A 60,948-nucleotide genomic window follows, 5' to 3' on the forward strand; every position below is an offset into this window, starting at 1 on the left:
TGAATGTTTGATTCAATAACAGCTGATTAGTCATACATCTGCATTGTATTTATAACCATTGCATAATACATGAAAAAAGATGTAACCATTGTATTTATACTAATACAATAAGTGTTAAAATAATTTATAAAAAGAATACATTCTTTTTTGCTTAAATAATTTTTAAAATCCATTTGTAATATATTATATGATTTATTTAGTTTCTCGAATTGCCCGTGACTTCTCGTCAGCATAATGTCAGCATAATATAAAATCATCAGAAATTTTATACGAACAAACAGATGCAACGTAATTGTGACATATGACACCAGTTTAAACTGTGATTAGAATATATAAAAGTAAAAAAAAGATTTGTGTGTAATGTGCTGTTACTTTCAAGAGTTAATAAATCATGAACATGGACGAATTTGTTCTTACTGAACACGAATTGCGGGAACAAGCCGTTCGTTTGAATTGTCTGGATGAATACTGCGACGTGACCGTCCGGCTGAGCCGTATTCGGCTTAGAACGGGCGCGCAGATCAGCCCACGACGCGTCCCACGCCGTGATTTTTCCGTGGGTCCCAGGAATTCCCAATTCCCCAGCGGTTTTCCCAAAACCGCGGCCCGAGCTAGCTCTTCGCGCGGAGAGGGGCGAGGTTCTTTCGAGCACAGGGTAAGGAACGTTTTCGGGATTTCGGATTCTTACGGCGAGAACGCCAGCCAAAACACGGTTTTCTTAGGTAATAAAAGATGTATTTGAGCGAGAAACATACAGAGGTTATGCGACTTCTTACACTTGCGGTCCCGCGACACGTGGCCGCGGGCAGTTACCCGTCTCCCGCCACAATGATCGCGTACTAAAAATTTTCGAGCGACGACGAGGCTGAAACGTACGTTCGGCACGCGTAAGTGAACCGCCCGCGTGGGTGCTTTTACACCGAGGTTACACCAGCAAACCGACGATGTACCCGCTCGCGACAACCGTTCGCTATGACGCCGCTAAGCCGCAGACTCGCCGTTTGGCCAAGCCCGCAGGCTTCGAGAAACCCTCACACGAAGGCTTTCTTCCTGTAACACGGCCCACACGACCACCAGGAGTCGGCCCTCTCGAGATTTCGCTTACGAACTGATCCAATCCGAGTCAACCGGGGAGAACAATGGAGGAAGACTTACCACCTGCGACCTGGTCAGCGTCCCGCACAAGAAGAAGGCCGAGATCGCTGCGTGCGGCAGGATCTCGGCACGCGACGCTTCCCCCACTATGTCCCGATTGGCTCGCTCATCTCGCGCGGTCTCGCAACCAATAATTTGTAACGCCGTTCAAAGATTGACGGCTGATTGACAGGTCCTCCCTGAGTCCCCCTGGAACTCGTCTTGCGGCGTGGATCCGAGGCGCAGTCTGAGACGTTGCGCTTCCGGGGTCCGCTAACATCCTCTGCCCGCGAGATGGCTCCCGTGGCTTCGTCCCTGCGCCTCTCCGTCGAGGATCTCTCCCCGGAACACGGGGCGAGGAGGCCAACCTCGCTCCCGTCGGCTGGTCCCCATGCACCGGTGCGTCCTCATACATCCGTGGGGCAGCCCTTCCATCGTGTGTCCTCCCTGAGTGGCACGATGGGTTACGACAGCCTCTCAATCTAGGCGTCGTGTTACTCGCCGGGTGAAGTGACTCTGGAGCGGCGGGTACCCTGGCCGCTCCTCAATTCCGAAGATACGGCGCAAGAGACCGTGTCGGTGGTGTAGTGATGGTCTCACACCTGTCTCCTGCCGATGCTACCATCTAGGCCGCTGAGAGAACTCTGTTAGCTAGGGTGCAAAATAGGTGTTAGAAATGCGTTGGACTCTCAATGGCACGCACTAAAGGCCTCTCTTGCACCGGAAAGGGTTCGGCTTTGTGACTGGCACTTGTGCCACATCACAATACATTGCATGGGAAGAACGTTGCAACGAATATCTTGAGTCATTGGAACAATATTGTCGAGTAAAGAAACGCCCTCGATTATCAACTGGTACTCAACAATCTCTGATTGCTCGAATTGCACATTTTGAAAGTTTTAAACAAGTGACGTGTACTCGTTTCATGCATGAAGGTGCAGGACATTCAAACAATGGTCTCTTGTGGCGGGAATTAGAAACTGCATTCGAAAATCGTGTATTGACGGGTGTTGTGATAAACTCAAATTATATCGATCCACGTAATTTTCTTCATGGTGCGAGAAGTATAGTGCTTTTATGTGTAAGACATGCATTGGTGAAGCATACTGCACTTAAAGCGAATACGATATTTAATGGGAAATTTATAGCAGGTGATAAATGTGAAAGGAAAAGCTTAAATACCGGAAACTGTGAATTATTTTGTGCATCGGATCTTGAAGAGTGGTATGAACGATGTATTGTTGAATGGACAATAACATTATTGGAAGAATTTAAGGAACGTGATAGTGGATGGGCATTGTCGCGAATACTGAATTTAATAATCGATTTAAACAAGTATAATCCGATGCATGTTGGATGTCATTTCAAGCTACCGCGAGAAATACTACTTAAAAAAGCAGTAATTTCTGTAAAATCCTATGACGATGCATGTTTCGCATGGGCTGTGGTAGCCGCTTTGTATCCAGCTAAACAGTATACATCTCGGCAAAGTTCATACGCATATTATAGAACAGTGTTTAATTTTGAAAATATCGAGTTTCCAATATCCATGAATGATATTAAAAAGTTTGAAACGCCGAATAATATCTCTGTGAATGTATTCAGCATCGAAGAAAACATCCAGAAAACAAAGAAGGATCTGAAGCAAATCATCGTTCCATTACGTCTCACTGATCAGAAGAGGGATAGACATGTGCATTTGTTGTACATAGAAAATGATGGCATAGGACACCTTGCATGGATAAAAAATTTGTCTCGACTTGTTGGCACACAATTAAGCAAACATAAAGAAAGGAAGTTCATCTGTGATCGGTATGCATAAAACATGTAAGAACATTCAGATTTTAATTTTATGAAGAATAAAAGGATTATATATGAATACACTTACACTTCTTCAATTCCCGTGAAAGGTTAGATGCTCATCAGAATGATTGCCAGAATATGAATAAATGCACTATTCTGCTACCCAGTGAGGACGATAAATGGCTCAAATTTAACAATTATTGCAGAAAGGATCGGGTTCCGTTTGTGGTTTCTGCAGACCTCGAGTGTGTTTTAGAAAAAATTAAGAATAGTGTTGTTACATCCGGCCTTCACCTGGTCCCCTTTTCCGTTGTCAATAAGCGAGAAATGCTGATGCATTTCACAACATTGTTATGCGAGCGAGTATAACCGACACCGCCGAGCTGATGTAAGAAAATAACACATAAGCGTTTTCCTTTTGAGTATTACGAAGAATGACCCAAAAGGAATATTATAAAGAGCAGGCGAGCCAATCGATCAGCAGTCCTTTAGAGTCGTTAGAGTCCTGTAAAACAGGCTCAGCCACCCCGAGATCAGAGCGAATCTCTGACCATCGCCGCGACGCGAGAATTGTAACATCGTAACAGTGAGGGCGTAACGCGTAGCAACGGTAAATAGCGTAAAGAGTCGAGGGGAATAGTTAAGAATTCCGCGCAGTTCGAATCCGCCATCTCTTGACCGCATAGAGTGACTCAGCGAAGTACAAAGTAGAGAAGTGCGTGAGACGAAGGAACTAGCAACGCGAAGCAACCCCGAGCGACCAGCGACCGGCTACACAGGCGAGGTGGCGTCCGCGACTTTATACTCACAAACCTAAGAAGAAGGGGTTGGTATGTAAACAACGAACCACCAAATACATTTACAATTGTTAAACCCAAACAAGCGATACAGTTCACTTTCCATCCTCCCCTTCCCTTATTTATAAGAGAAAGTTTACTCAAGGTGTGCTTTAGCACTTTAAAAGAGCAAGAACCCCTAAGATTGATCTCTGCCGCTCGAGATGACCGCCGTCTAGTTAGAACGTAACAAATAACTGGTGTCAGAAGTGGGATTCGAATACTCCCGAAGGAAAAACTTTTTGTTTTGTTTTTTTCCTTCCTTTCATTTTAGTGGCTCATAACTTGACCAGACTTTCTCTACCCTACACCCTTTGCTGACAATATGTCGCTTCCACGATCACCACCCGCACTCCACACATCGCGTCCATCAGACCCTCCGCCAGCTCCCCTCTCTCAGCCAATCCATAACACAGTACCATCCCATGAGGTGACTGGTATAGAAATATGGCGTGATGAGGAGCGTGTCTATAGAGCATTAGAAAGCATACCGCGGTTTGATCCGAAATATATTTCGTTGGAAGATTTCGTAGCTGCAGTACGCGGCGCCTCTTACCGTATCCCTCACGGGTATGAAGACCGCTTCAAGGCGGGTCTTTTGCAGAAATTATCAGACACAGCGCGATACTACGTTGAAGAGGGAAACTGTACTACCATCAACGAAATCCTTCAACGTCTTAAAAGGCGATATGCTCCGGGATGTAGTTTTCAAGAATTCCAGCAGGAACTTAGATATGCGACTATGCAACCGCGCGAAACCGTATTGGACTTCGTCGAAAGGATCCATAAGCTCTACATTCAGACTGTAGCTAGTGCTCGTGAAGAATTAGGCGAACATTGTAGGGATACCATTGAAAATATCGGGAGAATAGCACGTCGGTCTTTTATAAGGGGGTTACCAGCTAATATCGCTAGCCACGTTTCAATAGAAGCTCCAAGTACCCTAAGCGAGACGTTCGATGAGGCCCTACAGGCAGAACGGTATGAAAAAATGGCCCCTGTACGGGTTCATCGCGAGACATTCGCGTATCCGTTACCAGCCAGGCCACCTGCACCCTATGACCACGATCGGAAGTGGTTCGAATCGCGTGAACCTCCACGCGAAGAAAGAGAATACAATCGAGACTTCGAATACCCCAGAACGTCGTACAGAACCCTAACACGACCTGCATCGAGGGAATGGCTAGACTATAGGGAAACTAGCGAAGAAAAACCATGTAGCTGTAATTGTGGCCGAAATAGACAAAGAACCCCTCCGAGGCAACGAAATTTTCAACCCCGCGGTAGATTTAAAGGAAAACCACGGTATCGCAAAACTGGAGAACCAGAAGAAAACCCTTCTAATGAACAGATTCCTTTAAACTCCCGGGGCGCCCACTCGCCTCTCCGGAGCGAGTCGAGCGCGCGTACGTCACGAGAAGCAAAACACCGTCCGAGCGATCAGAGTCCTCATTGGAACAGGCACCCTCCCCGCGCATCCGAATCAAGGCAAAGGAACTGGCAAGCGGTGAAGGGGAATTCATCCTAGATTCCGGATCGGTTTTAAATTTACTGGAATGGCAAGATATCCATTTAGATGCACTCGTCGTAAGCGAAGACAAAATTGAAGTCGAAGGAGTACAAGGCAAGGTTGTTACTTTAGGCGCCCCTTGCATGAAAATCAATGGTAGCTGGGCCCTATTTTACGTAGTAGATGGATTAAATTTGCCGAAAGGAGTTTCTGGGCTTATTGGCAGCTCATATCTATTGCAAGAAGAAGCGATATTATCTTACCATTATCGAACTATGGTTACGTCCAGCCGTCCAATTAATCCTGTGCCGTTCTCAAACTCCAAAGAAATGGAAAAGACGCTAGCCTTACAAACCCATGGCCAAAATATGTTGAATTCATATTTAGCGTCCCACCCAGAATTGGAAGAAATGGGTAAGGAAAAGTACGAACCAAGACTACAGGCGAAGGAGCCTTTTGCGCAATACGAAGAAGAGTTCGCCGCATGCGAAGAGAACGACCTAGGGGACTATCAAATTATCAAGCACCCGCCGTCCACGCGTCTAAGTATGATTACGAACGCGTTGAAACTCGATCACTTAGATAAGAACGCACGACGTATGGTCATGAGCATAGTCAGCGAATGGTCTGATATGTTCTTTATCTCTGGCGACCCTTTGAGCGAAACTCCGTCGATGGAACACGTCATCCCAACAACGAATTCAAAGCCCGTATTCACGCGTCAATATCCCTTTCATCCAACCCAGGAAGAGGAGGTGAGGAAACAAATACAGAATCTTCAAAAGTTGGGAATAATAGTACCTTCATGCTCCCCTTACAATTCTCCCCTCTGGATAGTGCCTAAGAAAGCTGACGAAAAGGGAAACAAACGTTGGAGAACAGTAGTAGATTTCCGAAAGTTAAATGAGGTAACGGAGGATGACCGATACCTTCTACCTCGGATTCCGGACATTTTGGACCGATTGGGACGAGCTAAATATTTCTCGGTATTCGATTTAGCAAACGGTTTCCACCAGATCCCCATGAATCCGGAAGATCAAAAGAAGACAGCATTTTCCACACCTGATGGACATTTTGAATATAGAAGCATGCCATTTGGTTTAAAAAACGCACCTGCCACCTTTCAAAGAGGAATGAATAAAATCTTGGAAGGCTTGATTGGAAAAGAACTCTTTGTTTACATTGATGATATAGTAGTTCATTCGGGCACACTGGAGGAACACGAACGCCGACTCAGGAATTTTTTTTGCCGATTACGCGAACATAATTTAACACTGCAGACGGACAAGGCCAAGTTCCTACAAAAAGAGGTCGCTTACCTCGGTCATATTATATCAGCTGACGGAGTGAAACCAAATCCCGAGAAGATCAAGGCCGTCGCAGAGTTCCCCGTCCCCCAGACACGTAAAGCAGCCAAACAATTCTTAGGCCTAGTAAATTATTATCGCCGTTTCATACCAAATATGGCGAAACGTGCCAAACCGCTAACCGAGCTGACTAGTCCTAAAGTCTCTTTTGTCTGGAAGTCAAGTCACCAGAAAGGTTTCGAAGATTTGAGGCAAGCTCTGTGCAGCGAACCCGTTCTGCAATACCCGAATTATGATAAACCTTTTATCATTACCACAGATGCATCTGACATAACCGTAGGTGCAGTATTAAGTCAGGGAAAAATAGGAGAAGATCCGCCGATTGCGTATGCTTCCCAAGCACTTAATTCGAGTCAACAAAATTACTCAACAACGGAAAAGGAATGTTTCGCCATCATATACGCAGTAAAACACTTCAGAACATATATTTATGGAAGAAAATTCTCTCTTGTAACCGACCATCGACCTCTGCAATGGCTCTTTTCAATTAAAGATCCCGTATCTAGATTAGCGCGCTGGCGAATCCTACTTGCCGATCACGACTTTGAAATTATCTGTAAACCTGGTCGAGTCAACGCGAATGCCGACGCACTGTCCCGAAACCCAGTGGTACACGCCTTTCCAGTAACCACAGATGGTCAAGGTAACGAATCCACCTCAGGGATTGGGCAAAGGGTCAGGATGCGCCGAGAAGGGCAATCTAGACCAAACTATGAGGAACTTCCTTCTTTTATTGACGAGATAATCGAAGACGAGGATGTCCCTGAAGATGACGAATTACCCCTTTTGGAAACTACTTTAGAACAGAGGGCTAATTCAACGGTTTTGGATACCGAAGCCCAGGGCATTCCGGAATTCAACATCACCGTGGAGGAAACACCTCGGGAAAGCCAACAATACGATGCACACACACCTACCGCGACCCCTGCCCAAAGTATTCTAGGGAAAAACTCCCAGAACAAATATAGTGGGACCAAAAAGCGAGTATCATGGGCTATACCTTCTGTCGAGGATTTAGACGACGTACCCCAATCGACTAGAATTATCCCCATGACGGAAATAACGGAAGAAAGGGAACAACTGACCGCACCCACCGAACCAATTATTGGAGATACATTTATAAATTCCCGTCAACCATCGCGTATATCACTTGATCCTGTAGGAAAGTTCGGAAAAAACAACTCTTCAAGAAAATTGTGCGAAGTAACTATATCAAAGAGCACACTCACCGCAGTTTCAGGCGACTACGCTCACTTCATTCCTGCAGATCGAGTACTCGTAAGTCCGATTTGTAAAACCTTGAAAGCATTAGGACTATTCGACGAGACAAAATTACCCCCCGCACACTTACGCGAAGGGCAGGTCATCGTCACACACCATGACGAAGGAAAAATCTATTCCATAGTAGGAGCGAAATACTTCTTTCACGAAATAGATAAGAATCAAATAATATCCTTGTTAAATGCACTCAGAAGCAATATTCGAGATACTAAATCTCTCCGGATAGCCATTAATAACGAAAGCTTCCATAATTTTAATATCCATACCTTTGCTGACCTAACAAAAAGAATATTTAGCGATGTACCTATAAAAATCGTAATCTGTACTGGGAAAATTCAGCAACCACCAGAAAACGAGCGGCAGAATATAATACGACACTACCACGAGAACTTAATAGGCGGACATAAGGGCGTAATAAAGACCTATCGCCGTATTCGTAACCTTTTCGATTGGCCCCGAATGCACCGGGATATAGAAGACTTCATCAGAAACTGTCGCAGCTGTCAAGAACAAAAATTAGTTCGCATAAAAACCCGTGAACCCATGTTAATCACGGATACCCCGGCGAAACCCTTTGACAAAATTGCCTTGGATACAGTAGGGCTTCTTCCCGAAACTCCCAGCGGAAACAAGCATATTCTCACCATACAATGCCAATTATCCAAATTTTGTATGGCAGTTCCGTTACCCGATATCAAGGCAATCACAGTAGCCGATGCCTTATCAAGATACTTTATAGCGATTTTCGGAGCCCCGCGAGCAATACTCACAGATCGAGGAAAATCTTTTATAAACAACGTCATACAAGGAATTGCGAGAGTTTTTCGGATAAATCACGTAACTACATCTGGATACCGTCCACAGACACACGGATCACTTGAGAGAAGTCATATCGTATTAACGGAATATTTAAAGCATTACCTGGAAAAATACGGAGACTGGGATATACTATTACCCTTTGCAACGTACTCTTACAATACATCTGCACATGAGGCTACGAAATTTACTCCTTATGAAGTAGTTTTTGGTCAACTAGCTCGGGACCCATTTACACCAATGTCTCGAGACGAACTCCTTACTTACCCCGCCTATGTTCAAGATCTAGTACAAAGATTAGATGAAATCAGATTGTCAACGCAACAAAATTTAGATTCTAGCAAATTGCGTTCAAAATTAAACTACGACAAAACTTGTAATCAAGTGGCCTTCCAACCGAACGATCTCGTCTATGTACTAAAGCAACCTCGAATAGCGAAACTTGATCCGCATTACGAAGGGCCATACACTATCCATAGTATTACAGGCCAGAATAATGCAATATTAGCAAATAAAAGGGGACATAAGTTTGCAAAACATTTGGACAAATTAAAACGTGCGCATATAAAAATCAGGTCGACCGAACGCAATCAAAAGTTGAACGCACCTGAGCATATCGCTGAAACGCGCATTCCCAAGAACTGCTGATATAAAACTCGTGATTCAGCAAACGCTGAAGATAGACACAGTGATTCTCCACATTCTTTCTCCTTTTTTTTTAAAAAAAAAATAACTTTAATTATTACAGGAACCCACACTCAGGGAAACTTTCACAACATATAACTAACAAAATATCCAAACCATGATGGTTCAGCTACGATTCATTTTATTGATAACCTTTTGGACTGCTGTCGTCGGCATGCCCATAGAAGAGGACTACCAAATAACCTCACTGAAAACCAATCCTGGTATATATTTTGAAACTTTACGTCCATTACGTGTCTTTCATACGTCTTGGAAAATTGTAACCGCATTAGACGTGTCCGATATACTAGCCGCACGACCCGACGCAAGCCTCCAACTCGGAAAAGTAAAGGCACAATGTAAAACAAGCAGTTGGGAGCCTTGTCCCGCGGATACTCTTAAAATAGATTTAGAACGTAAATTAGAAGATGCCAAAAAATATGAGGACTTATTGCGAAATCTGTTAACTAATCAACGCAAAAAGCGTAGCGCCCCATTAGGATTTATTGGCACAATCAGTCGAGTTCTTTTTGGCACCTTAAGCGAAGAAGATGCTCAATATTATAATCAGGAGATAGATAAGGTCTATAGAGATCAACAGAAAGTATCAGAACTATTGTCAAACCCATATTGTCCGATCGGAATTTCGAGAAATTCATAACAACCTCAAAACGTTTTCAAATACCGCAAATGCCTTAAGCACAAGAATGAAAGAAATAACCTCGGGATTAGTTCGATTAGACGAACAACAATTCAAATTAGAACTAGAGGTGACAACCACGGCTTGGGCCTACCAGATAGCTAGGCACGTGGACGAATACGTGATGGCACTGATCTTACTCACTGACGCAATAACCTTTGCAAAATTGGGAGCACTACACCCTGCAATATTAACACATAATCAGCTGTTACAATCATGCGAGCGAATTTCGAAAACTACGCCGTATGAATTTCCGCTGACTATAGAGGAGTTGCAATCCGAACAACTACAGGGTGTAGCTAAATTAAACATGGTCTATACGAAAGGTCGTCTCCTTATAGTACTTGACATCCCCTCATTAGACAAAATCCTATTTGATCTCTACCAACTTCATCCGTGCCCTTCGTTCCAAACCATATCACACAATGTAAGCGTTCCTATATACATACAGCCTCAAACTAATTACCTGGCCATAAACCAAGAACACGAAGAATTTTTCCTCCCAAATGAAATATACCTAAACGAGTGCCGGAAGAACAGCAGGATATTCATCTGTGAGACCACACTCCCATTCCGGAACCTGGAAAAATTGCCTAGCTGCGAAACAGAATTGTTAACCCAACCACAAAACATCAAATGGACAAGATGCAACGTCCACGCCTTATCTACCGGCCCAGTCTTCATAAGAAGATTGAAAGCTGAAAACACCTGGATCTTCTCTACGAATGGTTCTAAATCATTGCAGATCAGATGCGACAAGAAGATCTCTGGTTATGAAATAGTGGAAGGAGCCGGCATCCTAAAAATGAGAGGCAACTGCCAAGCAACTATAGAAGGCATAAAACTTATAGCCTCTGGATCTATCACCGAATATCAAAACACTACCTTTAGGCCACCACTGGGAATCAATATTTCGCACTTTATTCCGGATATGACTCATCATCACGTCAAAATTATAGAAGAACATCAAGGAAAACTGTTGCAATTAGATACACACCAAGAGGAAAACTCAATAGCGTTACAAGAAATAGAACGCCAAGCACAAAACTTAGCTACCCATCATCGAACAACGCGAATGATACAGTATGCTACATACGGGTTTCCAGCATTTGGGGGAATAGTCCTTATCATCATCATAGGATTTGTTTTGCGCCGCTGGATCAATCAACGACGACAAAGCAACAACCATGAACCTCCATGCCCGAAATGGAACCCACCTTTTGAGCTCAGACAAACTCCAATTATAACAAAAACAATATCACCGCCCATTCCCTTGACAATAACTCCTTTTCCAAACGACCTACCCGCTATAGAACCATCAGTTGCAAAAGACACATTCAGTGGGTCAGACGGTGTTATCACGCGAAATTCCAGAGATTCCGATTTGGACATTGTAATTTACTAAAAAATTCAGCGTTTCCATACATACATCCGATATGGCTCCCCACTCCGGAATTGTAGGTCAAAATTTAGAATATAAGCAGACCGAGAGCAGCTCAAAGTATCAATTACAATTCAACCAAGTACGCGCATTTATAAGAAATCGATCACATCATGGCACTGCCAGTGTACAACGACAACAGTATCCCGGAGGGAACCTTGGCAGAGAAGATACTGCCAAAACAATTCAAGGCCCCATTTTTCCGGAGACTTTGTCTTCGCACAACCACATCGATCATGCACAACCACATCGATCATGCACAACGAACAAACCAAAAATTCACTGTGCGAGATGTGCTGCACCTTGAAAGCTCTACCACATACGGAAGAAAAGGATCATTGGAGGAGCCAACCGGTACACTACTTGGTAACGGAAACCAAAGCGTTCGGGATGGAGCGATGCAGTAGCTGCGCAAGGAAGCTGTTGTCAAAATCAGAACCTGGGGACTGCACACACTGCATAAAGGCGTTCCTCAGACAGGAAGCAAGGTATCTGCCCGTCTTCCCCATCATCCAGTGCGGGACGCAGCCGAGAAGACTACAAGCACTGCAGTTCGGAAAAGATATATAAATAAAGTCAAAAAAAAAAGGGAATCTCAATTGATTTTGTTGCATACTGTCCTCAACAAAAACCGATTTAACATTATAAATATTTCCCCCTTTTCTTTTTTTTGTTTTTCTTCTGTTCGCTTCCCGTTTAATTAATCCCTGCGTTAGTAAATAAGCTAATAATTAAATTAGTTTGTAATTATTAACAACGAAACAGGGGACCCTGCTCAAAATAGCCTCACGAGACTATTTTGAGTCTTAAGGAGGGGGGTGTTACATCCGGCCTTCACCTGGTCCCCTTTTCCGTTATTAATAAGCGAGAAATGCTGATGCATTTCACAACATTGTTATGCGAGCGAGTATAACCGACACCGCCGAGCTGATGTAAGAAAATAACACATAAGCGTTTTCCTTTTGGGTATTACGAAGAATGTCCCAAAAGGAATATTATAAAGAGCAGGCGAGCCAATCGATCAGCAGTCCTTTAGAGTCGTTAGAGTCCTGTAAAACAGGCTCAGCCACCCCGAGATCAGAGCGAATCTCTGACCATCGCCGCGACGCGAGAATTGTAACATCGTAACAGTGAGGGCGTAACGCGTAGCAACGGTAAATAGCGTAAAGAGTCGAGGGGAATAGTTAAGAATTCCGCGCAGTTCGAATCCGCCATCTCTTGACTGCGTAGAGTGACTCAGCGAAGTACAAAGTAGGGAAGTGCGTGAGACGAAGAAACTAGCAACGCGAAGCAACCCCGAGCGACCAGCGACCGGCTACACAGGCGAGGTGGCGTCCGCGACTTTATACTCACAAACCTAAGAAGAAGGGGTTGGTATGTAAACAACGAACCACCAAATACATTTACAATTGTTAAACCCAAACAAGCGATACAGTTCACTTTCCATCCTCCCCTTCCCTTATTTATAAGAGAAAGTTTACTCAAGGTGTGCTTTAGCACTTTAAAAGAGCAAGAACCCCTAAGGTTGATCTCTGCCGCTCGAGATGACCGCCGTCTAGTTAGGACGTAACAGTGTCGAAGATGAATGTATATCGCATGCATATCAACATCATAGGGTATCCAGTATTGGATATCATGTGCATTGTTCTTATTGTTGGAATCGCTTAAAATAAGAGATCCAACGGGGGTCCGGATAAGGTGAGATGGAGGGAATACAAAAGAAACGAATACACAAGTTTTAATCTTTGTCGGCCCTGAAAAGGGCTTTTAAAAACAACGTTTATTGAGAATTTAAATCCTGTGGGTCGGGGCTATGGACTCCGGTCCTCGACGGCTCAGGTGTTCGGCGGTCGATCGGAGGGCCCTTGCTGGTAGTGGCGACGCCTTTACCCCCTTTAGCGACGTTGGCGTTTGAAAAAGAGAAATAGCCGCGGAATCGCAGCGGTAAGCAAGAGTGTAAGTCCAGCTATACCGAAGATTCCCGACTCCAGGCTGCGCTCGCGAGCCTATGTGGAGGGGATAGCAATACCTTGCCTGTAACGCAAAGGTAATGCAGTGGACTGTATTATCGACATTTCTTCTAGTGCGAAGAAGAAGTCGATGAGCGAGTGGCTTGAGAGGAGGGACCTCTTCTCTTCGCCTTGCACCTTTTGGAAAGGTTCGTTTCGTACGAATCCCAATAACTTAGGGATTCGTGAGCGGAGGGACACGCTATAACCAGCGAATTGCTAGTCCTGGAGGCTGAGGACGGCCAGAGGCTCCGCGACTCCGTTCACCTCACCGTGTGCTTCTATTCGTCACACGAGGGTTGCTTCTAAACGGGGTGGCAGAGCACGAGTAACGCAGAGGTGATAGGCACGTACGTTCTCTCTCTCTGTTGTGACCCGTCTCTCAGGGATCCAACAGGCAGCGGCCTTTGTTGCTCCGAGACGAAAACGAGACTCAGAGAATCAGGGCAGGTCCCGATTCCAAGAGTGCAAATCTCGATCAATTGTCCCCTAAGACAAACCAGGTGCTCTTTCGTACGTAGTATACGTACGAATCGAGCAGAGCAGAATCCTAGTTGGTCGGCGACAGTGGTTCAGCTTTCGAGAGCTAGTGAGATTTCAAGTGTCTGGTAACCAAATTGCTTGAAATCTGAAAACTGGCTAGCTGAGATACGCTTGACGAACGGTCGCACTGACTGTTTCAAGCTTGGTTGTCGTAAGACGACTGAGGCGAAAGCCGCGCGTGTCTCCGCGAAGCGGAAGACGTGCTAAATTTTACCACTACGCGGCGCTCACAAATTATCTTTTATTTCGTGCTAATGTAGTACGATGTACTCTCTCTCTCCTTCAGGCTCCGATGTCCCCACTCGACATCGAGCCTGGAGTTCAAAACCGTTGCTCGATAACGCTTACTTTGTTTGAACTTCAATTTTGACGATAAAAACAAGTCATACGACAGCTGATCGTGTTTTGCTGCTAGGACAACGTATGCTCCAACCGAAGGCAACCTTCGGTCGGTCACGTATACCAACAAATTACGAATCTTGCGGACGAGCCAAATGCCCGTTATATAACCGCTTTTTAAACAATTTGTATAATCACTAAACATATAATATTACTAAATGAATTAGACTAAATATTTTAATAATCCACACAATATTCTACGCCGTAACTTCTGATCTGTGCCCTATGGCTTTCCAATCCACTCTGCCGAATTTTCCTTCATCCCGCACCGTCGACACCACTCATTTCTTTCATGCTCTCTCTCACTCACGACCCAAACCTAAACAATAAATCTAAAGCTATCTCCAAGGGTTTGGGACACGGTTCTGCAGGCCATCGTCACTCGCCTGCAAAACATCAACGTCCCAAATGGCCCAGTCATAAACTATTTAAGTCTAAATGTTTTTAAACATAACATAATCTTATCGAACCTCGCACTCGGCCATCCTGCGAGAATATCTGACCTCAGATATTGTGTTATTCATCACAAGTTTCTTCAGTGTCACTACACAAATCATCACTATTTTCACTCAGCCATGGTTGAATATAGTCTACTGCTGTAGATGTCTGACATGGCCCTGTCTGATGTATCTTCAATTGCAATTGATTCATCGATAGGTTATATTCTTGAAGTTGATATAGAATATTGTTGTTAATAAAATAATGTCCTTTGTTCGTCCATTAACACCAATATATTATTTAAATGAAACAATACAACATTCTTAGTAAATAGAATATACTTATATCTTAATTTGAACATTTATAAACTTTATATAATACATCTCAATAACACAGTCACCCAGAAGCAATGGGCAGTATTCATCTTAGCGTATTACACTAGATGTCGCGTTACCTGCTAAAGGCTAATGCACATGAAAACATACGAGTGATAACAAAACAATTAACACCCTAACAAATATCCACAACATCTGCATGATCATCATGCTGATCTACCGTTTTGTCCAACACATGCCAAACCGCCTGGTAAAAAACAGGATAAGTTATTAGCTACATTATACGATAAGGAGCGTTACGTTATACATTATCGCAACTTACAACAGTGTATACATCGTGGTCTTCACATCACAAAGATACATATAGAACGCGATTATATAGAACTCAATACTCAATTTCGAACACGCGCATCAAATGATTTTGAAAAAAATTTGTATAAATTAATGAACAATACAGTATTTGGTAAAACAATGGAAAATGTTCGAAATCATGTTGATGTAAAACTTCTGACAAAATGGGATGGAAGATTTGGTGCAGAGGCGATGATCTCAAAACCTAACTTTCATAGCAGAAGTATTTTTTCAGAAAATTTAATCGCAATTGAGTTGCGTAAACTTATGGTTAAATTCAACAAACCAATTTACGTTGCTATGGCCATTCTAGACATATCAAAAACATGTTTGTACAAATTCCACTACGATTATATGTATCCATTACACCAACGAAATTGTAAAATTATGTATACCGACACAGACAGTTTAATTTATTATATTCAATGTGAAGATGTTTATGAGATGATGAAACGCGATATCCATAGATTCGACACCAGCGATTATCCAATAGACAATGTATATGGTATGCCGCTTGTCAATAAGAAAGTGCCTGGTTTGATGAAAGATGAAAACAGTGGTTCAATAATAACTGAATTCATCGGACTTAGAGCAAAGATGTATGCTTTGAAAGTGTTTGGTAAAAAAGATGTGAAAAAGTTGAAAGGTGTTAAAAACAATGTTGTAGCCAAAATGATAAATTTCGATGACTACAAGCATTGTTTACGTGATGCATTTGAAATAACTCGTCGTCAGTCATTCATAAGGTATATACTATAACAGAATTGAAAATTGCTCTCAATCCAGATGATCATAAGCGATATCTTATAGCTGATTCAAATGATACACTACCTTGGGGGCATTATACAATAACATTGTAAAGGATAGAAGTTGTACAATAATAGATTGAAATTATTTTATGAAAATCGATTTATTTGCATTTTTTTATATTAATATTGTAGTAAAAACATCTTATTATGTTTACAATACATTATTTTTATGTATCCATGAGTTGTGTGAATTATCAAATCCTAACCATTTAACATATACTTTATCATCCTTCCTACGCAATACTTTTTCCACTAAATACACATCGGGGTTGATAACGCGCTGTAATTCATGTTCATAAAATCCTCCTGCAATAGGTTTTCCGCATGAATCTTGTAGCAGATAAGTCACAGAATTAGTTATCTGTACTTTGATTATCTTGAACACTTCAGCTGTCCAATTTGGCGTATATCCTTTGTCGAAAGCGGGTTTGTATTTGCTGATGCGTACAGAGTCACCAACCTTGAATCTCGATGGAGCAGCAATCTTTATATTGCTATATACTGTATTCAAAAGCTTGTCTGCAATTGTAGGGGTAACATCACATGGTCGCATTCCAATAGTTCTATGTTTTCACATGTTGTATTCAGCCACAAGACTTGGTAATGCATCGATCCATCTATATGTTCCATTAAGTGTAAACAGTTTCCACATATGATGTTTTAAAGTACGATTAAAACGTTCCACGATGGATGCCTTCATCACTAAATATGTTGAATAGTGATTAATATTATGTTTTTTTAAGAATCTCTGCACATCAGCATTGTAAAATTCTTTTCCTTGATCGGTTTGTAAATTTTTTGGACATCGATCTCGAATTATTTTTGCGAATGCTTTGGCTACTTCGAAACCATTTTTTGTTTTGAGTGGTACAACCCATGCATATTTGCTTAATGCATCTATAACTGTGAGTATGTAATGATAACCTTCATTGAATCGTGAGTATGGACGCATCTCAACCATATCAGCTTGCCACAGATCATCATATCCATGTACGATAACACGTCTGCGGGGGAAATTTCTTCGAGCTGACGCATGCAACTCCTTTACAAGCTGTTGCTTTTCAAGGCTATGCTTTTCCTTAGATTTCATTGATTTGTAATTGTTGTTACTGCTGTGGTTTGTTATATAATCTTCCTCTTGAGAAAGAGGGTTTAATACTTGCAATACTTGTCGAACATCATTTTGCAGTATTATTAAATTGCTCTGAAATGTAGCCAATCTTTGTTCAAATTCCTCCTGTATCTGTTGAACATTATTCTGTATTGTTACCACATTGTTTTGAAATGTGCTCAACTTTTTCTCAAATTCCTGCTGTTGAACCTTTAAGATTGATATGCATTGTTCCAAGTACTGTTTATTGACTGCATCTGTGTTGACCTCTGGCTGTGCAACATTTCGAATTTTGCAGTATTTTGCATCAAAGTTGGATCCAATCATGCAGAGCGCGTTATCGTGCATATAATTTCGAAACATGCCACTCCATTTATAGTACTCTACTGGTGAGGTCTCATACTTTCTAAGTGATACCCCAAACTTATTGATTGACATTTCGTTGTGAATAAATCAATTATCAGCTTGCAGTTTAATTTATAATGAGACCTGCTTCGCGAAGTTCTTCGAGATAGAAACTCGTTGTCATGTGAATTGTTACCCGCTTGACGCGATGCTTCTAACAAACGCAGGCGATCTACTAATTCATTTGGATCATCCCAATGTATATAATCGATTTGGTTATTGTTTACTGTCATAGCATTTGGTATCTGCGTGTGAACTGTTATGACATTTGGTGTAGTAAGTTCAAATCCTCGACCTGTTCGGCTCTTAATTGTACGCGCAAGTAAGGGAGCAATTATATGTTTATATTTGTAACCTTTGCTTCCCATTATGGGGCTTTGACAGTTATGATCACGCTTGTGTACATTGGTTGCCATCAATATGCTCTTGTATTTTTGCTTATCAGTATCAGTGAACACTGCATCGTCAGGAATTCTCATAAAAATTAATTCATATAAACCTGGTGTTCCAATGTATTTTACACCATCTATAAATATATTGTCATCCTTGTTTATATTGAATTGTTTGTCACCAAGCATTGCATCATTATCATGGAAATATACACCATATACATAATCTATGGCCGTATTTTTATCACTAAAAGTGCACCCATGTATTTGATACCTAATGGGCCAAAATAGCTATGAAGTGCTTCTTGACCTTCGGATGTCTGTAGCTGCTGTCTAGCTGATGTTAGAATCGATTCATTAGTAGTTTCAAAAACATCATCATCATCGATAGTCAGTGATTGTACCACCGGATCCACTGATACAGAAGAAATCGATGATTTGGTTTGTATAACATTTTTTCGTTTCGATTGAATTGGCGTAGAGGTCATGAATGATTTATCCGATGAATGTTTCCGTTTTATATTATTCACTTTTAATTGTACAGGTGTTATTGTATCATTCAATTTAGTATTTGAACTCGATAACAATGATTCATCAGCGTCTATTGCAGAGACATTTTTCACAATCTCTTCATCAGCTTCCATTGTAGAAGTATTTTCCACAATCTGCTTCAAGGGATCGACAAGTGGTTTAAAATATCTGTTCAATGCAGCATCTTCATCCATCTTGCCTGTTTTCAAAGCTCGATATTTTTTGCGAATAGATTCAGCTGTGTTAACTATTTCCTTTGCAATTCTCTCACGGTCCTTAATATCTTGACTATCAATCATTGTTTGAACAGAAACGTTGTTCTCACACGGCGTGACAATTAACAATTGATTGTATTATGGTATTGCAAATTCATTAAATCCTCTCCTGTAACGTCCATTAGACATCGAGCTATCCTTATCGATCACAACAAAGCCATACTTGCGCTGCCATCAACTACGACACAATGCTTTAAAACAGGCTTCGGAATTAACTGCTCTTTTCGGCCGATTTTCAAAGGCGACGCCTCCTTTCTCCCTCGCACGTCACTTCTCTCCGCGGCGGCCCTAGTGCTCGGAAAGCCTCAGGCGCGTGCCACAAGAATCGCGCGTCAGGGGATACCACTGACAAAACAAAAACGCATCAACAATAGTACCTCATGGGTGATGTGGAAATCTATTGATATAAGTGTCGTCGCCCAAATGCGCCACGCACGATTTTTGTGACACGCGCTTGAGCCCTTTCGAGCATTAGGGCCGCCGCGGAGAGAAGTGACGTGCGAGGGAGAAAGGAGGCGTCGCCTTCGAAAATCGGCCGAAAAGAGCAGTTAATTCCGAAGCCTGCTTTAAAATCATCAAAAGACATGTCCGTATTTACATGATCATTATATACATGTTTTAAGTTAGCACCATCCTGTTTAAACAAAATCAATAGATTCGCATTATCGCGTATAAGATATTTGGGAATTTTTGCATACGTTTAACAGAGATAAAAACAGTCTACCTTTGAATGTCTTCCCATTGCAAAAGACTCTCTTATCGTATCTTGTTTGTCACATGCTACGTCATCAAAAATGAAAATTGATTTTGGGAGCGATTCCTCTGGTAAAATAACATCGCAATTGTTTGAAAATTTAAAATAACCAATTTCATCTATCGATGCCAATAAATTCTCCAAATCACTGATATTTCGGCTGCTGCAGGGACTTTGAATACACATAGACATTCTCAAATCGTACACCATAAGGGCTTTCTAATAAACTTATTAACACGTTGGTCTTCCCATAATTGGATGGACCACAAATAATTCCACGTATAGTGTTTGGTAACATATTGCCATGTCTGCATTCCATGTTCTTACCAATTGAATTGGTAAGAATTCTTGAATTCTATTCTATTGTCGAAATTTTTTACACGTATAATCATAGGTTGTCTTACGAACCGTATGTTTTCAAGATTCTGATACATATGCATCCATATCGCACTTATATATGCATGCGCCAAATTAAAATTTGTTCAGTAGTCGAAATGTTTCTCATCATATCAGATGACATCAACATTCATGATTTAACCTCTGAACAGTTGAAATATATACCAAAGAGTATTTTATTGCGCGAGTTTGGTACATATATTGACAAATTGTGGGACAAGCTTCCGGAATATATAAAAGCTGACAAGGAGGTTCAACAATATCGTCGGTATTTGGAACACTACAATCGTCCTTGGCAGCAAACACATATTGAGGGTCCAGCACCACTCATTAAAAACTGTAGTGAATGTCTTCGGCAAAAGTAAAAGCTGGTAGTGGGTTTTTGAATCGGGCAATAAACGCTCTTCCCATTGAATTGCATATTCCTGGATATCAATTTTGTGGTCCAGGAACTCATCTTTCGAAACGATTATCAAGAGGTGATTCAGGCATCAATCCCTTGGATGCTGCATGTCGTGAGCACGATATTGCATATTCACATCGTAACAATATAGGTGAGAGACATACAGCTGACGACATACTCGCTGACAAAGCGCAAAAAGGTATCACTGCAAAAGATTCGACTCTGAGTGAAAAAGCTGCAGCTGCAGCAGTTTGGGCTGCTATGAAAACCAAGACGAAACTTGGAATGGGAATGAAAACAAAAAATAAATGCAAAAATAAGACCGGAACAAAAAGAAAACAGATACTTCCAATTGCAAAACGTGGTGGTATTTTACCTATTTTACCATTGTTAGGTGTTCTGGGCTCATTAGTTGGCGGGGCAGCGGGAGTAGCTAAGGCGATAAACGATAAAAAGGCTACGCAACGTCAGCTGGAAGAAATGCAACGCCACAATCGAGCTATGGAAAGGCAGGGAGTTTATCTCGCTCCATATAAGCGTGGACGAGGCATGCTGAATAAGAGAAAAAAAACGTCAAAAAGGCGTTAAGTATGCCCATAGGAGTAGCAACTGATACACAATTAAGGGAACTCGCCAAATGTATGCATGTTAGGACCATGGAATCTCCAACCGAAGGCGACCTTTGGTCGGTCACGTATACCAACAGACCACGAATCTTGCGGACGAGCCAAATACCCGTTATATAACCGCTTTTTAAACAATTCATATTCCAGTCTTTAGAGGTGTTCATTTGCGCAATGCTTTACCATCAAATGGCGTACATCGAAATGAGAGTGGTATCGTAAACTTGGACAATGTTGAAGCACCTGGCACACATTGAGTAGCGTACGAAAAGAGAGCACATCGAGCTATATATTTTGATAGTTTTGCCAATCTTCGACCACCTAAAGAATTAATGGACTATCTTCAGAAAGATGTCATGAAAATCGAATACAATTACACACTTTATCAACACTACAATCAGCAAAATTGTGGAAAATTGTGTCTACAATTTCTACAAACGGTTGATAGTAAATTTAAAAACGTTGAATCTTTGCAATCATAATTCAGTATGAATTGGGCTGTTTCTTGAAACATGTTGATAACATTTACATTAAGTGGTAAGAGTAGCATTTTGGCGGTAAGCTATTTTCTGCCTATAGATTTGAGTGATGATACGTATGAGCTTGGTCTAACAGTTTTTAAAACATATAATACGGTACCAAATGTGAATTCTTTGAACAACACATTTTACTTTGATGAGGATGACAAAGCAATAGTGATTCCCGATGGATCATATGAGTTTTATGCAATAAGAAAGTATCTAAATCGCGCAATTATGCAGACTACTCCTCGTTCTAATAATTATGTAAAAACAGATGTATCTAAAATGAATATCAACTTTGACATTAATGATGATGATAACAATGTCTATGATAATTTATTAATTCGGGCTAATAATAATACCATGAAGAGTGAAATAAAGTGTGCTTATTGAATAAACTTTACCAAACCTAACAACATTGGTTCATTGTTAGGATTCTCATCCACTCGCGTTTTGAAACCACATCAGTGGCATGAATCGGATAGCTCAATTGATATCATGGATGTAAACATTATTCGAGTAGAATGCAATATAACTGCTGGCGCATACAACAATGATAAGTCTGCACATACGATACATGAATTTCCCCCAAACGTACCACCAGGATATAAAATATCAGAAACGCCTGCTCAAGTCATTTACCTTCCAGTCATTGCACGGAACATTACGGACCTACCAATACACATCATAGATCAGACTGGATGATTAATTGATTTTCGTGGAGAAGACATTACTGTAAGGTCACACGTACGGCGACGTCGATAATACATGTATTACATGTAAATGAGATGCTTGTATTCAACGAAACACAGCATCAAAAAACGTTTTCCCTTACAAATAAAACTGCATGCAACATTAAGGCTTCCCCTAAATACATTAAGAAGAAAAAAAGAGAGAAGTTAAGTGCAGTGAATATCGCATTTTTAAAATCATTGGGATTGATTGTGCATAATTATTAAAAATAATGGATATTTTAAATATTGTAGAACAACCCATGTTCGACGATCGTATCGTCAAGCATGAAGCTCATACATACAATCCGTATGCTAACTCGACGTTTGGATATAACGATGAGATAAGAATACCTATACAACAACAAGATCTATACACGTTACCATGTGAGAGTTTTCTATACGTGGAAGGTAAAGTGGTTATAAGAAAACCAAATGATGCATCAATTATAAAGTTGGGAAATAATTGCATAGCATTCATGTTTGAAGAAATTCAATACGAACTGAATGGTGCGGAAATTGATTGCAATAGAAACGTTGGAATAACTAGCACACTTAAGAACTACATATCATTTACATGCGATGAAGATAAAATTATGAAGAATGCTGGATGGAACATTAGATGGAACGATGAGAAGAATGTAAATTACCATTTCAATTTTTGCGTACTACTAAAAATTTTATTGGGATTTTGTGAAAATTATAAACACATAGTAATTAACGCTCGTCACGAGCTAATCTTAATACGATCACGCAATGATAACAATTGTCTTGTAGGATCTTCAATGCTAGAACCTGAAATCGAATTATTTAAAGTACAATGGCGCATACCACATGTGATATTGAATGATATTACTAAACTATCATTAGTACGTGTTTTAGAAAGTGGGCGAAATTTGAGCATGTATTTTGGTTCGTGGGATCTGTATGAGTATCCTATGTTACAAAACACGACTAAGCATTCTTGGTCTGTTAAAACGGCTACACAATTGGAAAAGCCGCGACATGTAATTTTTGCTTTGCAAACTGGTAAAAAAAATATAATGAGTGAAAATGCTACAGAGTTTGATAACTGTAAGCTATCCAACGTGAAAATTTATCTCAATTCAGAATTTTATCCATATGACGATCTAAACACTGATTTCAACAGAAATAAATATGCCCTTTTGTATAACATGTATATACATTTTTCTAAGGCATATTACACATATAGCAATAGACAAGCGTCACATCAAAATGATTCAATCAACAACAGTACTGTGGATGTGCGAATAGAATTTGATTGTGGTGAAAATATTCCCGCAAATACTACCATTATGGTTCGATATGGAATGATCATGGTTCAATGTGGTTCAATTGCGGTTCGTTACGCTTCAATCATAGGTCGATATAGATTGATTATTGTTCAACATGATTCGACTGATGATTGATTTGTAGACCAATAATGATGCAATTACTTAATATAGTATTAATAAGAAGCAGTTATGATTAGGAACTTGATCCTCGCTCCTGAATATACATATACCATATAACACATATGTTAGAATCGCTTAAAGAAAGTGATCTAACTGGGGTCCGGACAAGGTGAGAATGAGGGTATAGAAAAAGAAACAAGTACACTCGATTAAATTTGAGTCGGTCCTTACAAGGTCTTATTTACGACGTTTATTTTAATCTTTTTCGGGCGTGGCGGGGGGTCCTCTCTTTTCCTGGACGGTGGGCTCCTCGTCCGTGGCAGACTGCGACGGGGCTGTCGATGGAGGCGGCCCTGGTCCTGGCGACGCCGGTCAGCGACGCTGGCGTCTGGAAAAGAAAATAGCGGCGGAACCGCGACGGTAAGCGAGAGTGTAAGTCAAGCTATACCGAATATTCCCGACTCCTGGCTGTGACAACAAGCCTGTATGGAGGGGATAGCAATATCTTGCCTGTAACGCGAAGGTAATGCAGTGGACTGTATGATCGACTTTCCTTTACAATTAAAAGGATCATCGACCGGCGAATGCGCAGAGAAGAGGAACCTCTTCTCTACATCTTATGCACCTTATAAAAAGGTTAGCGTTGGGTGAATCCCTACGAGAGCAGAGATCCGCGAGCTATGAGATGCACTATGCCTAGCTGGTGCTAGGCTCAGAGGCTGGTGACGGCCAGAGGCTCTACGATGCCGTTCACTGCACCGTGTGCATCTATTCGTCACACGGGGGTTGCTTCTAAACGGGTAGTAAAGCGCGAGTAACGCAGAGGTGATAAGCACTTACGTTTACTCTATCTGGATTTACCCGTCAAACAATGCTCCTGAGCAGTGAGCTCGATGCTCTTCCGCCGATAAGCAAACTCAGAGAATCGTGAAAATCACCGATTCCACGAGTGCATTCAATCGCTACAGCAATCTCTTTTTTGCAGGCTGATTCATCTGTCGCACGTATAATACGTGTTAACCGAACAGACGAATAGATTAAGCCGCAAGAGAAAATCGTTCGATCAGTGAGGATTATGCTCTTCGAGTACTTCGAGCTTGTTGGAGAAACCAAGAAGCTCTATTCAAAGTAATCTCGAAATGGCTACACTTCTGCTAATCGAACTGTTATCTGTCAAAGACTGGAACAAGACTGACTGCGAGACTCGCACGTGTCTCCGCGAATGCGCGGAATACGGTAATTAGTCGCGGCGACCTTCGGTTGGTCACGTAGATCAACATACAACCATGTTTGCGAACGAGATAGAGTTCTCATTATGTTAACGCTTTTTTAAACACATCACTACATTGTCTCTGTAGCTAACGCTGTGAGACTGTAGAATCTTGCCATGTAGGTGAATGATAAGAATGATGATCTAGTGGCGACAAAACTAGTGGGGATAGCTACATATAACGTGTGATCTGCTGGAACATTGTCGCAGTTCAGAATAAAAAATCTATAAAATCGAAATTATATTTTGTGTGTAATGGAAAATGTACCACAAAAATTGGAATCGGCAGCGCTGAATATCGTAAGTACTATTTTCACTTTAATTATACTTTAATTAAGCTGTAACGAGCTACTCTCGGGAGTACTTTCAGATAGTGACATTGTATTAAGAGTAACTGAAAAGATATTGTTTGAGAGTACTCCCAAGAGTAGCTCGCGCTCGCTTTTACTTTCTCAAGTGTCCACGTACCCTAAATTTATACAATTAATTTTTTCTGTATGTTTCAGCTTATAAACCATTGGTTTATAAGGTTTCATGCAATGCAACGTCGGCGGCGACAACAAAACATCTATGAAGAGCACCAGGCGTATCACGCCGTAAGTATCATTTTGAATAATACATTTTAATAAAATACTTATTCTAAAATACTTATTATAATAAAATATTATAATACGATTTTCTAATAATTAAATATGTTAATAAATTAAAAACTTATATAATATTTTTTATATGTTTCAGGTAATTAACTACTCCAGAAGAATAGACTAAAGAATTCTTTATTTTTTAATCTTTTATTTTTTATTTTTTTATTTCTTTATTTTTTATTTTATATCTATATTGTAAATAAAATATTATTTTTTACTTTCTAATTAATAAAATATAATTACCTACAGTATGTCCCACGAAATCCTGGACAGTCGATTATTTGCTAACCTATTAAAGATACGAAAAAAGTTTTTATATGAAATTGAATGGTAAGAGGGGCCTGATTTATTGGCCGTAACAATTTCTTTTTATCATTATTGTTTACACAGATATGAAAGTTAAGTTTGGTTTTTTAAATGGGATTATATATATTTTTTTTTATCAATAGATAGTACGTTTCAAGACGAATTCAGCAAACATTAGTGTATACACCTTTTTTCAAATAATTTTTAAAATATTACGCGTAAAAGTTTACTGATTTTCGGTGGAAGATTTAGGCCTGCCGTTCCTACCACAGTCTCTTCGTATCAGTTTCAAGAGGCACGGTTTAACACGTTGCGTGCGGGGGTAAAAAAATGGTCGAAAAAGTTTTGTCCGATTGTATACTAGCGCGCGGCAGTGTCACGTAAAACACGATGCGGAAAGTTTTAATGGAAAAGTCTTTTTGAAGAGAGTGATTTGAGGCCGTAATAATCGTAACACCGGAATATGAATAACTTTGATTTATTAACAAGAGCTTATGTTCTCAATATATTGAGAGTTAAACAATAACTAACTCAGGAGTGCGACTCCGAGAGATATTTATACTAAGGGGATTGTGTTTTCAGTAAGACCGTGTGCAAAGGTGTCTATGTAGGAATGTGTGCAAAGGCATCCTATTGTTCAGGTGAGATGTCATCCGATGCACGCTTCATGTGGGAAAGTGTCCAGTAGTTCGGTGGGAAGATGTCATTCGAAGCACAAGGTATTCGATCAATAATGTGCTATCCGAGAGCGAAGAGGCACGTTACAGCAGCACCGTCGGGTCAATACTTCTCCGGGGAAACGGGCTCAACTCGATAGATCTACCCTGTCGCGCGTCGAACGTGTTAACCAGTAGCATCTTAAGTGTGGTCGAGAGTCGAGACTCCCTACTGTGCTTCCTGGTCTCGCAAATTTTCTTCCACCGAAAATCAGTAAACTTTTACGCGTAATATCTTAAAAACTATTTGAAAAAAGGTGTATACATTAATGTTTGCTGAATTCGTCTTGAAACGTACTTTCTATTGATCAAAAAATATATATATATAATCCCATTTAAAAAACTAAACTTAACTTTCATATCTCTGTAAACAATAATGATAAAAAAAAATTGTTACGGCCAATAAATCAGCCCCCTCTTGCCATTCAATTTCATATAAAAACTTTTTTCGTATCTTGAATAGGTTAACAAATAATCGACTGTCCAGGATTTCGTGGGACATACTGTATAACGTTTCCCCTTCCCAATAAATAATAGGTGATTAAAAATTAAAATTTCATATTCTTAATCGCATATTACTCTATTACTCTACTTACTTACTGCATATATGTGCTTCAATTATGAAGCACAACCCCGACTTAACCCAGACCTAGACCAGATCTTAGAGTAATAGGGATAGACCTCTGGTCTGAGTTAGGTCTTAAAACCATTCTTCTTCTCCCCAAAACTTATGTAATACTGATTGATAAAAATGCAAAATGATGGCAATATTCTTACCCAGTAACCATTTGCATTTTTATCGATCAATTCTTTTCGTTGGTAAAACAGTACCTTTCCCGCTCCCATATTTACATTTTTATGGATCAATTTTCCGTCAGTAAAACAGATTTGCACTTTTATCAACCAATGTTCAGTCGGTAAAACAGAGTTTCACTGTTATCGATCAATCGTCCGTCGGTAAAACAGATTGGCATTTTTACCGATCAATTCTTCCGTCGGTAAAACAGTGTTGCATTGATTTTAACCTATTGCAGTCGTGACGTCAGCAGGTGTGACGTCACCAGCCCCCCCCCCCCCCCCCCCCCGGTGACGTCAGCCCCCTAGTCAGTAGCAGGAGTATACACCCTAGGGGTCGCCGACACCGATGTCTTTCGTGCGACTGTCTCGGTGGGTCGCATGCGTCCCCCATCGACTGAAACCAGAGCCCTAGCCCTAGCCGCTTTCTTTCTCCTTCTCCTCCACTGCGTTGGGGTTTCTCCCGACGCACTGTGAGGCGGTGGTATCGTCGCCGTGGCCGCGGGTGACTTCTGCAACCGTGTTGGCTCCTCCCACTTTTCATTTGGGGGGGTATTCCTGCGGGCAAAGAGCACAATTTCGGCCCTTAGCCCCCGAAACTTCTTCTCCACCGCATCTCCGACTCCAGCCGAGCGTTCTGCTGTTCGAGCGTCTTCTGGCTGGCGGTGGTTACAGTCCGCTGCTGTATCTCTACAGCAGCAACACTTATTATGCTTGCTGTCATCTTCAACTTACGGACAAATATCCCCTTCAAGTTGCCAGAATCCGAGACAACCCTTTCCACCCCCGACAGATGTTAGCTGATCAGCCCGTCCAAAGAGCCCGTATCCTGATTCATCATTTCCGCTTTGAGGAAATCGTCGAACAGCAGCGCATTCTGCTTTTTCTTCTTCCTCTTATCTTCACGTCCCCCACCCTCGACAGCCGTTGAGGGCAATTGCCTTTTCCGACTGCTGATCGATGTTCCAGGTCTCAGGTACATTGCAGATTGGTGGGCGGTCACACTACCTTCGTCGCCGGAGGACAGGCACATCCCCTCCTTGCCCACACTCCCCGTTTCCTACTCCCCACTCCCGCCTGCGCCAGGTTTGCTCCAGTTCGGACCTAAGTACTGCCTCAGGGTCCAACTGACAGGGACCGCTCCGCGCGGGCTCGTCTTTGGAGGCACTATCTTCTGCATTAGCCAGTTGTTCGGCCGCTGCAGTTCTCTCAACTCCGGCTTCAGATATGGACCTAGAGGAACGAACCCGTTCGACCCACTCTTGTAGACCCCCACCCGAGGATGAGCTGCTACACTTGGTCTTTTGTCGCGCTGTCCCCCGTCACAGGGATATTTCCCAGCGCCGAGCTGCGAGATCTATTCAAGTCGCCTTGCGACTCCCCCTCCTTCCTGAATGTTTTTGTTTGTTTCGACATTGTGGGAGATATTAAATTCCTCCTGTTCGCCCATCATGGGATCTCCACCGCAGTTGGGAGTAGTTCCCCGGGTAAGAAAAGCCCTAGTTGTAGTTGGTGCCAAAATCGAGAAGCGGCTTATCGGGTGGTCAGCCGTATTGGCACCTGTTGACTCTACAAAAAATGTCACGGGATAGGCCCGCGCACTACATGATGCTAAATGTTTAACGTCACCCCTATCGAGAGGGCGGGTATCCATCCGGTTTACGTTCCGTCTCGCGGGGTATGAGGGAATACTGACCAGGTAATCCCCCACACCTGCGCACAGTTGAGCTCGCTTCAACCCCGACATAGGCTCCAGTCAGTACCTGGGGAGTGGGTTTCCCACGTTTCGCATGCCGCTTCAGGCGACCTGTGCCATAATTTCAGGACTTACAGTTACGCATCTTCCACCGCAGAGGCTAGCTACAGACTTCACCCAGGTACCCCGGTCGGGGTGCTCCTACTCCACCCCTTGGTAAGTCTGCCGGGAATATCGACGAGCCACCGGCCCCAGCCCATTCACACACATCCACCCACACACTAACACACTCACATACATACGCACACGCACACGATCTCAGTACCGGGACGCAGGAGACACGACCTCTCGGTCACGCTCACCGGCCCGGGCCCGAGGCTTCCCCTATCCACCATCTGGGGATGCGCCACGTAGGGTTCACCTCTCCTCCCATCTGGACAACCAGACAGGTCCGTGGACCGATCTCAGACCTAACTCAGACCTTTTTCTTCTGTTTTAGAATGATTTTAAAATACCCTATGATTTTAAAATACTTTTAAAATACCCTATTGTAACGTTTATACCCAGCACGCACTGTAAAAGCGAGTTTTGAGACCTAGGTCTCCGAAATTGGGTCGAATTCAGAAACCGACTTCGGATCCGCGATCCTGATAAAAAATCACGCCGAAATGATGCCCCATATGTGGGGGTCGCGTGGTCCCCCCAGGTCCGATATCTGGACGGTGAGCTTGACTCCTCCATAAGTGCGCACGGGACCCTCCGCTCCCACCATATAAACCGTACGCTTGTGTACACGAAAAAGTGTATATTTTCCTAACTTAAGTCTAATCGAGTCTCTCACTCATTTCGCTCCTCGTCGTCGCTCTGTGACGATGCTGGAATGGAGCTATCGGTGTCCTTTTCCCTCTACTGCTTGGCTTGTCGAACTGTGCTTCTCTCACACACTAGTCTTATGTACTATACAGCGTCCTTTGCGCACTTATTACTACTCGCGTTTAGCGTCTTTGTCCTACACACTATGAAATTAATATGGCACTTGCGAGCTACTGGGATGTCCTTGTCTCACGTACTGTTAGGCCTATGCCTTGTATTAAACTGTCCTTTACTAACACTCGTTCGAAGTCTATTTTCTCAGAGTTTTTGAGAGGTTTTCACTCGCGCGGATGCCCCGCTGTTTCTTTCGCACTCGTGAGCCCTTCCCACTCCAAAAAATTCCAAGATAGAATTTTTTCTTTTCTAATCTTCAAACTTCGCACGGTAGCTTCGAAACACGATTTCAACTCGCCAAGACAATTCAAACCATCCTCAGACCTAACATTTTTTTTTTTTTTTTAACTTGGAGAAATGCCTAACGCACACAACGTGGAGGGGGGAGGGGGCGAGTAGTGTGGGACTTCCACCTACTAGAACTCCACGGTGGCCATAGTCGGCGCATGAGGGGAACTCCGGGAACTCTTGCGAATACTTCCGGAGTCGCACGGAGCTGAGCTCCCCACCTGGTCGCGGACGCCTCGCGCTACGCGTCCAGCACCCGCGACCCCTTTTCTTCCCTGAACAGGATTGGCTCCGCCGAGGAGGCCGCAACCCCGACGACACCCCTTCTGGGCCTTATTGAATGGATGCCACCGAGTCCCCAACCCGATGACCTCAGGCCCTGGCGGTCCCGCGCACGGCTGGCGGGCTCAATGGCCGCGCCCGCTGCCCGAATAAGCGTGGGAGCCGCCTGTTTTTGCTGGGCGGATTACGGTTCCGCTCGGACCGAGGGACGAGCGAACAGTTCAGGGTGGACCAGCCCCGCCGATGGCTGGGGCGGCTCGAATACGCTGCCCCCCAGTTTGCCGCGCCCCTCTTCTTTCGGCGCGGGCGGGGCATGACTTCCTCACAGAAGGAGGCGATCGCCAGCAATCGCGGCCACACGACTGGGAGGAAGAGGTCGCTGCCTATCTCCCTCATCTTGCCACTGAGCCGCAAAGGCGGCGCACTTCTCCAGTGCGTGTTGCGCGGAGTCCAGCTCCGCGCCTCACTGGTAGCACTTGGTCGTCGCCTCGGCGCAAACCTTCTCCAGGTACCCTCCGAAACAGCCATATCCAGAGAGTACCTGGGTCATTCGATAGGTGAGCCGCCATGCTCGCGGACCAACCAGCTATCGAAGCTGGGCAGGACCGCCCCTGCCGCCCGCTAAAGGTCGGCGCCGCTCCGCAGGAACTGACGCCGCCATATTTCGCAGGCGGACCTTCGGGACTGGCGCCTCATTTCTGCCTTGACTGCCATGTCCGGCAGAGCGTCCCCAGCCAGACGGAGGGCTTGCAGACGCCGATATACATCGGCGCTTGCCTCCGCCTGAATGTCGTCGAAGAACCCAGACCTAACCCAGAACTTTCTTTTTAACGAGTATTTCCCACTGTTTATTTTAAATTTCTTCTTTTTTCTTCTTCCCTTTCTTTATTTTAATATAAGTTTTTACTATTTTTAAAAGACTCCTCATAGAGACTCTTTTTCCCATCATTCTGTTGGTTCATAATATCTCCTATTCTCGTTTTCTCTCTTCTATTTCCTATATAATCTACTATTTTCTATATCTCTTTCTCAAATTTTATTTTAGTAGTTTAATTATTAATTTTTATTTCCTACAGGTTCTATTATTCTCTAACTTCTATTTCTTTCCAGGTCTAATTTTATTTTATTTTCAGGTTGACTCATCTGGTATTAATATTTTTCTCTTTTCAGGTTTAATATTTTTTCAGGTATAACTGTTCAAAATATTTCTTCCCTACTAATTCTATTTTATTTTCTGTTTCACGTTTCGGCTTTCGGTCGCTGTAGGATCGTATTATCCCATCCTGGCTTTCATCGGTTAATGGATTCTAAGGTAAGTTTGTTGTATTCTATCCTCCACTAACTCCCTTAAGAATATCTTCTGTCCTTTTCTATCTTGTTTCAGGTCGCGCATTGCGCAGTAGCGGTTCTCCTGCTCTCTAGGCTATTCTACTCCTATTCTAAGTAAGTTTTTTGGACTTTTATTAACTATTTCTCTTAATCTAGATGTATTCTACCTATTTCGTGCAATAAAATATTTTGTGTATTATTGACCCTTTTAATCCCTTATTTTGGTCTAAATTTCCCCGACTTTTTGGTTTCCTCTCCACAGTTCCCTAGCATCTTCGCATTAAAACATCGCGTTCATAAAAACGTACGGAATTTGTATCTCGCTTTCTTGTAACATTCGTTTCCGTTTCATTTTCGCTCTCGCCACGTGCTCGAGCGGCCGGCGGCCGTCTTGTCGCAAAGCTATACGCCGCTGGGCATCTGCGCCTGGCGCACTGCATTCCTCTATACGTTCCTGTATCTTCTTTCCACTATCTTTTAGGCGCTTTTTATTTCCTTTTATTTCTATTATTTTTAAATATTTTATACTTTCCCTAAACCTTCAATCTTTAATATTAAATTTAATCTGTTAGTTGATTACCAGACTTTCATTCTGTTTAAAAAGCGGTTATGTAACGGGCATTTGCCTCGTGCGCGAGATTCTTGGTCTGTTGACATACATGACCGAACGAAGGTCGCCTTCGGTTGGAGATTCAGTTGTCCTAATAACAAAACACGGTAAATTGTCGTATGCCTCGTTTTAATCGTTACAATTGAAGTTCAAACAAGGTGAGCATTGTCGAGCAACGGTTTTGAACTCCAGGCCCGATGTCGAGTGGGGACATCGGAGCCTGAAGGAGAGAGAGAGAGTGAATCGTATCACATTAGAAAGGTACAAAAGATAATTGGCGAGCGCTGCATAGCGCCAAAATTAGCGTGTTTCGCATTTAACGGAGACACACGCAATTCTCGCAGCAGTCGTCTTTCGGCAGTAGTCTTGCGGCAGTCCTTTCGACAGGTCATCAAGCATAGTCAGCATAATCAGTTTCACAATCTCAAGTAGCTTGGTCGCCAAATGCTTGAAATCCTACACTTGCATTACACTGGTGACTAGTGAATTGCTTTGCTCGATTTAATACGTATTATACGTACGACAGAGCACCTAGTAAGTCAAAAGGTGACAATTCAGCGAGATTTGCCCTCTTGGAATCGAGGGCTGACCTGAATCTCTGAGTTTCATCTCCGTCAAGGAGCAATAATGCTGCTTCCTGGTTGTTCCCTGAGCGACGGAATACAACAGAGAGTGTTAACGTACGTGCCTATCATCTCTGCGTTACTCACGCTCTGCCACTCCATTTGATAGCAATCCCCGTGTGACGAATAGATGCACACAGTTACGTGAACGGCGTCGTGGAGCCTCTGGTCGTCATCAGCCACCAGGACTAGCAACCTCTAGCTATAGCGTATCCCCTCGCTCATGAATCCCCGCTTTCATCGGGATTCGTACGAAGCGAGCCTTTCTATAAGGTGCAAAAGCGAAGAGAAGAAGCCCCACTCCTCTGTATCCACTCGCGTATCGACAATTTCTTTCTAGCGAAGAAACGTCGATAACACAGTCCACTGCATTGCTTTGTGTTACGACAAGGCATTGCTCCCACCTGCAGATAGGTTCGTTGTCGAAGGCTGGAGTCGGGAAGGCTAGGTACAGTGTGATAGCCATCCTCTCGCTTACCGGTGCGGTTCCACCACTATTGTCTTTTTCCAGACCCCAGCGTCGTTGACTGGCGTCATCAGGACCAGAGAGCCCCCACTCCATCGGCTGTCGCAGGAGCCTGCCACAGACGAGAATCATCCAGCCCAAATTTCTACAACAAATAAATGTCGTAAATAAGCCCTTGTCAGGGCCGACTTAGATTTGATTAAGTGTACTCGTTTTCTTGAAAAACCCTAATTCTCACCTTTTCCGGAACCTGGTTAGATCCCTTATTCTAAGCGATTCCAACACAGTCTAAGATCTCGTCCTATGATTCAGTTTAGTTTCCTTATTAAACTTATTATAACTCTCATTTCCTACAGTGCATTTTGTTCCATTTCTAATCTATATTAGTTTAGTTTTTTCCTTTCATTTATCGCTAGATTACCTATTTTTATTTCTATGCTCTATTCTCTTCTATTTATACTTATGGTAGGATCAATTTGCTTTTAACTTTATAAGTTTAGAGTCGCGTCCAGTCAACTCCTTTCTTAATAGTTTTAATTTTCACTGCTATTATATAATCTTCTATTTCCTTTCTATTGTATGATCCTCTACTTTAAATTCTATCTATCTAATTTTAATTCTAACTTTGAATTAGCTTAATTCTATTCCATTTCTATATTATAAATCTCGATTTTTATTCTATAATTGCTTTTACGTGCATGCTGGAGGTCGCTCTTTATCCTTAATCTTTCTATACATATAATACATTCCCTTTTAATTTTATTACAATTGTTTTGCTTATTTTGTGCTTTATATTTCTTTCAGGAGTTCCACGGGCGGGTTCGAGACTTCTGCTGTGATTTTGGGGGTCTCCGGTGTGTCCTTTGATCGTGGCGCCGATTTCTCCTCAGCCTGGTCCTGTTTCCTTGCTTTCCTCAGGTCAGATACGTCCTCGCCACCCTCTCCGAAGATCCTTTCAGTTTCTCCCTCTTCCGCAGCTCTTCCTCTCGTTCCCTTCCATGGCTCTACTGAAAAAATATTCGCTTTGTATTTTCTTATATTATTACCCTACTGTTTACATTTGTTTTACTATTTTTAGGTTTAACTTAATTTTAATTTATGTTCCTTGTTATAGGCCCATCATTCCCCAAGTTTCCCCGGATTCCAGGTCCTCCACTGCATCCGTGTCGAGGTAAGTATCCAGTCCTTCTTCTTCTCTTTTTCTCTCTTCCTTTCCTTTATTTTTCAGGATCGCACTGCAGAACTTCGAGAAGGCGTCCCAAGCTGTCTGATTCCCCAGGATTTTCTCCATTATAATCTTCATGGTTAGTCTTTTTTCTCCTGCTTTTAGTTGTTAGAATCGCTTAGAATAAAGGACTTAACCAGGTTCCAGAAAAGGTGAGAATTAGGGTTTTGAAAGAAAACTGGTACACTTGATCAAATTTAAGTCGGCCCTTAAAAGTGCTTAATATTACGACGTTTATTCGTCAAAATTTAATAGCTTCTGGGGCAGGGGCCTCCTGGTTGTTCCAGGTGTTGTCGTGCCGGGGGAGTGGTGCGCTCTGGTCGGCGACGCCTGTCAACGACGCTGACGTCAGAAGATAGCGCCGGAACCGCACCGGTAAGCGAGAGTGTAAACCAAGCTGTATTGAAGACTCCCGACTCCAAGCTTTGACAACAAGCCTATGTAGAAGGGATAGCAATACCTTGCCTGTAACGCGAAGGTAGTGTAGTGGACTGTATAATCGACTTTCCTTTACAATTAAAGGAATCGTCTACAGGCGAATGCACAGAGAGGAGGAAACCTCTACTCTACGTCTTATGCACCTTATAGAAAGGCTTGCTTCGTACGAATCACTGCGTAAGCAGGGATTTGCGAGGTGGAAGATGCACTGTCCCAAGCTGGTGCTAAACTCGGAGGCTGGTGACGGCCAGAGGGTCCACGATGCCGTTCACCTCACCGTGTACATCTATTCATCACACAGGGGTTGCTACTAAACGGGTGGTAGAGCACGAGTAACGTAAAAGTGATAAGCACTTACAGTGATCTCGATGCGCTTCTGACGATTTGCAAACTTAGAGAATCGGGACAAACACCGATTCCAAGAGTGCATTAATTCGCGAAAAAATCCCTTTTCTGCGAACTGATCCGTCTGTCGCACATATAATACGTGATAGCCGAACAGACTAATATATCAGGCAGCAAGAGAAATTGATCAGACAGCTAGAATTCTAGCGCTTCGAAGACTTCGAGCGTTTTGGAGAAACCAAGTTGCTCTTATCGAAGTAGTCTCGAAATGGCTATAATGCCGCTGATTCACTGCTATCTGTCGAAGGACTGGCGCAAGACTGATGAAAGACAACTGCTGCGAGAGCCGCGTGTGTTTCCGCGAAACGCGAAACACGCTAATTTTGCCGTTACGCGGCGCTCGCTAATTATCTTTTGCACTTTTCTAATGTGATACGATTCACTACGAATCTCGCAGACGAGCCAAATGCCCGTTACATAACCGCTTTTTAAACCCCAGTTTTCTTCTTAATTCCTCCCTTTATTCCTACCATCTATCACACTCCATTAGTGTGTGTTCCGGGGTATCCCTTATCCCTTGATGATACCAGCATTCATCACTTCTACCCTTCCCTATCCTTTTCCTAAGTGTATTAAAGAGTCCGAGCCCCGTCAGTGCTTGAGTCTGGTAGAAGTCCAGTTGTCCATGCTTCCTTTTAACCCCTGGTTCAATGACCGAAATCAGTTCAAAAGTCCATCTTCCTATTCTTCTCATTGCCTTTGCCATTTTTCCCTGGATATCTTCTCCGCCTCCTTCTTTAACCATCTGCTTATAAGCTTTCTCTCCTCTTCCTCTCCTTCTCTCATTTCCCTTCTGATGTCCTCGTTTATTTCTGGGGGTCTCCGTGGTGCTGATTCCTCCGCCATTTGTTCCCCCTCCACTGTGTATCGCTCTTCGTCGTATATTCCCTTCGCGCACCTCGCCCTTGTTCTTCTCCTAGACCCTCTCCTTTCCTCCACATCCTCGATGTTGTATTTCTCCCATGAGAAGAGATCCCTCCTTTCCTAGATCTTGATTGTCCATCGTACACAGCGTCTCCACCGGGACCGTCTTAAAGACCGCCGCAAACCTCGCCAGTCCTATCCTTTGAGTCCTGCGAATTAATGACCTATTAGTCATTATAAATTGCGTCTGCCCAGATAGGTACCCCGTATAACAAAATCGCCTCCGTCGTGTTATATAGTAGGTTCCTTGTTTTTTGTTTCATCCCCATCGTATTTCCTATTAGCCTGCTCAGTGCCGCCATCGTCGTGATTGTCTTGTTCGTCGTTTTAATAATGTGGCTCCTATACAGTTTCCTTTGATCGAAAATGACGCTGAAATGTCGCTGAATTTCGGCGACTTTACGCTCCTTCTCGTCGCTCCGCGACGGGGGAAGGGATTGTGGGCTGGCTGGTCGACGCGCCTGCACGCTGGCTAGGCCGACTCGTCGGCTGTTATCAGCCCACTCCGCTGTGGCGATGCTGGTTTGCTTGAGCTCGGATGTCCTTGTCTCTCCTGTGGTCGACTCGTTGGACTGTCCTTTTCTTACTCACTATTCTTATACACTATATTAGCGTCCACTTCGCACTTATAACTATTCGCATTAAGCATTTTTGTCTTACTCACTACGCGGTTTAGTACGGCACCTGATCACGGTAACGGGCTGTCCTTGTCTTACACGTTATCAGGCCTATGCCTGGTATTAAACCGTCCTTCTCAACGCACACTGAGTCTATGTTCTCACGGTTTTTGAGGAACTTTTCACTCACGCGGATGCACTGGCATCTCGTTTGCACTCGTGTCGGCCTCCCTACTCCAAAATTTCGGACTTAGTCTAATATTTCTCTAAGTTCCTCTTATACCTAGGACCGCTTACTATAGCGGTGTCTCACTCGCACTCACTTAGTACTCCTATGGATTGTATTGAGCTGTCTTTGTCTATTGACAGAATCCCGCACGCCACACGATTTCTTTGCGGTATTTCGCGCTTTTTCGCGTTTTGCGAGACGCAGCTCTCTCCTTCAGTCACATGGGGTTACCCCCTCTTCGAAAAATTTGAAGATAGAATTTCTCCAAAATTTTTCACTTCACTCCGAGATTTTTCAGTACAGCGAGTTGCGACCATTCGATCCGTTCTGATTTAATCTTTTTTGAATCCGGGGAACCGTTCCTCCGTGGCTTCCCCTTTTCTAATCCGTCTCGAATTTGACTCGTTCTCCCGACTTGCACCTGAGGGGTGGAGAGTCACGTGATCCATCGCAGTTTGGCCTTGCGGCCGGTCGTTTGCCTCCTCCGTACGTTACCCACGGGTCTGTATGCCAGGACGTTCGTACATTGCCCCCTTTTTTGTCTTTCCGAATACCCTTCGATCTTTAAATTTAGCTCGCTGTACTGTTCTCGAAATTTCTCTGTTCGTTTTGGAGATTCATGCCTTATACCGTTACCTCTTATGAATAATTCTTACATCTAATACACATTATTTTAATCCCTACTTTAATTTTTTAATCCATCTATCACTAATTTAATTTATCTTACTCCACGCGCCCGTTTTGTTGCAGAGACTCTCCTAGTACATTTTCAGGGTCATTTCCTCCATTTTCTATGTTTTTATTTATTACTCATTTCTATAATATAATAAAAAATTTTTTATTATATATATATATATATATATAAACCAATCAGAGAGCGCGAATAGCGAGCGCTCGGCCGACCAGCGATAGGGCACAAGCTACGCGGAGCGTCTGCTATTCACCGTGCTCGAGGCTTGTACAAGAAACTCAAAATGTATACGTCAATGCTCAATTTCTCCTAAACTAGTAGATGAAAAATTATGAAAAAAATTAAGACCACGTTAACTGTTGAGACATATATTACAAAATTTTTTCAGATTTTTAAATTAATTATCCAAGTTATAAAAAATAAAAAACAAGAAGAAAGAATTTAAAAATGCCGATTTAGTAAAGTAATGCCATAGTAAAAAAAAATAAAAAGCAATGTATTCGTAGTTTCTATGAATTATACGTTATTTTACTGTGTATTAAAACATTGAAAAGTGTACAATAATACTTATTTCATAATGAATGAACGAAAATTGGACGTATTAGTTGCTGTAATCGGTAAAAAGTACGGAAAAAGTAAAACATGTTTAAATAAATTGAGACTAATAATAATATGTCTCTAGTAATACGAGTAATTACTATCGGTAAAACTCACTCATTTGGAGAGGAATTCACCTGCTGCTTGAACACTTGCTCCATTAGGTCGTTATGCCGATCCCGATCATTGGGGGATGATGCCCAGGTAGCGCTGATCGCAGGTATCCAAGACCACAAGAAGACACTTTGCATTCACAACACTTCGTGGTCCCTAACACTGATCACTTCACTAAACGAGCACTTGACCTTTTAATGACCGACAACCGATTACTTTGAAACGTTCTGCGGCATTTCGTAAATAAAAACAAGATGTTACACACTTCGGCGGCGAAATTACGATCGATACTGACAATTTTTTCCGAAGTCTTTTTCCTCGTGCCCTCGCATCCCTCCAGCACGACTTCTCGGGGTGTAGCTTCGTCAAAATACTCGAATTTGATTTGCTAGCTGACACCAATAAGGTTGGATCTTCCTCGGTTACTTTTTTTAGTGGAGGTGGTAGTCTCTCCTTCGAGTCGAAAAAGTCACAAGCAAATTCATGGAGAAAATATAATATATAATATATACATAGGTTTTAGATTCTACTTATTCCTGACCCCTATATTATTTTATAATACTACATTCTAGTTTTATCATTTTCTATCGCATTTTTATAATTTTATATCTATTCTAGTGGTGTGTGCTGGTATTTATCTTTATCCCTATCCTCTAATACGCTTATACATATTTTTCGCTTACAGTCTTTTTGCTTTTACATACATTTGTTAGTAATTGTATATATTCTCGCTTACTTTTACAGGTTTTTTCCACAGGTGAGTCCAATAGTGTCGTTTCAGCCTTCGAGATTTCAGTGAAGGTGGCTCCGGTTCGGTGACGATTTACTCTTTCAAACCTGCTTCCTTGCTTCTCTCAGGATCCTTACATTGCTTCTCATACTTCACCACAGCTCATCTCCGCCTCCCATCGTGCTTCACTCCATCATCTGGCTCATCCATGGGTCCCCTGCAAAAGTTTTCAAGGCTAAGTATTCTTATACATAATAATTTTTCTAATTCCTCTTATATAAGTCTAACATGACCTAACTTCTCTTTTTTCTTTTTATAGGTCTACCATCCTCCAAACGTCTCCGGATTCCAGGTCCTCCTCCACGTCTCTGGTGAGTATGATACTATCTTCTCCGTTGCCTCTCTCCCGTCTGTTCGTCAGAGCACGCGTGTTCTATCTCCGATCGCCGTTAGGTGAGAAGGAGATAGGATGCTTTGGGTCCTTGGCCAGGTTAAAGAGTTGGAACTCACCGTGAACTTGACTACTATTTATTTAAACACTGATTAGTTCTGGTACTGTCGCGATATGGTTCGCTAGATAGGCTATGCCAAAGTGCACCGCGCTCTTCGATCGTATCGACGATCCGCGTTCTTTTTGAGACAAAACGGGGGTGGCCGAAGCCGTCACGTTTTACCGATCCTTTGTGAATTCGTTTACCTCGGCGCGGAGGTATTGAAAGTCTGCGGTTTCTACTGCTAAGCGCACGTGTACTCACACGAGCTACAACATCTCCCCCTCTCTCTCTTCTTCTTCTTTCTTTTTCAGAGTTTCCCTACAGAATACCGAGAAGGCGTTCCAAGCTCTTCCTTCTTCAATTATCTTAGTCACAATTGTCTCCATTTTCAGCTGTTCTTCTGTGACCTCCAGTGCTTCCCTCATGGTGTCGCTTTTAGCTTGCCATTTGTCAGAGTACACTAAGGTATGTTCTGGAGTATCTCTCGTCCCCTGATGGTACCAGTAGTCGTCACTGTCGGTTTTACCAATCCTTTTCCTGAAAGTGTTGAATACTCTATGTCCTGTCAGTGCCTGCGTCATATAGAAATTTAATTCTCCATGTTCTCTGTTTAACCAGGGTTCAATGGTGGGGATTAATCTGTAAGACTATCTCCCGACAATTTCCCCCTTCCATTGCCTCTGCCATTTTTCTAACGATTCCTTTCGGGCTCCTTTCCTGAGCCACCGTTTCAGTTTTTTCTTCTCCTCTTGCTCGTCTCCGTCGGGGATGCCCAGGTCTGCCCCGCTGATGTTCGTTGGTCTTGCTGTCATGAAGTCCTCCACCATTCGGACCCCATCCACCATCAGCCAGTCGTCGTCGTACACCCCTTCGGCATACCCCGTCCCCGTTACTCTCTTCGGCCTTCTTCTTTCTTCCACATCTTCCAGAAAGTATTTCTCCCATGCATATAAATTTTTTCTTTCCTCCACCTTAATCGTCCACGGAACCACCCCCGTAAGCACGCAGAGGGTCTCCATCGGGACTTTCCTATATGCAGCTACTACCCTTGTCAGGCCTATTTTCAACAGAAATCTATTAGTTTGATTATAAATCGCACTTGCCCAAATTGGAGCCCCATACAACACTATGGATTCCTTCGTGTTGTATAGAAGTCTCCTGGATTTCTGACTCGTTCCCGTAGTGTTTCCCATAAGGGGGCTCCGCGCGGCCAAGGTACTAACCGCTTTATTCGTAACCCTGGTGATGTGGCTCCGAAAAGTCCTGGCTCGGTCGAAAGTAACCCCTAAATATTTAATTTCTGGACTGGGCGGGACCCAACTCCTTCCACACTGCAAAAGAAATCATCCCATACTCTTTTGTTATTCAGTAGCACTATTTCTGTTTTTTACCTTTGCTAGTTCTAGGCTCGTCGAGTTCAACCATCTCTGTACTATATTAATTACTAATTCTATCTTGTGTTTCAGGTCCCTTGCCGTCCTGCTCTCTACGCTGATACCCACATCGTACACAAATGCAATAATCTGCGCATTTCCACGTAAGTACGCATTTCTCAGCCTGATGTCCCTCCCCAATGTTTTATACGTTATGTATCTCTCGCTGAAATAGTCCCTTATCATGCGAGCGAGGTAATGGGATACTCACCTTCTCTCGATCTCCTCTAGGATTTTCTTCCATTTCAGGATATTGAAGGCATTTATGACGTCCAGAGTCACCAGTTCTGCGTACTTTTGCTGCTCCGTCGCCCTTTTCGCGATTCTTCGTACCCTTTCCTTCGCATCCATGGTCGCTCTACCCCGAACAAAACCCATATTGTTTTCTGCGAATGGCTTTTCTCCCTGTTCTTTCATTAACCTCGCCCGCAGAACGTACTCCCTGAGTTTGGCCATGGATCCTATAATACAAATAGGCCTGTAAGCACATGGATACGCAGGGTCCTTACCTTCCTTGAGAATAAGAATGGTTTTCGCCGTCTCTCATTCACTCGGTCATTTTCCTCGGTGGATTATAACGTTTAAGAGGGCCACGAAGCTCTCTGGTTTATTATTTGCTAATCCTTTCGTTGCAATTATAGGTATCCCGTCAGTCCAGGCGATTTCTTGGGATGAAGTCCTGTTGCTGCTTCTATAGTGTCCTCCCTAGTGATTTGAGGGAATGTGTGGTCAATTCGTCAGTCTCCAATGACCCTTTCTTCTCTCTCTCCCTCTCGAGGTACGTCTTCTTCTCCTTCCAGGCGCGGGAAGAGGGTTTCATCGAGGACCAGACCTTTTTTTTTTTTTTTTTTTTTTTTTAATACAAACCCTCCTCCGCCCTCCGCTTCATTCCACCCAGCGGAACGGTGGTTTGCCTTTAAACATCGCTGAATGGAAGGCGGACATCGCACCGCTACCGGGTCCTCCATTGATCAAACGGGCTGAGCCAGATCCGGGTTAGGCGCAGGCTAGATGTTCTCCCTGTTCTATCCTCCTAACGCGCCTTCCCCCAACCCCCTAACCCTCTTTTAACCGCGACCCGAATCACACCACCACGACCAAGACTCGCCCTCCCAGAAACCAAACGCCCCACCCCCACGCCCCAAGACCCACCCCCTAAAACAAAACGCCCCACCCTCGCGCACCACACTGGACCGTTACACTGGGGACTCCCCGCCACAAGCAGCAGGGAGCCATCCAAGCCCTGCCCACTGTCCTTCCCGAGAAAACCCCACACCCCGCCCCGCCCCGCCCCGCGCTCCGCAAGACCCGCCTTTAAGAACCCCACTGCCCACCTCCGCGCCCCGCGAGGAGGCCGCGACCCGGATCCAGGGAGGAAACTCAATCTCTGGAAAGGCGACGCCCCTCGCACTAACCACTCTCAGCGACCCGCTTTCGCGCACCTGGACCTGCCCCTAGGTACCCCTGCGCCCCTCTACCGCGCCCCACCCCTGCGCCCCTCTCCCGCGCTCCACCCCTGCGCCCCTCTTCCGCTCCCCACCCCCGCACCCTGCGAAAAGATCCCCCCCGGGTCGAGGGAGGAAACTCCCTCCACGGAAATGCGACGCCCCTCGCCCCACCCACTCCCCACGTCCCACCGCCGCACCCCAAGGGCCACCTCTAAGTACCCCATGTCCCCACTCTCGCGCACCGCGGTGGACCGTTATGCTGAGGTCTCCCCGCCACTGGCGGCAGGGAGCCACCTAGGCACGGGCCACCGCCCCGAGAAACTCAATGGCCCCGCCCCCACGACCCGCTAGACCCGTCTTCAAAAGCAGCATGCCACGTCCCCGCGAACAATATCCACCCCAAACACCCCCAAAAACCCCATACCCCCGCACCCTGCGTGTAAAGTAGGAGTGTAAAAGCTCCACCAATAAAATAAAATGAATTCCTTATTTCTTACAGCTTTAGGGTTCAAAAAAAAATGTTTGCATATATTTTGGAGTGATAGTGCCATACACACACCCATGCTCATACAGACAATATTACCGGTTAAATACGAGATAGATTCATTCCTTCTTTCGTTCACACGTCACCGGCGTACGATCACTCTCTCCTCGTGATTAACTTCAAAAGCATACACTGATAAAAAGTAAAAATAAAGCACGGGGTAACTGCTGCTGTCCATCGCGGTCGTGCGTTTTAGGTCTTCGTCCTTCTTTCTTTTTCTCTCTTCTTCTTCCTTCTGTCGCATGACCTCCTGACAGAATCTTCTAAATGCAGCCCAGGAGCGCCTGTCTTCGGCGATTTTGTCGTCAATGCCCTCCGGGGTGATTTCGCCTTTCCCGACGTCCATGGCTAGCATCATTTGTGTCTTTTCTGCGCTCCACTGGGGTTACTTACATAAGGTATGCTCCGCATCGTCTGAGACCGAGCTCCCGTACCAACAAACATCCGTTTCCGATTTACCAATTCTCTTTGGGAATATGGCGAAGCATCCATGTCCCGTGAGGATCTGCGTGACATGGAAGTCCTAGGTGCCAATACGTATGCTCCGATCCCTCCACTTGGCAATTTCAGGCATTATGCGGTGTGTCCACCTACCAGTTGTAGCGGAGTCCCACCTTTCTTGCCAGATTTCATCCATTTCGTGGGATAACAACCTAGCCGCCGCCTTGATCTTGTCCTTCATGGAGGCTTCCTCCCGCCCGTATCTCGTGCTTGCATTCCTTTTACCCGCCTTTAAATCAGACGCGATGTCATACAGCCTTTTTCTCTGCGCGCATTTTGGGACGAGGGGTGGTATCCCTGCTAGGACGCATAAAGCGTTTAACGATACTGTCCGATAGGAAGAGACCACTCTGCCTAGACCCGTTCGTTGGATCCTATTTATTAATTTAGAGTTAGCGTATTCCTTGGCAGCATCCACCCACACAGGCACCCCATACAGGACCACTGATTCCAGTATGCGGTAGTAAAGCCGCCTCGTCGTCTCTTTTGGGCCACCGGCATTTATCATAATTCTACTTAGTGGTGTAGCCACCTTGATGGCCTTCCCGGTTACATGCGAAATGTGTCCTCTATAATTTCCTCTACGGTCGAAACGTACGCCCAAGTACTTTATAACACTACGTGGGTCCAGTGTGGCGCCATCTAGCTCGAATCTGAAGCCTCTCGGTATTCTTTTATCATTCAGGAACATAATCTCGGTCTTTTTCTTAGCTAATAGGAGTCCTCTGCTGCTTAGCCAGGTTTCTGGCTGTCTCATAATTTCTGTCGTTTTAGCCGACATCTCAGTCAAAGAGCCCCCAAAGACCATATATGCTACGGCGTCAGCGTAGCCGATAACCTCACAGCCCGGCGGGAGAGGGAACGGGAGAAGATCATCATATACAGTAATCCACAGCTCCGGTCCAATTATTGAGCCCTCTGGTACTCCGCGTTCGACGTTTTTCTCAAATCATCTGCCCTCTGTGTGGTATTTAATCTTCCTGCGTGGATATCTCGCCATCTGATTCTATTGAATGCATTTTTGACGTCAAGCGTGAGAAGCGCAGCGAACCTTTGCTTAAGTATCGCCGTCTCAGCAAAACGTTTCACCAACACAGGGGCATCTGTGGGGATCTACCCGGTCTGAAACCACATTACCTTTCGGAGATGCCTTGTGGACCAAGCGCATCTCCGATTCTCCTCTTCAATATATGCTCGAGAAGCTTCGGGCATGCATCTATTACGCATAAAGGCCTATATGCGTCCGGCCTGGACGGGTCCTTATCGGGTTTCCTGATAAGGGTTACCCGGAATGTTTTCCACTGACGCGGCAAGTCCCCCACTTCTATGCATCCGTTAAAAAGGTCACAGAACTTCTTTGGTGCATAATGTGTCAGACCTTTAATGACCTTAGGCGGAATGCCGTCCTGGCCGGGGGTCTTTCTGGGCGTGAGATTTCTTGCTGCCAGTATCACCTCCTCTTGTGTGACAAATCTGGTGAAAGATTCAGTCCAGAGGCGGGTCGCAGGAGTGGTGCTCTCCTCTTCTGTCTCGCCGGTATTGGCTGATAAGAGTGCATAAAGGACCTTATCCATAGTATCCTTAGAGAGGGCTGGAGGAGGCGCATCTCTGTTATTTATGGTCCTCATGATTCCCTTATATGGCATACCCCATGGGTCCTCATCTATACTCGCACATAGATTCTTCCAGGCTTTCATCTTTTTCTTGAAGATCTCCTGCTTAACGGCTTTTTGTGCCGCTCTATGTTCCTGGATACAAGTCGGTAGATTTGCACGAGACTTTTTCCTAGCTCTCTGTAGCCTTCTTCTGGCTTTATTTACAACCTTACGGAGAGTATCGATCGATGGTGTCCACCATCGAAGCCTGTAGCTGGCACGAATCCATTTTGGGGAGCGTTTCATACATCCGTCGCAGACCATCTCCAAGACCCTGCGGAATTCCGCCATCTCTGTCACGGACCACGGAACACTGTCCGGGAGGAAACCTACATAAGCATCGAAGGCGTTCTTCATCTTATCGGCCTCTAGCGTGTTTAACCTCCATTTACTCATCCGGCGGATAAGGGGTAATGATGCCCTACTGCCAAAACTATGTAAAATATATTTATGGTCCGATCCGGAGTACAAATTTAGTAACCGACTGGTTTTGACCAGCCTTAATGCGGAGGTGTCGCAAGCCGCGATATCTATTTTCGATATTTTACTAGGTCCATACTATCCAGAGCTTCCGTCAGGCGTATGCCCCTTTCATCATTTATCGCCGGGTCCCATGCGCGTGATTTGGCGTTAAAGTCACCAGCGATCACGAGACTGTCTGCAATGGTGGTCCTCAATACGCGAATCTCCTAAAGGCAGCGGTCATATTCTTCTAGCGAGATATTTGGTGATATGTAGCAGGCTAATATCGTAACACCACCCATTTGCACCCCAACAAATCCATGGCCGATAATGGTACTGTCCTCCATGATAGGTATACAGTTGAATCCGGTAATCCATAGTGCAACCGATCCAAGTTTGCATCACAGATCCAATTACCCGGATGAAAAAGGGGCTCCGCTATTACCACAACATCTATCGTCAGGTCACTTGCCATTTTAACTAATGAGTCTTGCGCTAAACGGTAGTGATTTAAATTTATTTGGAGTATCCTAATCACCTTGAAGGCGTCATCACACTCTTGAAGTACTCCTTATATCTTGCGCATCCCAGCGATCCGGCCACATGGGACAGGCGATTTTCAGACAGACCCATCTTCTCACACAAGAAACATCTCGGCGTCGACTCACATTCTACGATATTGTCTTCCAAGTTTCCACATTTACAACATTTTTGGTGTTCATTTATTTTATCTTTGCATGTTGCCGCAAGGTGCCCGAGATCATGGAATCTAAAACAGCAGCGAACTTGTGGGATCTCCTTAATTCTAGTTATGACATATCCTATCCTAATGCGATCGCCGTCCTTCATGCCTAGTGCTCTCTTTGCCGTTATCTCGACTATTGCAGATCTGGTGCCCATATTTGTGGTTCAGACGGCATTGACGTTTATATGGCTCTCTTCCTCCATTTTATAATGTATCCTCAGGTCTTTCTTGATTTGCTCTTCGTCGACAATCGGGTCGAGGTCACGCAGGGCGAAGGATACCTTGGGCCGAAGGATCTTAACCCCTTCCCCGGACCCGGTGGTTGCAACTATACCTCACCTAATTCGTCGGCATCTGCTTCCTTATTCAGTTCGATAATAAGGTCGCCGTTTCGCGATTTCCGGACAACTCTATCATTCGTCAGCTTTTGTAGGGTAGCGATAGTAATCTCTTTAAACAGGTCGGCATAAGTCTTGCCTTCCCATTTTTTAACAAGTACCGCTTCCGTCCTCGGTGCCCTCATACAGGGTGTTTCTAAATTCGTGGGAAAACTCGGAGGTGTAGGTAGAAGACAAGAAAATAAATCGAAAACTTCCTATGCAATATTCTCGGAAACGCTTAGTTTGTTAGGTATACGCGATTTTATATTTCGTAAAATACCGATGTAACAGTGACCCATCCCCTTTAAGGTTAGTGTCCGGGCTTCGACGAGGCCTCGAGCTTTTAAAGATCTAGACATTTCTGGGCCTAAGTGAGCCTCTGGCGACTCGCAACGTGTGTGGAGAGATACTTTATCGAATGGAAAAGCATACTTTCTAACTGAAAATACTATTGATATTTATCTACGATTAAGGGGTTGCTTTGGCATTTTTAGAAAATCAAAAATTTTGCTCTTTCACAAGGGGATAACTTGAACCTTTTTAAATAACGTGGAAAAGATTTCATACTAAAATATTAAAAATAAAATTCGGTTTGAATGCACTGTCATTTCTCAAAATGTTTCAAAATGTATTTTTACATGTAAACTTTTAACGTCACTCCAACTAAAGTATTCGAGAAAAATGCTATGTGTGAATAATAAGGACTTACCATAGGTTTATAATTGATGTTCGAAATAGCCTCCACCCTCACGCAAACATATCTCTAGACTTTTCCGAAAAGATTGCTGAATTTTTAGAAACATTTTGAGAAATGACAGTGCATTCAAACCGAATTCCACTTTTAATATTTTAGTATGAAATCTTTTCCACGTTATTTAAAAAGGTTCAAGCTATCCCTTTATGAGAGAGCAAAATTTTCGACTTTCTAAAAATGCCAAAGCAACCGCTTAATCGTAGATAAATATCAATAGTATTTTGAATTAGAAAGTATGCTTTCCCATTCGATGAAGTATCTCTCTACACGCGTTGCGAGTCGCCAGAGGCTCACTTAGGCCCAGAAATGCCCAGATCTTTAAAAGCTCGAGGCCTCGTCGAAGCCCGGACACTAACCTTAAAGGGGATGGGTCACTGTTACATCGGTATTTTACGAAATATAAAATCGCGTATAACTAACAAACTAAGCGTTTCCGAGAATATTGCATATGAAGTTTTCGGTTTATTTTCTTGTCTTCTACCTACATCTCCGAGTTTTCCCACGAATTTAGAAACACCCTGTATATCGATTTATCTTTCTAGGCTTGGTAGGGATTTTCTCCTTATTCTGAGTTGGAGCTGTGGTAAGCTTGGCTCCTTCAGTACCCCACGTGGTCTGTTTGGGATACCTTCTTTCAACGCGAGTCTATCGCTCTTTCTCCGAGGGTACAGTATCAGCATTCTCCGTGTCGACGTCCGTCTCACAGGCCTCCTCAGGTACGGCAGGCTCCTCTTCGTTGTACTGATGTAGGTTTTTAAGCTTTTTTTGTGGCTTCTCTATAGGGGGAGTCCTATCCTTGCGCTTCTTTAGCACCCATTTTGGGGAGTGAGTTCTCTTTTTCTCAGCGGTTTATCCGCTGTCTCCAGTGGTCGGTCGGCAGAACCTGCGTCGGACGTAATGTCAACGAAGGGAATATTTCCCTTTCTCGGCGTCATTTGCGTCTCCACGTTTCTCGTCTCTCTAGTCGCTGCGGCATGCCTGGTTTTACGGCTCTCCGCGCGAATTTCATATTTTTTATAACGCGTTCCAATTCGGCGATATTTTTCGCTTGTTCGGCGGCTACATCCTTTAATTGAACTCTGACATTATAGTTCTTATCTAATTCGATGTCGAGGTAATTTGCCTTTGCCGCGATTTTCTCCATATAGGTCGTAGCGACCTCTAAGCCCTCGATAATCATTTCGCTTTCGGACTCTCCTGGTATTGGGAGGGGCATCAACTTCTTACTCCTCCATTGGTGTCGCTTAGCCTTCAGCTTCTCATGTAATAAAATCAGCGAGCGGACGAGCTCACTGATCCTTCGGACTTTTCATTAGAACTCTCCGGACAACTTATGTATACTACATCTGGCGTTTGGGCTTTATCAGGTCTGTGTCTTTCCACGTTCATATCTTTGTCCTTTTCCCTTTCCGTTTCGTCTCCCTTGACCTTATCCTTATCCTTTTCCTTATCATCATCCTTAAACTTATCCTTTGTCATTCGCCTAGTCGTCACCGAGTTTCCAATCTGTTGGGGTTTTTTAATGTTCGTACTCATACTGGCTGCCAGGGCCTTGCTGTTTGAAGGGAAGAGAAGGTCAACCCAGGCACAGCCCTATTACCCGGACAAGGCAAAAATACTGCAGGGTGTCGCCTGGTGCAGGGATCGTTTGCGACCGACTTATTATTGGACGCTGTAGCACGATCATTCGCCCCTCGACACGGTGCCTTCTGTCTTGAGTTTCCACCGCGTCCAAGTGTGCATGTGTGTGCGTGCGTGCGTGCGTGCGTGCGTGCGTGCGTGCGTGCGTGCGTGCGTGCGTGCGTGCGTGCGTGCGTGCGTGCGTGCGTGCGTGCGTGCGTGCGTGCGTGCGTGCGTGCGTGCGTGCGTGCGTGCGTGCGTGCGTGCGTGCGTGCGTGCGTGCGTGCGTGCGTGCGTGCGTGCGTGCGTGCGTGCGTGCGTGCGTGCGTGCGTGCGTGCGTGCGTGCGTGCGTGCGTGCGTGCGTGCGTGCGTGCGTGCGTGCGTGCGTGCGTGCGTGCGTGCGTGCGTGCGTGCGTGCGTGCGTGCGTGCGTGCGTGCGTGCGTGCGTGCGTGCGTGCGTGCGTGCGTGCGTGCGTGCGTGCGTGCGTGCGTGCGTGCGTGCGTGCGTGCGTGCGTGCGTGCGTGCGTGCGTGCGTGCGTGCGTGCGTGCGTGCGTGCGTGCGTGCGTGCGTGCGTGCGTGCGTGCGTGCGTGCGTGCGTGCGTGCGTGCGTGCGTGCGTGCGTGCGTGCGTGCGTGCGTGCGTGCGTGCGTGCGTGTGTGTGTGTGTGTGTGTGTGTGTGTGTACGCGTGTATGCAAAACGCTTGGAACCGGGCTCTTTTTCGCCACCCCGCCCGTGCAGCCTTCGGCATGTTTTGACGACCTTGGCTTTCGGCGTTTACCCTTCACTCCGTTCGCTTTCCATTGCAGGTACTACCACCAGAGGACCAGGATGAGGACCCAAAGGACCCAGGACCAGGACCCGAAGAACCCAGCCCAGGACCAGGACACAAAGGACCCAATACCAGGACCACCAGCCGGATGACCTACAACTGAATCGCAGAGGCACCACGAGGAGGTGGAGCGAGAGGATTTGGATCAGTTGGGTCCGCAACTTCACCGAAGTTCTCCACACCAGGTACATATCACAGAAACACACCATCTGAGCGCCACCAACCAACAAAGACTAGACAGATACCCGTCGTGGGCGGGTCACCCCTGTGCTCACCAGGCGGAGTGGGCTCTTACGAGTCCAGTCCACCCAGTGGGCCCCCGGTTGAATGCCCATGACCAGCATCCATCCACCTAAGCCAGAAGGTGGAGTCCTCAGGTGAGTATCCCATAGGGAACCTGATAACCACCCGGATGTAGGAGAACATTAGTTCCACCGAGATTTTCGGTCCGGTACCCAGTTCGTCGAAGCACCATCACAAGTACAACGAGCAAGCAGCACCAGGAAGACCCTTCCGGTCCATATACGCATCGAGGGCCAGACTTAACCCAGACCTATCGAGTTATGCGAGTTTATAACGGAAGGAGTAACCACCGGTGTGACTCTCAGGCCACTATCAGACGTAACCGTCCGACTTCATGCCGACACATGGAGGCAATAACCCGTTCCTACCCTCTCCCCCATCTCCAGATCACCCCTGCTTTACTTGCCCGGGCCTATGCAGGATGTGCCTTTGGCCGGGGGTACGTCCTCGTCAGAGCCGTGCGATGGTTCCTCCCTAATTAAAGCTACGTGGTATGTTCGTTAGACGAAACGGCTCCTCAGGCGCAACCGACCCCTGCAAAGGGATCGACACTCGACTTTCGTTGATTCGTTACGCTTCTATCCTCGATTGGAAGTCTTCCTAAGCTATGGTAGAATTAATTTCAACAGGCGGCTCAGGGACACTCAGCCCCTCACGCGCCTTTCTGGTGGGTACCCCACCGCGGCAGTTCCCCGTGCGGGCGGGTGCACTCGCCACGCCTGTGGAATATTCATAAGCTCACCCCTCTGTCCCACCAGAAAGGCGCGTGAGGGCCTGAGTGACACGGAGCCGCTTTTTGAAATTAATTCTACCATAGTCCAAAATTAATCCCATCGCGACCTAGGACTAGCTATCCTGGTACCTTCCGCCCCTAACTAATCTTACCCCCACCCTCACTGTTGTTAAGCCAACTGAATTTCAGCGAAATTGTCTCATCGACCAGATGACCAATGTTTTTCGATCGAACTATTGACAATATCAGTTCAGTCAGTGTTTTTGACGCGTCTCTTTTTCCCAAAATTTACCCCTCTCCCACCCCTTATGCCCAGAGCCGTTGAAAGCCCCCCCCCCCCTCCCCCCCTCGGCGGGTAAGCAAATCTAGTCCCCCTCCACCCCACGGTATGGGTAACCCCTTCCCTTCCCCCTCTACCTCCTTTGCCCTCGCGTGACTTTACTCTGTGTCCTCTAACCCCCCTCCTTCTTCTACCTGCCCGTGAAGACTTCCAATCTCCAGAATTCGCAGCTCAGATTTTTAACCATTACAGTGCCGAAAGGGGGTGTAAACATTCCCTCTCTCCAGCCCCTGTACTTCTCCCGTTTTTCAGGGAGGCCATTCCTTAGAAGCCCCATATCCTTTCGGATAGGTAAGTTGGATTGGGCTCATCATCATCCAGCTATCCGTCTTCACTTCTCATAACCAAGGTGTATAACATGTGGTAAGTAAAAGAGGGATTTTTTTGGAAACAGCACGCCCCTATGTTCTACGTTTCCGTGGAACTATGGAACAAGTGGCGTTGGATATTTTAAACCGAAAGATTTTGAGGACTTGAGAATCATCTACTCCTATGCCCTGCCATACAAGGTTCGCTATGGAATAGACTATACCGAGGATCGGATACACAGATTACGTCCTGCTTATTCTTCGACACTTCTATCCAGATATGGCCCAGTTTCAACCGGGATGTGTGAATTCGAAAGTGGTAGTTCCCTCTTTACTTCCTGCTATACACCTTCTCTCCTCATTCACTTCTTTCCTCTTTCTCTTCTTTCCTTTTTTTCACTTTTTTCTCTTTTTCCATTAAAGAAATTTTTTTTCACTTCTTGTTATAGGGTTTAATAATTAAATAGTGTATAACACAGATTCTGATATTATTCCTTTTATCTAGAGACGCGGTAGCGTGTCGACGCCAAGTACATGAAAAAGAACATATACAAGGTGTCCCGGAATAAGTGTAAGTCCCGAGAAGGGGTAATTCTTGGGGTAATTCTAAGCAACTTTTTCCTTAGCGAAAATTTTCTCCGAGCCTTGGTTAACGAGTTATTAATGAAAAACATCGACCAATCAGAGAGCGCCAATAGCGGATGGACGGCTGTCCGGCAACAGTGCACACGCTACGCGTAGCGTTCACTACTTGCTGTGCTCGAGTCTTGTGCAGAAACTCAAGATCTCTATGTTATTGCTCAATTTATCTTAAACTAATAGATCGAAAATTATGAAAAAAATCAGTAATACGTTATCTATCGCGACACATATTATAGAATTTTTTCAGATTGTTAAATTAATTGTCTAAGTTGTGAAAAATAAAAAACTAGGAAAAAGAACTTAAAAATGCCGATTTAGTAAAGTAATGCCACAGTAAAAAAAATAAAAAGCAATGTTTTCGTAGTTTCTATGGATAGTACGTTATTTTACTGTGCATCAAAACATTGAAAACTGTAAAATAATACTTATTTCATAATGAATGAAGAAAAATTGGACGTATTAGTTGCTGTAATCGGTAAAAAGTACGGAAACATTGATTCTTATTTTTTTAATTATGACGGACTAAGGCAAAACATGTTTAAATAAATTGAGATTAATTATATGACTAGTAATACGAGTAACTACTATCGGTAAAACTCACCCATTCGGAGAGGAATTCACCTGCTGCTTGAACACTTGCTCCATTAGGTCGTTGTGCCGATCCCGATCATTGGGGGATGATGCCCAGGTAGCGCTGATCACAGGTATACAAGACCACAAGAAGACACCTCGCATTTACAACACTTCGCGGTCACTAACACTGACCACTTCACTAAATGGGCACTTGACCTTTTAATAACCGACAACCGACTATTTTGAAACGTACTGCGGCATTCCGTAAATAAAAACAAGATGCTGCACAGTTCGGCGGCGAAGTTACGATCGATACTGGCGAGTTTTTCCGAAGTCTCTTTCCTCGTGGCCTCGCATCCCTCCAGCGCGACTTCTCGGGGTCTAGTTTCATGGAGGTACTCGAATTTGATTTGCTGTTGACACCAACGAGGTTGGATCTTCCTCGGTTACTTTTTTTAGTGGAGGTGGTAGTCTCTTCTTCGGATCGAAAAAGTCGCAAGCAAATTCATAGGGAAAAGCAGAGACATATCGAATTAGTGTAGGAGACCTTAACGAGTGTCTCGCATGATGTGGCCGTTTATGATCACAGGTATTGCCCTGCAAGTTCGAAGGAGCCATTGGCACCTGAGACTGAAAGCCGCAAGGGTTGCGTCGCGTTTACCATGGAAGTCCTTTCGATGTATTTGGACGGATGAAATATGGATCTCGAGAATCTCGACGAAGCTACACCCCGAAAAGTCGCGCTGGAGGGATGCGAGAGCACGAGGAAAGAGACTTCGGAAAAAATCGCCAGTATCGATCGTAATTTCGCTGCCGAACTGTGCAACATCTTGTTTTTATTTACGGAATGCAGCAATACGTTTCAAAGTAGTCGGTTGTCGGTCATTAAAAGGTCAAATGCTCATTTAGTGGAGTGATCAGTGTTAGGGACCACGAAGTGTTGTCAATGCAAAGTGTCTTCTTGTGGTCTTGTATACCTGTGATCAGCGCTACCTGGGCATCATCCCCCAATAATCGTGATCGTCACAGTGACCCAATGGAGCAAGTGTTCAAGCAGCAGGTGAATTCCTCTCCGAATGGGTGAGTTTTCCCGATAGTAATTACTCGTATTACTAAAGTCATAATATTAATCTCAATTTATTTAAACATTTTTTGCCTTGGTGCGTCATAATTAAAACAATAAAAATCAATGTTTCCGTACTTTTCACCGATTACGGCAACTAATACGTCCAATTTTCGTTCATTCATTATGAAATAAGTATTCTTGTACAGTTTTCAATGTTTTGATACACAGTAAAATAACGTACAATCCATAGGAACTACGAAAACATTGCTTTTTATTTTTTTTATTATGGCATTACTTTACTAAATCGACATTTTTAAATTGTTTTTCCTAGTTTTTTATTTTTCACAACTTAGACAATTAATTTAAAAATCTGAAAAAATTCTATAATATGTGTCGCGATAAATAACGTATTACTGATCTTTTTCATAATTTTCCATCTATTAGTTTAAGATAAATTGAGCAATAACATAGAGATCTTGAGTTTCTGCACAAGACTCGAGCACAGCAAGTAGTGAACGCTACGCGTAGCGTGTGCCCTGTCATCGGACAGCCGTCCATCCGCTATAGGCGCTCTCTGATTGGTAGATGTTTTTCATTAATAACTCGTTAACGAAGGCTCGGAGAAAATTTTCGCTAAGGAAAAAGTTGCTTAGAATTGCCTCAAGAATCACCCCTTCTCGGGAATTACACTTATTCTGGGACACCTTGTATATATGTCGACTAACGCTGCCGTGTATCTTTACAGGAGAATTGGCAATTCCAACCTTACCTGAAACATATTTCATTAATGTCTCATCACACGCGCAATATTTTCTGAATTTAAAAGCATTTTTCTTATGTAAACCGTATCTGAGCCTCCTAATAAGACCAAATTCAATAAAATCGGTCAACCTATGACAGAGATATCGTAATATCATATCATGGATCAGTCCAAAATTGTATGCTTTTCTTCTGATTCTCCTTATGATTCTTATTCCTCAGGCAAATTTTCGTCAACATAATACGTATACACGTTACACGCATACATTCAGCTAAAAGAATCTAACACATGTTACGTTCGTCGACTCTCGGAATCATTCGGCATACGCGTTACGCACACACATTCAGCCAAAGGAATTAACACATGTTTCGTTCCTCGACTATTGGGGTCATTTGGCAGGACCCGGCGGCCATCATTGGTTAGAGAACCGATCGAGTGACATTTTAGACGCAACCGGCATAGAGGTTATACGTAGTAGGTTATAGAACGGAGAATTTAATTTCAGTTTATAAATTTATTCTTCTGTGGTTCTTCATTATGTTTGTTGTTAAATTTGTTCTTCTGCGATTCTTCATTACGTTTGGTGTGGTATATTATACGATACGAAGGCTTTTCACACGTTTAAATTTTACGGTACGTAAATTTAAAGTAACGTTCGTTTGTACTGTTATTATTTATTAGAGTTTATTACAAATTTCTCGTTTCTTGTTTCAGCTTTCAAATAAAGTATATCAGGTTATCGGTAGGATGTTTTCCGAGAGATTCTCCTGCGTCGAGCTGCCGTGAGCTCTAGGCAGGACGGCCTGATAACTTCGCCGTATCCGCCCTGCAAGTCGCTCTATAAATGGACAAATTGTCCGGATGGGCGCCAGGCACTTTCTTGCCAATTACAACGAAAACGAACGACAATATGCGACACTTGCAGTGCCGGTACGGCGGCAGTCCTCGGCTAGCTCGGCGAAAGAGGAAGGGTCATGGTCTGGACACGCAGAGGAATCGAGCCTTCACGGCAAGGCAGAGACGAAACGCTTATTATCTTCCACAGATGTTTATTAGATTATCGGCACCGTGCAGACGGCACGGTTACGGAAGACTACAGGTTGTCGGTACGGAACACTTCGGCACACGCGGACTCGCCCGTTACAAAGTTGTGTCGATCGTAATGACACCGGAATAGCGATACAATTCGATAAGTTACGCAATACCGCGATATCAAAGACGCCCTGGAGGAAACTCGAATCGCGCCTAGCACTAACGACACTCCGTGCCCGATAATTAGAGACCAAGGTAATTCAAGCGGCTTACCCTAATTCTTCGCACTCCTGAAGGTTGGTCGTTTCGGCAACGAGTGAGGACACTCGGCACGCGCGCATCAACCCCCCGATTCGCGGCACGTCGCTCCCTCGCGCAAGCGCTACAGCCCCTCCACGTACTCCCTCTAGCTCAGGCGCGTATGCGAGGAGCGAGGCCCTGCTCCTCTCCGGCGACGATCCGCATTTCCTCATCATCGTGGAGACTTCCCCAGGACTTCCCATGGCTCCTGCCACCTGGACAACGATCTCCGGGCTCGCCTCCATCCTCGCCTTCCGCTTGAGCCTTTGTAGAAGAGCAGCACCGCGGGACCATCATTCGGCTGGTGGGTAGATTTTCCTCGAGCTCTCTGGTCCACCGCGGAGGCCGCAAGTCCCTCAACTCCGAGGGCGGAAGGCCCTTGTACCATCCGGTACAGATACGGCGCCTGAATCCGGAAACTGCACGGCCAGGGGACGGGGACAGCCTCAGGGTTCCTCAGGTCTCTTCTACAGCCCTGAAACGTCGTGCGCTCTCGGCACGGAAGCACTCGAAATTAGCAACGATTCTCAATACACGATATTTTCCCCCATGAGACGTCTTTCGGCACGTATTCCGCAAGGGGGCCGTACGGTCCTTCCGTTCACTACTTTTCACTGACTTTAGTAAAACGGGGACAGCGCTATGCGCAACGTCACAAGTAAAGTAAATAATAGTTTCCTCACAGAAGTTTGCAGTTTTCCTGATTGGTCCTGCGTGTTTTTTTCAGATCTACAATTGCATGAATTATTATTAGTAATTTACTAGTTGGATCGCGCCTTATCATATAACATCACTGGATTGGCATGGAGGTTATCTGCAGTATAAGGTTGTAGAACGGAGAAGCATCTTCATTAGCACGTGGTGACATGCGTTTTATTTTTCGATACTGTTACGATAACATTCGTAAGGATTTCATACCACCAAGATGTATTTTAAATAACCTTGATACATGTTCAGTTCCAGAAATAGCAGTGTTGAATGAGTTCGAACGAATTCTCATTCAAAGAGTTGAACCGTTTCAAACGATTCTAAGAATGGGTACAGTAATACATAAAAATATGCCATATAAACATATGTTTCCAAAAGTAAAGGGGAGAACATTCCAACTTCCTTTGCCTTTAGAAGAAGCTTTAAGAAAAATCTGTTCTCCGACTGAACCGTTACATTTAAATCATGAATTATATATATGGTGCGTGGCGTTCCAACAAAGTCTAAAATAGTTTGGGAAAAGTTAGTTGACTTGAAGAAAGTATGGAATGCCTTAGTATGGTTGAAAGCCAGTAATTCTTTATATTCAAAAATTGTTTTACCAATATCTCACGATTTATTGCTTTCTGCCAAATTACCAGATTCAGAATTTCAAGAAATCCTTGACAATGATAATAACGAATCTGTCGAGGACGTTGAAGGTGGAACACCTAATATTGACAAAGGCAACAAACGTGCATTATTGACGCAAATGTCACAATCTGATTCGTATTATGATCAGTTTATGATTTGTCCAATGTATAACAAAAGGGTTAATGAATCTGCTACTGCGCTCTATCAAATGCTTAAAGTTCATGACATTCCGCTAGGCTATCGTGCTGAATACATAGATGTGAAGTGTTTCCCAAAAAGAAATTGGTTCGTTTGACCGATCATGAATTCATTAAATCAATGCTGATATCCAAGCGTTCTCAACTTCGATTGAACATGCAATATACTTTTCATTTATTACATGATACCAATATGCGGCAATTAAACGCTAGAATTTATCACAAAATAAACATCACAAATCCACGTGAAAAATACACAGCTGCTGGTTTTTTAAAACAGGTCTCTAAAGATCAGCTGCAAACGAACTTGAACACTATATTTTCCAGATTACGCGATACAGCACAATATTGGCAAAAATCGAGAAATGACTTGAATTGTATGATACACCATTATGGACCAGCTACATGGTTTCTCACGTTCAGTCCAAGTGAGTGGCTTTGGACAGATTTAATAGAATATCTTCGTGAAGTAAACGGCCCATCGATGACTAAACCTCTGATCCCATTGCAACTGCTAGATTTGTAAATAATAAATTCCACGCTATGCTGGATTTCATTCGTTCGCCCAACAATCCGATTGGGAAGGTGACTCATTACTTTTGGCGTAGAGAATATCAAAGCAGGGGATTACAACATTTTCATCTCTTAATTTGGATCGAGGATGCCCCTATAATCGATAAATCTTCGAAAGAAGAGGTAGGAGCATTCATTATGAAATACATCACTTGCAGATTGCCATCACCGCATGTGTCGCCAGAATGATATAGACGTGTAATTGCACATCAAATGCATAAATGCAATAGTTATTGTTTACGCAACAAAAAAAACTAAAAATTCCTTCTGTAAAGTATGTAGATTTTCGTTTCCGCGTCCAGTTACAGATAGTTTGATAATAAGAGATGTGGCTGTTTCTATGGGTGCCAGAAAACAGTTGCAAGCAAAGGGTAGACTCTATGATCTTCCACGTTCAATAAAGGAAGTCCGTATCAATGACTTTAATCATCCCGTTCTCGTGACTTGGGTAGGTAATATGGATATACAATATATTGGGGAAAAGTCAGGGTTGGTAACATATTACTGTACTAAGTACGTGTCAAAGCCTGAACAAAGTTACGCTACGGACACTATGGGCGCAATCAATTCTACTAAGTCATTGGCTAGCCTTCTGGGTAGCTTTGGAATGCGCATGCTAAATCATAGAGAATGTAGAGCGCCTGAATGCCCTAATACTCTTTGAAGATTATCATTGCTCGGCACTGACTCCAATACTACTATTAGATGGTTAGATGTAAATGTAATTAGAAGTAGGAAATTGAAAACTCGCAAAGAAATTGAGGATTTGGAAGGTGAATCCACAAACATATTTTTTCCATCCCTCATAGATTATTACTATCCTAACAGACATAAGGAATTAGAATCTATGCATCTGTATGATTTTGCTATGTGGTATGACATTACTAAAAATAGACCGTCTGAAAGAACTGAATATTATGAAATCCGTGCATATTTGTTTTTGAAAAAAAGGAAAATAGGGTATCTTATGAATCATTATAAGTACAATGTTCAAACCGAACTTGAGAATTATTATTTCTCATTGTTATTATTATTCGAACCTTGGAGAAACACCGATCAATTAAAAAATGGATTTAACACATATGCGGAAGCTTTTTCGTTGTTACAATCACAATTGATAGAAGTAGTTCAATATTACAAACGAATAACGGATATTTAATAAGCGCGTGATCGTGTAAAGGAAGCAATTGAAAAAAACGTGTTGAATACTGTAAAACAGGAAGAAAATGATCAAGACAATCACCCACTAGAGTGTGTTCTCGTTGAAACAGTTGACGCCATGAAAGATTTTAAAGACGCAGAAAACAAATTTGATTGTGGTGATCTTGCACAAATGATTTCGGAATTGAATACTGATCACAAAAAGATATTTGATAAAGTTACGAAGTCCTTGACGTCTAACGACAACATTCTCAGACTTTATGTGAGTGGAGAAGGTGGCACAGTGCAAAATAATACAGTAAGTATTATTTTTATATCATATTTTTAGTTATTACTCAAACAAAACGCTCTTAATTGTATCCCAAAGACACTACTTGTCGCGCCACTCTCATGGTCCGTTGCTTCTGGTGCTCAAGACCCAAAAAGTTGCCACTCCGCTTCCGCAGGTACTTTTATCACTACCTCGCCCCTCTACTCCTCTCCTTCCGTCGATGCGTTAGGCTCTTGGGGTGCGGCACTGTTCATATCGGAGGTGTTCTCGGTTCTCCTCTCTCTTTTCTTTTCTTTTGCTAACAATATATTATGAGTTCCAATTATATTTTAACATAAACACAATGTATATCGTATGTTTCCATTTACGATTAGAATAAGACCGCCATTAGAAAATAAGACATTACACACGCGCGAACTCCGACTAGCAGGTATATAAGGAGCTGCAAAAGCAGCAAGAGACATACTTTATCCTGGCATCAGGTTCC

General features: G+C 43.7%; 5 protein-coding genes, 2 long non-coding RNA genes and 1 pseudogene across 7 annotated transcripts; 2 read left to right on the top strand and 6 right to left on the bottom strand.

The window, feature by feature from the left end:
• Positions 1 to 1,135: 1,135 nt before the first annotated feature.
• Positions 1,136 to 3,308, bottom strand: LOC143186421 (uncharacterized). Its single transcript, XR_013003047.1, has 2 exons — positions 3,023 to 3,308; positions 1,136 to 1,785 (listed from the first exon to the last, which is right to left on the bottom strand). It is a non-coding gene; the product is annotated as an uncharacterized LOC143186421 (long non-coding RNA).
• A 12,042-nt stretch (positions 3,309 to 15,350) lies between these two features.
• LOC143186510 (uncharacterized) lies at positions 15,351 to 16,507 on the top strand (annotated as a pseudogene).
• Positions 16,508 to 16,607: 100 nt separating this feature from the next.
• Positions 16,608 to 17,009, bottom strand: LOC143186452 (uncharacterized). Its single transcript, XM_076390127.1, has one exon. It carries the CDS (start codon positions 17,007 to 17,009, stop codon positions 16,608 to 16,610), a length of 402 nt encoding a protein of 133 aa, XP_076246242.1.
• Positions 17,010 to 22,828: 5,819 nt separating this feature from the next.
• LOC143186453 (uncharacterized) lies at positions 22,829 to 24,056 on the top strand. The gene is made up of 3 exons (XM_076390128.1): positions 22,829 to 23,624; positions 23,706 to 23,956; positions 24,033 to 24,056. The coding sequence occupies exons 1-3, from the start codon at positions 22,829 to 22,831 to the stop codon at positions 24,054 to 24,056; spliced, it is 1,071 nt and encodes a 356-aa protein (XP_076246243.1).
• A 9,689-nt stretch (positions 24,057 to 33,745) lies between these two features.
• LOC143186420 (uncharacterized) lies at positions 33,746 to 34,388 on the bottom strand. The gene is made up of 2 exons (XM_076390095.1): positions 34,261 to 34,388; positions 33,746 to 34,167 (listed from the first exon to the last, which is right to left on the bottom strand). The coding sequence occupies exon 2, from the start codon at positions 34,152 to 34,154 to the stop codon at positions 33,759 to 33,761; it is 396 nt and encodes a 131-aa protein (XP_076246210.1). The 5' UTR covers positions 34,155 to 34,167; positions 34,261 to 34,388; the 3' UTR covers positions 33,746 to 33,758.
• LOC143186455 (uncharacterized) lies at positions 34,192 to 40,202 on the bottom strand. The gene is made up of 3 exons (XM_076390129.1): positions 40,182 to 40,202; positions 39,999 to 40,110; positions 34,192 to 35,026 (listed from the first exon to the last, which is right to left on the bottom strand). Exons 1-3 carry the CDS (start codon positions 40,200 to 40,202, stop codon positions 34,812 to 34,814), a joined length of 348 nt encoding a protein of 115 aa, XP_076246244.1. The 3' UTR covers positions 34,192 to 34,811.
• A 931-nt stretch (positions 40,203 to 41,133) lies between these two features.
• On the bottom strand, positions 41,134 to 42,378 carry LOC143186419 (uncharacterized). Its single transcript, XM_076390094.1, has 3 exons — positions 42,131 to 42,378; positions 41,878 to 42,043; positions 41,134 to 41,817 (listed from the first exon to the last, which is right to left on the bottom strand). Exons 1-3 carry the CDS (start codon positions 42,373 to 42,375, stop codon positions 41,134 to 41,136), a joined length of 1,095 nt encoding a protein of 364 aa, XP_076246209.1. The 5' UTR covers positions 42,376 to 42,378.
• Positions 42,379 to 55,438: 13,060 nt separating this feature from the next.
• On the bottom strand, positions 55,439 to 57,298 carry LOC143186504 (uncharacterized). Its single transcript, XR_013003057.1, has 2 exons — positions 56,892 to 57,298; positions 55,439 to 55,595 (listed from the first exon to the last, which is right to left on the bottom strand). It is a non-coding gene; the product is annotated as an uncharacterized LOC143186504 (long non-coding RNA).
• Between the last annotated feature and the right edge of the window lie 3,650 nt (positions 57,299 to 60,948).

Source organism: Calliopsis andreniformis, unplaced genomic scaffold (assembly GCF_051401765.1).
Source record: "Calliopsis andreniformis isolate RMS-2024a unplaced genomic scaffold, iyCalAndr_principal scaffold0001, whole genome shotgun sequence".
Taxonomy (NCBI): Eukaryota; Metazoa; Arthropoda; class Insecta; order Hymenoptera; family Andrenidae; genus Calliopsis; species Calliopsis andreniformis.

Coding starts and splice junctions, on each gene's coding strand:
- LOC143186452 (XM_076390127.1), bottom strand. CDS start 17,009: ATGCGACCATGTGATGTTACCCCTACAATTGCAGACAAGCTTTTGAAT.
- LOC143186453 (XM_076390128.1), top strand. CDS start 22,829: ATGGATATTTTAAATATTGTAGAACAACCCATGTTCGACGATCGTATC. Junction 23,625..23,705: donor AATTTTTGCTTTGCAAACTG/GTAAAAAAAATA, acceptor ATCTCAATTCAG/AATTTTATCCATATGACGAT. Junction 23,957..24,032: donor TTCAATGTGGTTCAATTGCG/GTTCGTTACGCT, acceptor ATTGATTTGTAG/ACCAATAATGATGCAATTAC.
- LOC143186420 (XM_076390095.1), bottom strand. CDS start 34,154: ATGATTCTCGTCTGTGGCAGGCTCCTGCGACAGCCGATGGAGTGGGGG.
- LOC143186455 (XM_076390129.1), bottom strand. CDS start 40,202: ATGGATGAGCCAGATGATGGA. Junction 40,111..40,181: donor TGGATGAGCCAGATGATGGA/GTGAAGCACGAT, acceptor TCCTGAGAGAAG/CAAGGAAGCAGGTTTGAAAG. Junction 35,027..39,998: donor TGTGGAAAAAACCTGTAAAA/GTAAGCGAGAAT, acceptor TTTTTTCAGTAG/AGCCATGGAAGGGAACGAGA.
- LOC143186419 (XM_076390094.1), bottom strand. CDS start 42,375: ATGGCCAAACTCAGGGAGTACGTTCTGCGGGCGAGGTTAATGAAAGAA. Junction 42,044..42,130: donor CTAGAGGAGATCGAGAGAAG/GTGAGTATCCCA, acceptor GAGGGACATCAG/GCTGAGAAATGCGTACTTAC. Junction 41,818..41,877: donor CGAGCCTAGAACTAGCAAAG/GTAAAAAACAGA, acceptor TTTCTTTTGCAG/TGTGGAAGGAGTTGGGTCCC.